This window comes from Crocuta crocuta, unplaced genomic scaffold (assembly GCF_008692635.1).
Source record: "Crocuta crocuta isolate KB4526 unplaced genomic scaffold, BGI_CrCroc_1.0 scaffold646, whole genome shotgun sequence".
Classification (NCBI taxonomy): domain Eukaryota; kingdom Metazoa; phylum Chordata; class Mammalia; order Carnivora; family Hyaenidae; genus Crocuta; species Crocuta crocuta.
In genome coordinates, this window is record NW_027530851.1 from 171,892 (window position 1) to 243,980 (window position 72,089).

Genomic DNA, 72,089 nt, shown 5'->3' on the forward strand with positions numbered 1-72,089 from the left:
TTCATCACCAACAAACTATTAAAGCCTACTATTATTATTGAGCCTACTACTCAAGTAAACATATAAAATCTAGACGATCTACTGAGTAATCTATTTCAAAAAATTGGTCCAATCTAGAGTTATATTTTTATCCTCCTTGGTCTAAAACTAAACAGCATTCCCAATTCTATTCCTCAGGTACCTAAAATATATATTAGAAAAATCNTGTACAGCCTTTGTACCTGCCTCTCTGGAGCATGCTGATAAATGACTGTAGTTATGAATCCAGTGGCAACAAGTACTTGAATACTTGAACCATGTGGTAGTCAAGATAATGTCCCACCAATGGTGCCTATGTCCTAATCCCCAGAACCCCGTGCATAATATTTTTCAGATATGATTATGTTAAGGATTTTGACATGATTATCTTCAATTATTCCAGTCAGTCCAATGTAATCACAAGGTTCTTTAAAAGTGGAAGAGGGGCTCCTGAAGCTCATTTGGCTAAGGGTCTTCTTCAGCTCAAGTCATGATCTCAAGGTTCATGAGTTCAAGCTCCCCGTTGGGCTCTGTGCTGATATCTCAGAGTCCGGAGCCGGCTTTGGATTCTGTGTCTCCCTTGCTCTCTGCCCCTCCCCCAACACATGCTTGCTCTCTCTGTCTTCAAAAATAAACATTTTTTAAAAAAAATCTTATATAAAGAAATAACTAAAAATAAAAGTGGAAGAGAAAGGCAGGAAGGGAAGTCAGTGTGGTGGCATGTGAGAAGGATTTGACCCTCATTGCTCATTTTATTTTTATTTAAAAAAAAATTTTAACGTTTTTATTATTGAAAGACAGAAAGAGACAGAGCATGAGCATGGGAAGGGCAGAGAGAAGGAAAGACACAGAATCTGAAGAAGACTCCAGGCTCTGAGCTGTCAGCACAGAGCCCAACATGGGGCTCGAACTCACAAACCTTGAGACCATGACCTGAGCCGACATCAGACATTTAATCAACTGAGCCACCCAGGTGTCCCAACCATTGCTCATTTTAAAGATGAAACAAGAAATGAAGGCAGCCTTTAGAAGCTGAGCAAGGTAAATTCATTCTTCCCTAGAGTCTCCAGAAAGAAATACAGCCCTGCTAAAACTTTCATTTTAACTTAGTAAGACCTAAATTCAACTTCTAACCTAGAAAAATGTAAGACAATACATTTGTATTGTCTTAATCCATGAAATTTGAAGTAATCTGTCATCATAGAAATAGGAAATCAATACAGGGTGAGAAAATTAGGTATCCCATTTCCAGCCACTGAATTAGATGAGAATATTATAAAGGATTCAAGAAAGGAATCTGGTCTTCTCAGAACCAAAAAAAAAAGGAACTCTCTTTTGGCAAGGGAATATCTGAAAACTCTATTTGAGTCAACCAGGTCTCAGGTCCTATTCCTTCCTTATTAATAGCCAAATCATATCAGGTTACTTGGAAACTCTGTATGTTTAGTTTCCTTATAATGGAGAAAATAAAGGAAAACTCCTTGAGTTCATATAGGTCATAATGGCGAACTGCCCAAACTGCCCAGGCCAAGTACTCCCCACACCCACTTCCTTTCCCTACCTCTGCATAGCCATGACCCCAGGTCACCTTACCCCTATACATCCAATCAGCTTTAAACACCTCTGCTGGTATGGGTGGGCTTCTTTTAACTTTATAAGCAAATGACCATGTTTGTTCGGGGCTCAGACCTCTCAAGAATGATCTCTGAGCCCAACAGTGTAAAATAAACCTCCTCCCTTCCAAGATCTCCGAGTGCTGCTTGGTTCTTCCACCAGTGATCCAGACCAGATTTCCGCGACACTTATAATTCTTCAAACTGCTCGATTCAATTTTGCATCTGATTCTGGCAAAATTGTTCCTGAAATAACTACCCAAAAAAAGGCATTCTTTCAGGACAACTATAGAAAAGCTTTCTAGCATCATTGAGTAGAATAACAGAGAGGTAGCTTAAACAGTATAGGTTAAAGAAAACTTTTCCTTTTTAATGTTAGTAATTTGAACAATTTTAAATGTCAGCACGTACAAATAAGTTTTTTTTAAAAAAGGGAAAAGTTGATAGAAGAATAATCAACCAAATAGAAAACCTGAAAAAGTGCAAAGAAGATAAAGAGATAAAAAGGTGGGGAATCTAGAGCACAGGTCAGAAGATTAATAACTGAGATGACAGAAGAAAGAAAATATGTGTGACAAAATGGATTTGTTGGCATGGTGGCAGGAAATTGAAGGGATAGTTTCTTGAACTTCTATTTTTCTCTCTAAAGAAAGCAATGACAGCAACTACTGAGAATAAGAGAAGAAAGAGAAGGATTAGGATAAAATATGCAATAATTGCCATGGAGAACAGAAGACAGAATTGATTAAGGATCATAATAAAGGACATTTAGGAAATGGCTGGAGTCTAGTTGTGATTAAAGAATATGAACATATGACTATACAATTTACTCTAACAGTGCTCAGCAACCCACATACAGGGGCAATAAGGAAGCCAATTGGATTAACATAGGCTTGGTATGTCAGGCCTTGGCCATGTGGCTTCCAAGCAATTTTACTATTTGGGAGAAATTGCCATCTTTTGTGGTTGACAGGATTTCCTGCCTAACCTCCCACTACAAAAGATAAAGATGAGAGAATTTATTTCCCCCTCTTAAAACCAAGGTATAGACTTTTGTGTCAGGGTCATTCTAACACACTCTCCCACCTGAAGCTTTGAATCTTGAGTGAGTGATGCCAAGACTTAAGCCCAGTTTAGAAATTATTTATGGCAACAACAACGCTCTGGTAATCCACCAGTATCAGCACTGGGGTACCAGAGCAGCACTGTTCAGAGGAAGTCGCGTCAGTGCAGTTGGCAGTTACAGAGTCAGCACTATAGGGAAGGAAAAGTTATCTTCAACTGCCTTAAGGTCCTTGGCTGCATCTGAAAATTACACTAACAAAGATTAATAGGAAAAAAGCCATTCAATTTTACTAAATTTTTACATGTACCTGGGAGCCTTCACAGGAGCATGAAGACCTAAAGAAATGAACAGACCAGGAAGCTTTTATACCTTTTAAATATAGATACAAGAAGTTTGTGAAGAATTGACAGGACAAAAGGGATTGGCTTAAAGACAATAAATGAAGAGGTACCTAGAAAGGTAAGGCTGAGTTTAACAAGGTTTCTTCATACAGATTTCTTGGCACTAAATTCTCTCTGGTGATAAGAATTTCTCCCTCCCTTTTGTTATAGGGATGGTACTTTTCACATGTAACATGTATCTTCTGCTTTCAGGAAAGAAGGGCAATAGAGAGAAGGTTCAGAAAGATCTCCCTGCTTTTCAAACTTCCTTCAGCTTAAGATAGATACTCAATACGCCAAGCTCCATCTTTTGGGGGGTAGTGTGTCCTGAACCCCAGCAGCGTCCCAACCAGATGTACCTGTAGCCTGACCTTGCTTGAGAACTCATCTTAGAGCCTTCACCAGCGCCTGCCCATTTTCTGTGCCTTTGCTTTCCTATCTTCCCACCAATTTGTTAGCTATTCAGTGTCCTCCAATAAATTATTTACTGCTGTAGTGATCCAGAAGGAGTTTCTGTTACTTGTCACCAGGATTCCTGATGCATATGTATCATTACGGTTTGCCCAGCAGATAAGATGGAAGAATTTGAGATTAAAAGTATTGAAAAGGGCTGCCTGGGTGGCTCAGTCAGTTAAGTGTCCAACTTCAGCTCAGGTCATGATCTCACAGCTCTTGAGTTTGGGCCCGTGTTGGGCTCTGTGCTGACAACTAGCTCAGAGCCTGGAGCCTGCTTCGGATTCTGCGTCTCCCTCTGTGACCCTCCCCTGCTCACACTGTCTCTTTCTCTCTCAGAAATAAATAAAACATTGAAAGAAAGAAAGAAAGAAAGAAAGGAAGGAAGGAAGGAAGGAAGGAAGGAAGGAAGGAAGGAAGGAATTGAAAAGACAGTGAATAATACACCAAGATATTGGCACTAAGTAAGAATTCATGTGAGGGTAGGAGAGGCAGAGGAGGAAAATTAGAGGGTCCAAATGTGGAAGATCCCAGTGATGGCAAAGAGGTATGGTGCAAGGGACTCCATGAGAAGAGATTTTGAATAGAAACTAGAATTGGGGATTGAATATCAGAGATGGGAAATCCTGGGTAGTAAGGATTTCTAAGATATTTAACCGCGTAACAAAGAGAAGTAGAGATAAGAACACAGAAACTGAGACTAAGCATGTTGCAAAATCACCCACATGTTTGCTGCAGTTGAAGAGGTGTTTTGGGGTAACAGTGGGGTTCATGGGGTCTGATGCTGACAGCCAAGAACAAGTCTTCAAGACGTCTTTGGTGCAAAATGGTGATTTTATTAAAGCACAGGGACAGGACCCCGGGGCAGGAAGAACTGCCTGGGATCCTCTGGAGAGAACAGTTATATATTTGGGAGTTGGGGGAGGTAGTGTCCAGAGGAAGGTTCCAAAGAGATTTTCTTATGCTAAAGAAGACTCACTGGATACTGGAGGCCTAGCTATTGTCAAGCTCAGGTTGTTTTTCCCTCTAGCAAAGCATTAGCATTAAGACAGTAGGACGTTACTAGAGAAACAGTTTACTCTTCCTGCCTCAAGTATTTGTCAGTGGGCTGCTGATTATAAGGAAATTTAATTTTTATCTGCCATTTCCTTCATGTCTTTGTTTCACACATCAGAGTCATCAAGGATGAACAGGAATATGGCATAAAATGAAAAACTGTCATCCATTCACTGAATGGGAGGGAAAGAATGAAAAGCCTGATGATGAAAGAAAGGAGAAAAGTGTCTGGGAGTCATGGAAAAGATTTCAACAGCAGCAGGGGTGTTCCCTGTGTTGCTGAAGGAATAAGGGTTTGAAACTGAAAGAGGACAGTTCTGCTTGCTGATAACAATGTGAACATAAAAAGTGATGAATTCTCAGTGGAAAATTGTACATTTCAGAAATGAGCTTAAAATAACTTTTTAAATTATTATTTGAGAGAGAGAGAGACGGAAAGCATGTGTGAGTGGGGGAGAGGGGCAGAGGGAGAGATGGAGAATCTTAAGCAGGCTCTTAAGACCCTGGGATCATGACCGAAGCAGAAATCGAGAGTCAGACGCTCAACCGATTAAGCCACCCAGGTGCCTCTAAAGTAATGTAAGGCCACAAGTCTAAACGTCTAAACCAAACTGACTCCATGACAGGCTTTAAGTTTCCCCTCTAAACTAGAAGGTCTGAGTTTCAGCTTCCCCGAAACTATCAAGTAGTTACACGTTGCCCAAGGCAGGAGTAATCACCCTTGCAACACCCAATCAAGAAAGGCCAGCGACCACCCTCCACATTGTTAAGGGAGAGGTCTGGAGATAGGAACTATAGATAGGACCCTGTTACCCAATGTTAAAGTTAACCCGTTAGTCGCCGAACAAGACCCTAGGCTCGCTCTGTGATTGGTTGAATTTAAAGGTACTCTAAACGTTGTAATTGGATCCCGCCAAAAGTAATCAATACTCTAGACAATGTGTATAGCCAAACCCGCTGTCAATGATGTTGTATAATTATGATTGGATCACTGTTCCCATGTCACCACTTCTGTAACTCCCCCATCACAAACCCCATAAAAACCCTACTCTGCCCTTGTTCGAGGCTCTCAGCACGGACCCATACGCTGGTGAAGTCTGTGAGCCCGAGCTTAAGCCCGTAATAAAGCCCTTTGCCTTTGCATGCGTGACTCGGTCTCCCTGGTGGTCTCTGGTCGGTGAGGATACTGCGATCTGGGTATAACAATAACATTTGTAAAGTTGTCTTGAAAACATTCCTACTTTTTGGTAACTGGAAATTTGGGGTTCGCAGCCATTTTCTTCATATAAGTGGTAGATTTGGTAACATCTGATAGCATAACACCGTTCTTGCTGAAAAATTATTGCTATTGGAGCCTAGCATATAGGGTTGAGGGTTTTGGGGGGGTGAGTTGGGGGGGCTGTCCACAGTCAGCAGTCAAAAAATAATTCTTGAGATATCTTTGGTGCAAAAATGGTGACTTGTTTAAAGCACAGGGACAGGACATGTGGGCAGGAAGAGCTGCCTGGGACCCCCTGGAGAGACTAGTTATATATTTTGGAGTTGGGGGAGGCATTGTTTAGAGGAAGGTTTAAAACGATTTTTATATGCTAAAGAAGACTCATTGTATGGATACTAGAGGCCTAGCTGTTGTCAAGCTCAGGTTGTTTTTCCCTCTAGCAAAGAATTAACATTAAGACAGTAGGGAATTCCTGGAGAAACATTTCACTCTGCCTGCCCTCAAGTATTTGTCAATGGGCTGCTGATAATAAGGAAATTTAATTTTACCTGCAGTTGACTTCATGCCTTTGTTCCCTACATCACTATAGAAAGGAGGGAAACTGAGTCTATAGGTTTCTGGAGATTAGGGTATTGGTAAGATTGCCCTTTCCTTGTAATTTACTAAGAATATTTGTACAGTGATGGAAACCCATGTCCTGCAGGACTATGAACTCAATCAGTTAACCATTTGTTTTTCCTCTTTTCTTTGTTCTTGGGCAGCCAGGAGTATCCTAGGAATATCACACATATCCCAAGGGGAAGGGGGAGGGGCAGTGTTTGCAGCCTGTCAGCTCGCCTTCTGCTTCCTCATCATATAATGAGAAGGAAAGCTGGTAAAAAGCAGATAAAAGGGGCCAGCCAGATGTCCGAGGCTGGATACTCCCCTTTCATGCCTTTGACTTCTACAATCTTGCTTGCCTCTTGTATCAGCCTGCAGCCAGGAGCCAGAAGCTGGACTATAATAGCCCCGCCTGGAAGCAGGTATGTATAAGAGACCAGTAAAGCCCTAGCCAGATGCTCAGCCTTTGGAGGGGACTCCACGGGGCCCACACTGGTACAGAATAAACAGCCTTTTCTGATTCCCTGAGTGCGTGTCACTTGTCCCTTCCTGGGGGCTGAGTATTTGCTTTAACAATAGGACATTAACAGAGTACACAAGATATTGTGTTACAACTGGGAATGTTTGCATTTTAGTACACTCTTGTATTTTTTAAATTACTCTTTCCATTGTAAAAACCTCATTTCCCCTAGCAATAAAATGCCCTGGATTTTATGAAATGTAGACATACAAATCAAAAAGCATACATCCAGAGGAAAATATGTCAGTCATTTTACAAATTTGAGGTATGATTTTTATATATAATTCTTATTTATTTGAGAGAGAGAGAGAGAGAGCTGAGGAGGGGGCAGAGAGGGAGAGAGAGAATCTTAAGCAGGCTCCACACTCAGCATGGAGCCCAACGTGGGGCTCAGTCCCACGACTCTGGGATCATGACCTGGGCTGAAATCAAGTCAGACATTCAAATGACTGAGCCACCCAGGCACTCCTATATATTATTTTAATTTTCTGTTAAGTACTTTTTTCTAGTCATGCTTTTTGTCTGATAATGATCTTTGTGTCTGAGAATTATCAGTATACCTAGTATTCTTAGATTTCTCCTTTCTGCTCTGAAGATGCATAAACAAAAGTATTTTCTTGCTATTTAAAAATCTAGATCAATTTAATTTTCAGCATTTAAACACTCAATACTGAATTAACATCCAACTAAGGGGAGGTGGAGCTCCCCAATTTCATTTATATTAGAAAACAGATAATGAAGGAAGGAACTCTGTGGTAAGACTGATTTTCCTTTATTATTATTTTTTTAGGTCACTCCCAGCCCCTAAAGCCACTTAAGTAGTCATTGTTTCTGCCTGTCAAGCAAGATAGTTGTTAGCCTCCACGAATATTTCCTTAATAGCCCCACTAATCATTTTTATCTTGGCTGCCAACCTGAGCTTTCATTAGCAAGTGTGAAAAATGCTCAGGAAGTAACATAAAGAGGTACTGAACCAATTCAGTCTTTTGGAGGCATTTTTACTTATATCCAGCGGGAATTGTTACACTACCAGGGAAGGTTCTGGAAATCACTGCTTAACTAACATTATTTTTCCCTCTCAATAAAATGGCAATGACTATTCCTCCAGATTCAGGCTAAAATCTTAGCCCTTTTTCCTCTTGGATTTCATATCCAAGACATCAGCGGAGCCTGTCGATTCTACCTTTGAAATATATTGAAAATTTGACCCCTTTACAGATTCCATTATCAATCCAAACACCACCAGTTTTTTGCCTGTATTTTTTCAACAGCTTCCCAGTATGTCCCCTTGCTTATGGCAATTTCACCATCGTCTATCCTTTACCCTGCCTGCATTATATTTTTTAAAACATAAACCAGATTATGAGCTGCCTCAACTCAAAACCTTCCAGTATATGCCTGTTGAATAAGAATAAAAACCAAAGTCATTATTAAGGCCCACACATCTCCAAATGACCTGGCTCCTCAGATCATATCTCAGATCTCATCTCTTCTTAGTCTACAGTCACACTGCTCCAGCCACACCCCTCCTGGCTAATTCTGCATTCAGACAGAGCAAGTTCCTCCCATGGCCTGAAATTTTCTTCCTTCAAATAACACCCTGACTCACTCCTTCACTTAATCTATATCTCTACTAAACTGTTACTTCTTCAGGGAGGTGTTCTCTGACCAGCTAAAATAGTACCCCTATGAATTTCTCTGTCCCCTTACTCACTTTATATTTTAGTAGTATGTATCATCAAACATACACACACACACATATACATCTAGATGTATATAGGCATGCATTATATATGTGTATGTAGACATATATATGTGATATGTGTGCATGTGTGTGTGTGCGCATACCTAAAATCTTTACCAACTAGAATATAAAACTGTAAGCTCCAACCAGACTATAAGTTCATGACAAAGATTTTGTCTTACTGACTGCTCTGTGCCCACAACCTAGGATAATGTCTGGCATGTGGCAGGTGCTCAGTCATTTATTTTGATAAATGAATGAACCATTACTAAAAGGATATAATCCTGACAAGCATTGGTATACATATATATTTAAGAGATAAAAATTAAGCTCAGGACATAACAAAAAATAAGAATATCATTCAAAGCTCACATGTTAAATTAAGGGACATGAAAGAATTCACATGGTGAGTAAGTGAATCAAAGGAAGGATCACTTTGATCCAACTCAATTGCTTCTGAACTGAAGCTCCTAGAGATTCACCCAAGAAGCAGGTACCTGGAGCAGGGTCTGACATGCTGCAGCTGCACAACACCACCTCTTGCCAATCTACGTGTGACCCGCACCGGAAAAGGAAGGTAGTTTTCGCTGTCTGCTGTCCCCTAAGATTATCCTTCTAGTTACAGTGCTTTCTGAATTTATAAAGTTAGTGAAACCACAGTATGGAAATGCAAACGAGACTGGTTGGATGAGTGTATAAAAATTAGTCACTGGGGCAAGCGATCTGACGTTTTTCATCCTTGATTAAACATTCTAACAATGTGTTCCAAAACCTAAAAAGATAAAAGACGAAATCTGCTTAAAGACTGATAACACTGTATTGATACCTCCAAGTTTGTCAGGAAGCATCAAACCCAGAATAACTCAGGCAATTTATTTTTGAGTTTCTCTGCCAGAGGCCCTCTTTTTTACAACAGTTAAGGGAAACCAGTTGGGATGGGGGGAAAGGAGGTCAAAGAATCCACAGGCATATGTGAACTGAAGTGATGAATCATTAGTCATTAAATGACACTAAGATAATATAGTTTTAAGAGGGATACAGTAAAACATGATGGATTAGTAAAAGCACTACATTTGAAAACGGGAGACATGGCTTCCAATTCTAATTTGTTTCCTAATTTTCTAGGATGTTAGACAACTCCACTGCCTCATTAAAAAAAAAAAAATTATATTAGGGGCTCCTGGGTGGCTTAGTCGGTTAAGTGTCCGGCTTTTGCTTGGGTCATGATCTCGCGGTTCGAGGGTTCGAGCCCCGCGTCGGGCTCTGTGCTGACTGCCAGCTCGGAGCCTGGAGCCTGTTTCAGAGTCTGTGACTCCCTCTCTCTCTGACCCCCCCCTGCTCGCTCTCTCTCTCTCTCTCTCCTAGAAATAAATAAAACATTAAAAAAAAATTTTTTTAAAATTATGTTAGATACAAGATCCTTAAGGAAAGGAAAGGGTATGAAAATTTTTTAGACAACTTTATCAAACTACCCATGCCTCTTTGTAGTCTCCCAGTTTCTTTACCAAGTTGCTGAACTTGCAGCCTTTTGGGAACCACTGTTTCCATCAACTGTTTGCAGTAGGGAGAAACATGGTTGAAAACCACAGGAAAAAGTCCCTTTCCACTCTAACAATGGATTTGTTGTACCAAGATAAACCACAGATGAGTCTATAGAATGCACATTATCAAGAAGATATCCATCACAGAGGGATGACCATTAGTGTTCTTCTGAAAAGTGTCCACAGCTAACTTTTCTGGTGTGTACACTCCAAATACAAATATTTCCTTATATTCAATGTAACAATTGTTTTTGCTATAATTGAAATTCTGTGTCATCTCATAAAAAATGAAGTGTGTTCTTAAAACATTCATAAAATTCCTCTTATTTTATTTGAAAACATTTCATAATTTCTTTTGTTAATCCCTCTTGTAAGATTTTCTGAAAGGATCAACATAAATCTAAATTTATAAATGAAAGTGTTCTCATTAGGTCCAAATGCAAAAATTCATCTAGTTAAATGGATACATTAGATAGCAGTTTCTTTCTGTGTGATTTCAATAATATCATATCTTACTTCTGATTTTCTGCTTACATTAATAATGGTGAAGTTTTGGTATTCAGTAAGTATGTGTGATCTGGAGAGAAAAAAGCACTGGTAACATGAATAATTTTGTGGGTTTGGTAACTCGTTTCAATTAAATTTTTTAAGTTTATTTATTTTGAGAGAGACAGAGACAGTGAGTTGGGGAGGGTCAGAGAGACAGAGAGAGAGAGATAGAGAGAGTATATCCCAAGCAGGCTCCACACTGCCAGTGCAGAGCCTGACATGGGGCTTGAACTCACAAAACCAGAGATCATGACCTGAGCCAAAACCAAGGATTGGATGCTTAACTGGCTAAGCCACTCAGGCACCCCTCAATTAAATTTTTATTTGAATTTTTCACTGCATTTTTAGAACCTAGACTATAAGGGATAATTTGAAATTTTAAAATGTTCCCAAAAATTCTGTAAATATTTTTAAGTAACAACATTTCCCAAAGAAAGTTTTCAATTATAGTTAGGACCGGGTAACCAAAAATCACAAAGTCTACATGTTAGACTTTGATCCCAACAAAGAAGAAGTGCTCCTCTTAACCTAGGTGTCACTAGCAGCCATTGTTAAAGCTGTATTGAAGACAATGAACTTCTTTGCTTTTTTGAAATATCTATCTCTGGTTTGAAATTTCCATTAATAGAATCACATATTTTGGATTATGTCACCACTATGACTTTGGGCACATGTTTCATGAGAGTTGAACATTCCAAAATTAACTCACTGTTATTCACTTACCACAGAGCTTAATCTTGTCAGTTTGCTAATTGTCATCTTGAAAAGCAAGAAAAGAGATACAAAAGAAATTGTCTTCATGAGAGAAAAGGGGTTCAGAGAGGTCTTAGGTACAGTCCAAGGAAGCTAAACCTAAGAAGTATTCAACAGTGGGCTCTGGGCATCTTGTCGTAATGTGAACAGGACTGCCAAATAGAATAGGGAGACCCAGTTACATTTGAGCAAATATTGCAATTTGAGACTTATATTAAAATTATAATTTTCATTATTCCTGGTTACCTGAAATTCAAATTTTTGTTTATTATTACTACTATTATTTAGTAAATCTGACATCCATGGTATAAAAGCAACATGACTTTGGGTTAAATGGTTTAGTAGAGGATCACTTTCCATTGTCATCTTGCCTTTTGATTTATTCTTTTTTTTTAATTTTTTTAAAATTTATTTCTGAGAGAGAGGGAGACACAGAATCTGAAGTAGGCTCCAGGCTCTGAGCTAGCTGTCAGCACAGAGCCTGACGCAGGGCTTGAACCCACGAATCAGGAGATCATGACCTGAGCCGAAGTCGGACGCTTAACCGACTGAGCCACCCAGGCACCCCTGATTTGTTCTTGTCTGTAGCTACAGCTAAAGGGAAAAAGAGCTTCAGAATTTTGCCTTGCAGGCAGAAATGTTTTTGCTTTTCTTTTGTGGAAATTATCCACATTATTACACGCTCCATACATCGGTTCCTCCACTGAGTGCAAAGTGCGTGCAGTGTATTACACCAAGCATGCACCCTGATATAACGGATGTAAGAAAAATCTCTTCCTTTATTGAACCTTCACTCTTGTACTACAGGTAGGACAAGCATGCAAACTAGCAGTGATATAGAATGATATAGCACAGAACATGGCAAATGTCATAAAAAGGGAACTGAAAAGTACCAGAGGGTTTCAGAGGAAGAAAAATGATTATATGGGTTAAAAGGTTAAAAGCTACTGAAGGCCCAAGAAGTGACTTATGTTTTCCATCCATATGGCACACTCGATATCATCCAACCACAAAGCACTTAGAAATGCTGGATAAAATATAGGAAACAAGCTTTTATAAGCAGACTTTAGCTCACCTTGAGGATAAGGTAATTCCCAGTGGTTGCTAAAAGAAAGCGAGTGAGCCAAGAGAGAAAGGAAAAGAGAAAGCACTGACAACCTGCATGGTATGCTAAAGCCTAATGATAATTCTTCGCAGAATCTTTATTGATTTTAATGAATGAGAGGCTTGGATTGGCAGGCACAGAGGAAAGACACAAGATTCCGAACGTGACTATAAGCTGCCCCCACGCTGGATTGTGGCTTTAGTGAAAAGGTTTAGTAAGAAGAAAACATCAGTCTCCCAGCAAACACAGACAATAGTAATAATTCTGTATCTTTATAAACAGAAACCACAATATTAAGGAAAAGAATTTCTGCTTTTGAGTAAGATGTAGAAGAATGTCAAACAGTATATGTTTTTCAGGTAGCCCCAGAAAACATGAAAGATAACAAACTTATTTATATCTGATATTTTATGAGAGTATCAAAAGTTGGTAGGTTCATGGAAGACTTGAGGAGCAGAATCCCAGCAAGAAATAAACAATATGTAGAGAAGTAGCAAGACAAGACAGCTTTCATGACTGAAGCACATGCCTTGTCTGGGTACAAATGGGCAGTATGTGGGCCTGTCAGAGATGGAAAGATTACAGAAATGAGGAGCAACTAGTTAGCTTTTAAAAACAGTTGATGCTGGCAGAGAGGACTGAAATCTGGAAGCATCCCAGATGTCAAAAATAAATCAACATGCCAGACACTTTCTCCCACAACCCCCTGAGTTTTGCTAAAAAGTGGTTGTGGAAGAAGAGTGTGAAAGAGAATTCATGCAGTCTTATGCCTTCTGGGGTGCAGAGTTTCCAGAGTCTGGTGGGAACATGCACGCTAAAAGCAAAGAAAATTATAGAACAATATCTTTCATGAATGTAGATGCAAAACCCTTCACAAAATATTAGCAAACCTAATCCAGGAATATGTATGAAGATAACATATCCTGACTAAATGGAGTTCAACACAGGAATGCAAAGTTGGTTTAATATTTGAACACTTATCAGTGTAATTCTACATTAACAGATTAAGCCATATATCATTTCAGTATATGCAGAAAAAACATTTGACAAGATTTTAACACCCACTCGCAATAGAAACCCACAGAAACTAGGAATAAAAAATAGCATCTTCTGTCTGAGGAAGGATAAGTACAATTAACTGGAAGGGCTTATGTAAAATATCAAATGCTTTCACTTAATATATGAAAAAAGGCAAAGAAACTCACTTGCAACACTTCTGCATAAAATTTTGCAGGAACTCTTAGTAGGTGCAATGAGGCAAGAAAAATATTTAAATAAAGATATGAAAGCAAGAAGTAAAACTGCTTATTCACAGCAATTTAAATAATCTAGGAAAATGAACTATTACAATGAATAAATGAATTTAACGAGGTCATAGAATACAAAGCCAATGTAAAATAACAGTTCTATTTTTATATTAGCAACAATTGTGAAAGGAAGCTTTTAAAAATAAATGTATGTAGGCATTAAAGAACACAAAATTCTAGGGAAGAAATTCAAGATCAAATATGCCAGTCCTATACTGAAAAATAATCTGAGAGAAATTAAGGAAAACAAACAGAAAGACAGTCTATGTTCATGGAGGAAACTGATCTTGGGTCAGTCTGCAACAAGGCATTTCTCATTTGTCTGTTTCTAGTGATAAATGAGATTCTGCTTCCCTCCCCCTGCTTGCTCCCTCACTTTCTTCAATAAAGCTGTAGGCTATAGAACTATTTAGCTGTAGTCTAGATATAAAAAAAAAAATTAAGACACAATCCTTGACCTAAAGTAATGCCTAATTTTTACAAAAGACCAAACTTCTTTTGATTCTGGCAATGAAATGAACACATTGTTTTCTAGCGTTGGCCCTGAAGACCAAAATATGAGTTACAAAAGAAAACATCGGTAAGAAATTGATATTGGTCTTGACAGTGATTTTTTAACATGATGCCAGGAGCACAAATAAAAGCAAAATCAACAATGCCACCTCATCAAACTCAAAAGCTTTTGCACAGCAAAAGAAACAATTAACAAGCACATACCTTGCCATCTCCATCTTCCTTATAACTGTTCCTGAGTGATATCCTTTTATAATAAGCCGGTGATTGGGGCGCCTGGGTGGCTTAGTCGGTTAAGCGTCTGACTTTCGCTTAGGTCATGATCTCGCGGTTCGTGGGTTCGAGCCCCGCATCGGGCTCTGTGCTGGCTGCCAGCTCAGAGCCTGGAGCCTATTTCGGAGTCTGTGTCTCCCTCTCTCTCTGACCCCCCCTGCTCACGCTGTCTCTCTCTCTCTCTCTCTCCTAGAAATAAATTTAAAAAATAAATAAATAAACTGGTGATCTAGTTTTTAAAAAAAAAATAACAAAATGAAAAACCTACAGAATGAGAAACAAGTTTTGCAAACCGCTTGTCAGATAAGGAATTATCATCCAAACTACATTGAAGGGGTGCCTGGGTGGCTCATTTTGTTAAGCGTCCAACTCTTGATTTTGGCACAGATCAATATCTCACAGTTTGTGGGATCAAGCCCTGAGTCAGGCTCTGCACTGACAGTGTCCAGCCTGCTTGGGATTCTCTATCCCCTCTCTCTTTATCCCTTCCCCTGCTCAGATTCTTTCTTTCTCTGCCTTTTTCTCAAAATAAGCATTTAAAAAAGACAAAATATATTTAAAAATTCATATAACATAATAACTAAAAAAATCTGATTAAAAATGGGCAGAAGAACTAAATAGACACTTTTCCAAAGAATTCATCAAAATGATCAGCAGTCACATGAAAGGGCACATGCTTAACTTCAATAATCATCAAAGAAATGCAAATTGAAACTACAATAAGATATCACTTCACACCTGTTTAATAGCTATCATCAAAAAGACAAGAGACAACACATACTGGTAAGGATGTGGTGAAAAGGGAACTCATACACCACTGGTGGAAGGTTAACTGGTCCAACCGCTATGGAAAACAGTATAGTGTTTCCTCAAAAAGTTAAAAATAAAAATACTATGTGATCTAGAAATATACTTCTGGGCATAAACCCAAAGGAAATGAAAACAGGATTTTAACAAGGTATATGGACTCCCAAATGTATTACATTCACAATAGCTAAAATACAAAAACTCAAACATTCATCAACAGATGAGTAGACAATAAAGACAATATGTATACTGTGTATATACAATAATATACATATAATAATATATTGTATATGTACAATATTATTGTATATATACAACAGTATATATAATAGTATATATACACAATGGATTATTATTTAGCCACGGGGAAGAAAGATATCCTGCTATTTGTGACATGATGGATCTTGAGTACACAATCAAGATAAGTCAGAGAAAAACAAATGCTGTATGACATCACTTATATGTGGAACCTAAAAAAAAAAGTAAACCTGTAAAAAAAACAGAGAGTAAAATGGTAGTTATAGGGGATGGGAATTGAGGAGATAAGATTGATAGGGTTTAAGGGTACAAACTTGTAATGAATAGCAAATAAGCCATAAAAATCAAATGTACAGTATAATGAATATAAACAACAATATTGTGCTATAATTATATAATACCATATCACAGTATATAAATATATCAACATAATAGGCTATACACCTTTATACAATGTTGCGTGTCATATTCATTCAATATAAATAAATAAATAAACACAGATACATAAATACATACTTCATAGGTAGGTCTTCATGCATTTTGTCTATTCAAAAAATTCCATTGTGAACTCCAAATTAAAATTCTGTGTCAAATAAAAGAAAAATAAACAGGTTGATTGCAGTCTTAATGACTATTATAAAGTTTAAACCAATTCATTTGCTACCAAGTATAAAAAAATGCAAATACTATATTCAATAATAAATCAAGGACAAAATGAATCACAATAAAAATTTAATATGTGTTTGATCAGACCTAATTAGCATTTAATGTGATGTTTAAAACTTTTTAACGGTGTCTTTATTATGTCATACTGCAAGGTGCCTTTTGAAAAGGAACTCAACTAGACTGAATGAACTGAGTGCTTTATAGGCACAATTTCTCTGTGCTAATTTAATAAGGATATTGAAAATGGATAACTGGTGAGAGATTTTCATTAAACCTGAATGGGTTGAGCAAATTAATAGGAGGCATAAGCTCAGTATATAACATTGAGCAGCTTCTAAACAGCCATCTCATTTGATTCTGAGCTGCAAATAAATATATCCATGGATGAATGTAATTGTTTTAAATGTTGCTATTTGTAAATCAAAATCTAAAAAGTAGTGCTTCCTTATTATAGGGTTCGTATGAATAATCAAGAGTTGATATTTAATTTAGATTTAATACTGTAAGACACATTTTTATGTGCTATATTGTTGTTGCATCTTGCAAAGTATGTTCACCAATTAATTGGGCTTGACACTGCAGCTTGTATCCAATATATGCGAATGGCCTCTGAGTTTAAATGTATATTGTCAAAATAGTCATCTCTCTCCTCTGGAGGTATGGGCTTAGGTCACAGATGAGAGGACCATAATTATCATTTGTTTCTTCCACTGTTAAAGTATGAGTGATTTTGAGAAATTAGCACTTCACACAATGTCCTTAATTATGCACGGTTTTATTTGTTGTGTACCGTGTTTAGGAGGAATGAGTTTTGAAAGGCTAATCTAAACCTTAAAAGTTTGTATAACCAGCATTCTTTTGCTATTGCAGGCAGAATTCAAGAAGGATTCATACAAACAGGCAGAATTCACGGAGGATCCATTCATAAAACATTCTCACTAACACCTTCTCTTTATTTCTAGTGTCTTTAACTCATTAAATTAAATAAACTGTAGATAGGTTAAAAAGCATAAACATTTCTTTCAGGTAAAATGCATGCATTTTTCAACAAATATCTAACATAGAGCAATTGAATGACTGTTTTCAACATATGCTTTTCATTTTAGTGACAGATAATCCTAGACAAGTTATTTAACTAAAGTTTTCCCATAATGGCACAAAATATATGACATTTCCATCCCCATACCATAGATACCTCATCCAGTCTAATAATGAAGGTGGTATAAAGTCATTGTAATAGGAATTCAGCTTTGTTTATAAATTCACAATCGTTAGTTACCCATTCAAGAGGCTTCTGTGATAGGTTAACTGTTGAACAAAAATTTATGATCTGTGTTTACTAAGAGTCACTATGGAAAGTCTATTGTCTATCCAAAGTCCTCAATTCCAATTCTTTGCCACTTTTAGGCAGTGACACCAATGTAATGTGAGTCAAAGTGATGTCACCTCAGGCGGAGAAACAGCCCTGCTTTATTCATATGCCTTTTTCCTATTTGCCAACTAAATGCAAAGACTTTGAGGTTCTAAATGGTGCTGGAAACATAAGATGAAAAGAGCCTCAGGTCCTGAATCATTTGATACGACACTAATTATCAACCAAAAGGGTTTATATTGGATATTACTTGAGCAAAACAAAAACCAAAAAAAAGCCCAAACTTTCAGTTATATAAATCCATCAAAGTTTTGCTTTGCTTGTGTTGTGTTTAATTTTCTAGCATCTGATGTTATCTTAACATAGATATTAGTAATTTGAAGTGGGATTCTGCCTTTAAGAAGCACCTTGTATAGGGACCAAAGGCAGAATGCTCCAATATTGGTCACTTTGGCATAAACCCAGCAGATTCAGAAAAAGCTCTTCAACTTTCCCTCAACTGCTTGCCTGTACCAGGAAAAGAGCTATTAACAGATTTCTCTTTACCTGAAACTTACCTGAATAATAGGGCAAGCTTTGTTTTCCAAACGTCTCCTCTCATCTTACTGCTATTCATTCTTCTCTCTTTTGCATCCTCAGACCCTTATTTCTCTCCTTAGCTTATATAAGTATCATTTTGCCTCACTATCTCTGGAATTTCCATGTCTATGTGGGTTCTCCATGTGCACACTATTAAATTTGATTTTCTCCTGTTAGTCTGTGTCATGCCCATCTGATTCTCAGTCCAGCTAAAAGGTTCTTTGAAGAGACAGGATTTCTTGCTCCCCAACAGTGGCTTAACGATCGGGCAGCAGACAGAGAGGAAACTGGTATTAGAAATGAAAACAATGAATGACTATATTATCCAATGATAAAATATTTGGTAAAACTGTCAATATTAATTTGCTGAAGTAAGCCAGTTTGTAGTTCTAGAGAAAGAGATTAGAAAAGTCACAATATTAACCATATAAATTATTATCCCTTCTCATATTTTACACTATTGTATATTTTAATTCTTCACATTCTAAGCATCATTCACCATTACTATTATTGTTATTTTGTATGAACAGTATACATTAGGATTTATCTCCTGAATTTCCCTAGTTCTATCTGGAATTCTTTTCTTCTTCCCTAAATATTTCTGTTCATTCAGATCTGCTGGTGGTGACTTTTTACTCTGTCTGAAAATGGTCAGACAGAGGACCTGAACATTGTCTACCTTTTTTGGAAAATTATTTTGCTTGATATAAAATTCATGTAGGCATTTTCCCTCCCTTCTGGCATTTTTAGATACCATCCTATTGATTTCTGGCTTCTATCATTTTCACTGAGCAATTAGCTATAAGTCTTTGAAGATGAAGTGTCTTTTTTACTTTGCTGCTGTTAAGATTCCTTATTTGTCTTTAGTTCTCAAAGTTTTGCTGTGATATGCCTAGGCACGATTTCTTTATATATATTCTGCTAGAGGTTTTTCAGTAGAGTCTTTGAGTCTTTGTCTGAAGTCTTTCATCAGTTTTAGAAAACTCTTGGACATTATCTAGTCAAATATTGCCTCTGCCACATAGTTTCTCTCCTTTTAAAACACCAGGAGAGTTCTCTTTCAATGATTCAAATCAGATATGTTCCATCAAATCTTACCATGTGCGATTTTAAATTTTTTATGGAGTTCTTAATTTTAGTTTTAAAAGTTTTAAAACTTCTGTAAGTTTCTAAATTCTATCGGTAATATTCTCTAATTATTAATCTTTTCACACACATTTTCATCTATTGAACATATTTTTTATAGTTATGTTAGTATTCCTATCTGCTAATGTAAAAACTAGATCAGCTGTGACTCTGCTTCTATTGCCTATTTTTTTCTCTTAATGTCATATGATCCTATCACATAATATGTCTAGTGTCAGTGAAATAGCACAAATTGTGTGTAAAAAACACTGTAGGGGCTCCATGTAACACTGACTTCCTCCAAAGAGTTTTTTTCTATTCTCTCTGCTTAGCAAATAGAGTTGGATGGGGTAGCTATCATCTTAATCTAATCAGAGAGCTTGCTAAGTAGGGTCCAAACTACAGTTTTGTTAAGACTCCTTTGATTTTTATTCACTCTGAAGGTGAGCCAGTCGGGCTTCCCATCTGAGGTCTACGTTTATTTACTAGTATTCTTTCTCCTGGTAAATCTTGAACGCTGTTCCTGTGCCGGAGACATAAGAGTATGTTAGGTCATGTAGGTATGTATGGGACATTGTAAGAACTGTGGCTTTTATTCCCAAGTGGTGAACCAGTAGAGGTTTCCAGCAAAGAAATGACATGAAAATTATGTTTTAAATGGATCTCTTGATTGTTGCAACGGGAATAAATTGTTAAAAAAAAAAAAAAAAGCAATAGAAGTAGGAAGTCCATTTAGAAATCTGTTGATATCTGATCTGTAATAAACTCTCGTTGCAACCCAGTCTCAGACAGAGNGCCGGAGACATAAGAGTATGTTAGGTCATGTAGGTATGTATAGGACATTGTAAGAACTGTCACTTTTATTCCCAAGTGGTGAACCAGTAGAGGTTTCCAGCAAAGAAATGACATGAAAATTATGTTTTAAATGGATCTCTTGATTGTTGCAACGGGAATAAATTGTTAAAAAAAAAAAAAAAAGCAATAGAAGTAGGAAGTCCATTTAGAAATCTGTTGATATCTGATCTGTAATAAACTCTCGTTGCAACCCAGTCTCAGACAGAGGAGTGATTAGATACTTTGAACGTATTGCAAACAGAATTTCCCGATAACTAGATATGAATTAAAGGAGAGGGGAATCAAGGATAAATCCAGATTTAGAGGCAAGAGAAATTGGAAGGATTAAGTGCTATCAACTAAGACATATATGACTTTAGTGGAATTTGGGTAAAGTGGGGAGATTCCCAAGACATATTGGGAGTTCAGTTTGAAATTCATTAATTGTATGCAGATAGATATACAGGTAGATATTCAGGGGAAAGATCTGGGTGGACAGAGAAATTTGACAGTGGTGTTTGACAAAAAAGCTGGTCTAAATGAAGCATTAAGAATGTCTAAGAGAATGGAGCCAAATTGAGAATATTTACTGTAAGATCTTTTTTTTCCCTTGTTTCTTTCATCTTTTCAGGGTTGCATTGTCCGTGAAGAGCTGAGATAACTGCCTAAATCCTGATAAAGAGAATATTGGTTTTGCCAGAAGGAGCAAGCTTATCAGTATTCAGACTGGAGAAATTTTGAAATCCTCAATACATATTTTTTAACTGTCAGCAAGACCCAGGCTGTCAAACCCAAGCTGATGTAAAAGATGTTCAGGACGTCCAGATTTCTATCTAGAAAGATGACTGGATTTCACCACTATGGTGCAACCACTCTCTATTCTTATATTCACTTTAATCATTTCCATCTCTGTTTTTCCATTATCACATCACTTCTTATAACCTTAAAAAATTTTCAATGTCTTTGTGTCAGTAGAAGGCAATAAACTAGCTCTGACATAATTTTCAATTGTTTGGAAAGAAAATAGCCGCTAAAATAGAGATTACGACAAAAAAGAAATAAAAAGAAACCACCAGATACCTTCTCATAATTGTGAGTCAAAGATCTACAGAGCAGCTATATGTGAAGTTGAATGATTTTGACAACAATGTTAAGTTGGTTGGTGATACTTGATTTGTTTTTCATTATCTGACCAAAAGTGGCACTTAGAGAAAAGGGGGAAAATGTAAGATCATCCACAGACACTTCAGAATGTCAGCCTCCTCATTTCAAGTAAGTTGCCAATAAAAGAGAAGAAAAAAGTTATTATTTGTTTGGGAAGGTCCATTTAAAAAAAAAATATATGGGGCACCTGGGTGGCTCAGTGGGTTAAGCGTCCAACTTCGGCTCAAGTCATGATCTCACAGTTCGTGGGTTTGAGCCCCGCATCAGACTCTATGCTGACAGCTCAGTGCCTGGAGCTTGTTTCAGATTTTGTGTCTGCCTCTCCTCTGCTCACATTCTCACTCTCAAAAAGTTTGTCTTACTCTCAAAAATAAAGACTAAAAAAAATTTTATAAAAATACCGTTTTATAAAATAAATAAAATAAAATATATGTGTGATGTACGTATAGGTATATCATTGTTTTTCACTATGGTGTTTATTTTTAAAATAATTTTTAAATTAAAATGTAAAATGAATTACAGTCTTTCTATAATTAGTAGATACTTTTATGGTTAGGGTGCTGAGAACTGATACCATAGAAGAGCCAAGCTCATCTGAAAAACTAATCCATGTACAGTCTGTAAAATATATCTCTAATCATTTATCATTCCCACTTACAAAATGATGTTTCTATGTATGAGCATAAGCCAGATAAACTTTCAAATTTGTTTTATGATAAGAAAGAGTAATAAATTGTGTCTAGCAATATTACTAAGCAATAATAGAAACTTTTCAATATAGGATTTCCATCCTATACAAAGAAACAATACTTTTTTTAATGGAAGTATAATTGACATGGAGTATCTTATTAGTTTCAGGTGTACATCATAGAGATGTTTATTCATTACAAAATGTTCCCCATGGTGAGTCCAGTTACCATCTGTCACCACACAAAGTTATTACAATATTATTGACTATATTCCATATGCTGCCTATTACATCCCCATGATTTATTTATTTTATAACTAGAATTCAGTAACGTTGCAAGATGCAGAATTAACATAAAGAAAACAAAACAGAACACTTAAAAATACAATAATATAAATTTTAAGCACTCTGCCTTCAAAATATATTCAGAATCCTTCCATGCAAAAACCTAAGATCTGGATCAGCATCAGCTCTCATCTGCTTATTTCTCTCAGTCCTCCAACCCTTCTTTCTACTTCATCTTTGGCCATATACACTTTATTCTCAGCACAGCAACCAGAGTGATCCTTTCGAAATGTTAAGATCATAGGACTCTACTGCTCTCACTTCTCTCTTTCTAATACTCCCTTCAGTCATTCAGCTCTGTCTCTCTGTTTCCCTGTCTATCCTCCATCTCAGGTAAGCTTCTACTCAGAAATCTAGCAGTCTCCTCTCCACACCATACCTACAAACTTATCCCCTACCTCTTTCCAATGTTTGCCCAAAGAGCACCTTCCAAACAACTTAGCCTGACTCTATTTAGTTTCCTGAACTTCCAATCCTTTTTACTCTCCTCTGCTTTTTTTCCATAATCTTTATTATCTAACACACTATAGTTCACCTATTTCTTATGTTTATATTTTATCATTTATCTTTCTTGCTAGAAAGTGAGCTTTGAGAGGGCAGGAATCTTAGCTGTTTTATTTACTGCTATATCCTGAATACTTAGAATCAAGCCTGAGTCTAAGGGTTTAGTAAACAGTTAATGAATAAAGAGTTTAGCTTCAACTTGAAAACATTATCAAAGCTATTTTCTGAAAAACAGGAAATTTAAAACTGCCCCAAGTCACTCCCCACCCCATTCCCCACCAAAAAAGTCAAGTGACATCACCCAGCATGTTACATCCATTTCTTTTGGATTCCAAGCTCGCTCCACCACTTAATTCCCATATATACAACGGACTCTGCTTTGCCTAAAATTGCTCTATAAGAAAACACAATAGCAACAAAAGGAAAGCTACAATTAAGCTGAATTTGCTTTGGTAAAAAAATAGGAAGAGGCAAAGTTGAAAAATAATGTTTTATTTACTGACACAGTGGGGTATTCTAATGGATACATTACTACATTATATATGTTAGTGTTTTATTTCAAAAGAGCTTCAGCCCTCTTGTTTTTTTTCTTCACAAAGTAAAATAAACCAAACATATTTTTAAAATTTCTTTATAACTTATTTCTGAAGTACTGACATAATATGCTATAAAAGTACTGAATAGATTTAACAAACAAGTCATTGAAAATAAAAAGTTTTGCAAAAAAAACAAAAACAAACAAACAAACAAAAACAACATTAAAAGCAGCGCCTGGGTGGCTCAGTCGGTTAAGCATCCGACTTCAGCTCAGTTCATGATCTCACAGTTCATGGGGTCTCTCATGCTTCATGGGTTCGGGCTCTGTGCTAACAGCTCAGAGCCTGGAGCCTGCTTCAGATTCTGTAACTCCCTCTCTCTCTGACCCTCCCCTGCTCACGCTGTCTCTCTCTCTCTCAGAAATAAAACAAACCAGAAAACACAAAAATAAATAAATAAAAAGTTTTGGAAAGTTGGTTTGTGGTAGTGACAAAAATGGCTATAAGTAAACATATTCCTTATTCTTAAAATATTGATTTTTGATAAAATGATACTGATATATCAAAACAGGATAAAGGCTGCATTTATATTTCCTGGAAGAAAAAAATTTCAGTGTACCAATCAGAAAAAAGAATCATGATAACGTGCTTCATTGTATTCCTATGTCCAAAAATCATAATGTAATAACATACAAGGAAGATTCAGTCTACTTGACTGATTCAAAAGAGTAAATTACTTTCTCCATTCCTACAATAAAAGTATTGATTGATATCTACTGCATCCTGAATGCTGTCAACTATTTTTTAAGTGCCCTTACACTTCTGCTCAAAGAGCTCATGTTGGAGAGAAGTTTCGGCCAAATACATACCTTGTTCAAAGTTAAAAAAGAAAAACAAAAGGTCATGGTGGATGAAGAAGGTGAATGAGAAGACTGGTCACATCTTTGGCCAGATCATATACGGTTTTCAACTTTGGAGAGTTAGCACTGGAGAAAAATCTTGAATACATTGAATGTGGGAAGGGCCATAGTAATAGCTTTGAACTTCAACATCAGGGTCCTCAGGCAAAGAAAGGACTCTAGGCATATTGTGAATGTGGGAAGGTATTCAGGCAGAGAGCATCCCTGATTTGTCATAAGAGAGGTTATAGTTATTGACTAAACTATATACGTATTTACTTACTAATCTATCTCCCCATGCTGGCAGGGAATGTCATCTGTTTTATTCACTCTTCCATCACCACAGCAAGCACAGAGCTTGGTACCTTGAAGTCCTGAAGGGGTTCAGAGCATGCCACCTCAAAATATGCCACTTTGGCCTGTTAATTATTTTGAGCTAACAGCACTTGAGAAACAGCACATGCAGGAAGGGCCCTCTAATCTCCCTTTTTCTACCTAAATGCAGGTCATAAAATTTCCCATGAGAATGGTGCCCTCCTTGTAACAGTAAGAGAAAAACATTCTTATCACCAGAGATTAGAGGGTTGACACCAAATGCACCTATAGAAGCAAACCTACTAAAAAACCCTTTTCTTCCATTAATTTCCTCCATACATTTCCTAGGTCATACCACCATCACACTAGTCCCTAGCTCAAGCACCACCATCTTGTCATATCCTCCAAGTTTTTGTTCTTATATAAAAAGACAGAACAGCTTTGGGCCTAACAGCTTGTATGAGCCTTCAGTTTTCTTTTGAAAACTCCCACATATATATAAAAGTAGTAAAAGAAAAAAATATGTATGCTTTTCTACTGTTAATCTATGTCGGCTTAATTCTTTGGTCCAGGCTCAGAATCTAAGAGGTTATAAAAGTTTTGCTCCCCTGTAGTTATCAGTAAATGTCTTTAAGTGCACACGCCCTCACCGGTAGAGTTGTGTGCTTACCGAGCGAGATTCAGTTGAATTTCCTAAACTGTTTATGGCAGTTGTACTTGTTACTACAATTATGTAATTAAACTTTATGCACATTGATGAGATGTGATTGATGATGGGTTTGCCATGTAAACGAAGTTAAATACTCTGAAAGATTTCATAATTGTGAGTCACTAATGTATATTCAGTGTTGTATGAAGTATAGACAAGAAAACTGTAAAATGTTGACAGATTGGAAAAAAATCTAGAAGGTACTTATACCCAATTTTTTTGCAAGTGCACAAGCTCTCATTCTAAGTGTAAGGAAACCAAAATTGGAAATTACAAAGTACATCATAGGTGTATTTATATAAGAATGGAAAAGTGACACTTCTCAGTGGACTCGTCAAAAGTAAAGGTCTAGGCTCTCCATCAATAGATTAGCAAATGAATACAAAGTCCTTTGTTTTCATTTAAAGTGAAATGTTAAAATATGTATGTATTTTTTTCGGAAATCCAAATTTAAATAAGTCTTTCAACTAACTTTCACCTACCGGTCCTGAATTGAGTAGGAGGGATATCATTATATAACGTAGAGAACATGTACTTTGGAAAGTTATTTTCTTCTTATGTTCTTAATGAAGGTAACGAAAATCTGCCAATCACAATGAATCTCAGCATAAAAATATTTTAGCTTTCATTCATGCTTTAACTAGGACAAACTATTAATATTTCCCTTCCTTTGGAAACACTAACTTTGATGAAAACATTGTTTATGTAAATAACTCTTCCAGACAACAGAAGTTTCCAAGGCAACATGCTTCCAATTCAACAGAATATGCAAATAAATGCCTCTTTTCTATATAAATTTCCTTTTAGCAAGGAACAAAACCTAAAACAATAAGCCAATTCAAAGGGAGAAAAGGAGACAACAATGACAAAGTAACTACAGTGATTTTTTTCAAAAGCCATGAAAATTATTCTCTTTGTCTTACAGATTGTAGTAGCCAATATCAATATTTGCTTTTTGCCAGCTGGGGAAAGATTAAAAATAAATTGGGTTTAAGTGCCTTTGAATTCACATGGTGGTGTCTTTGCTTTTGAAGGATATCCATTCAGCTAGCAGATTATTGAGATGGCACTGCCTTGCAGAGTAGCTTGTAACAGTATTTAGCCTTCTTTCTTTAGGAGGAATCTATCTGACTTCCCTGCCACTCGCAAAAAAATTAGAAACAATAGAGACCACAAAAGAGAGAGAGAGAGAACTAGAAAGCTCCTGCCAGTTGTGACATTATAAAAGTTAGTTATATATTCTGAATACATTCAGAAAGATTTAACATTTTACCCATTAAGCCCATTTTATCACTCTACCCGAGGCGGAGGAGGAAAAGGAAAATGAGAAATCATAGTGCTGTAAGACACCACTGCCTCTGACCCCTATAAGCCAAGCTTCCAGTCATACTGTCCAGCACTCTACTCTTTTAAATTCTCAAGTCAAGCAAACAGGTCTAGTCTTCTATCCCCTAAACACACCATGAAAGTATACCTTTGCTGGTATAAAATGAACCAACTCATAGAAGCCATTTTGGAAGAGAACGATAAAGGCTTGTCTCTACCTGCTTCCAACTGCAACATTTGTTATAAAGACCACACTCTGAATTTAGCTTTTTTAAGGAGCTTTTTAATGTTTTGAAAGAAAAAATGAGAAAAACCAAAATGAAGAGCCCTTTCAAAGAAAACTTAAGTGGGACATTTGTTAAAGCAGTAGAAACCGGTATTATTCAGGACCATTGCAAGAGAGAGAAAAATATCTCCGTATAGAGTTGGACTCAATTCCAAATACAACAAAGACAACTAAAAATTTATGCCCAAGGGGGAGGGGACGGGAGCTCCTCTGGACGGAAATCTGCTAAGAATCTATTACCTTGTTACAAGAGGGTAAACCAAACTAATACTGACTTTGTGAATAGATCTGATATTTTCAATATCACAATCTGCCATAACTATTAATTGTCATTATCTGACCTGCTTCTGAAATAGAGATTCAGAGAACCAGCTAGAAATAAATGAAAATGACTGGTAAGGTGGTGTGACAAAGTGGGAGAAAGAAAAGGAGAGGGAAATTGAGGGATGAAGGGGAAAAGAAACATAGAGGAGAGAGACACAGTGAAAATTCTAAAACGCATAAAGAAATATTAAAAGACAGCCAAAGACATCAATAATTAGAAAGTAAATTCATTCCAATTAATTTTTCTTTTAAAAAATGGGGCAAGATAGGGTGACTGGGTGGCTCATTTGTTTAAACATCCAACTTCAGTTCAGGTCATGATCTAGCCGTCTTTGGTTCAATCCCGTGCTGGGCTCTATGCTGACAGCTGAGAGCCTGGAGCCTGCTTTAGATTCTGTTTTTCTCTCCCTCTCTGCCTCTCCTCCGCTCATGCCTGCTCACACTTTGTCTCTCTTTGTCTCTCAAAAATAAATAAACATTGAAAAAAAATTTTTAATAGGGCAAGAGCGGCAGCTGGGTGGGTCAGTCCATTAAGCGTTTGACTTTGGCTCAGGTCATGATATCATGGTTTGTGGGTTCAAGCCCCATTTCCAGCTGTGCTGACAGCTCACAGCCTAGAGCCTGCTTTGGATTCTATGTATCCCTGTCTCTCTCTTCCTCCCCCATTCCCTCTGTCTCTCTCTCTCTCTCTTTCTCAAAAATAAATAAACATTTTAAAAAATGGGGCAAGAATTTTAAAATAAATATGTTGAATATTTGCTACAGAAAAGGACATTATTTTCCTTTATACCAAACAAACTGCAAAACTTTGAAATTTTTAAGAAATAAATTATGAATATAAAAGATAATTTAAATCTATTAAAATTAAAAGTGTCAATTAAATATAATGCAATATGAGTAATTAAAAATGGGAATAATTATAGAGTAATTAGGATAATGAACATAAAGGAAATCCAATTCAGAGAAGGAAGAATAAAAATGACAAAGCAGTGAAGAATGCAGAAGAGGGTGAAAAGCTAAAACACTTGTCCAATTGGGGAAACTGACAGACATTTAATATTTGAAGAGATAAGTGCTTCAGAATTCTGAACTGAAAATAAAGTATAAGCCTTCAGATCAAATATACACTCTGATTTGTTGGTAACTTCCATATATAGACACAATATTCTGACATCGGGGATAAAGTGACACTCTAGAAAAGTACCAGAGCAAAGAGGACAGATTACTTATAAATGACAGTCAGAGAAAAGACCTACTTCTCATATGCAACAATGTATTTCAAAAATCTGTGGAATAATTATATCCAAGGACAGAAAGAAGAGAAGAAAGAGAAAACTGTCAACAGGATTTATACTTACCCAAATTATTATTCAAGAGTGAGGGCAAAATAAAGATGTTTTCAGAAATGCAGTATCTAAGTTCATTTACTTATTAGCCATTTTCTACAAGAAAATTCAACTATATATTTTATCAAAAGAGAAGTGAACACAGAAGTCAGGTAGAAAAAAAAGAAACACACGGTGAGTATTGAAATTGATAAATGCTATACTAAATTCAATTAACTACATTTGAAAAATAATAATTCTGTGTTTTAAAGTGGGTAATTAAATCTCTGCTAAAATAACAAGATAAGGAGATTTCAAAGGCTGTTCAATGAGCAAATCATGCTAAGATGTTTATTACTATGTGGTGGGGAAACAGAACTACTAAAAAAAATATAGGTCTCCATAACAAATTATAGTTAATTTAGGATTAAAAAAGTTAATTGTCAAATCCATAGAAGGAATAAAGAAGATTGTCATACAACCGTAAAATAAATAATGTAAGAAAAATGATGTAATGTAAGAAAAAAGAATAAGCATGTATAGCATGTAACTATACCGGCCTAAAATATAAAATGCCTGAATTATAAGTAGAAATCTTCACATCCACAAACATCATGATAATTTTTGAATGACATCCTATCGGATATAGATAGAATAAGCATAAAACACATAAGAACGACTATAAAATTTTTTAAAGAATTACTTGGAATATTTATTAAATATATGGAAGCAGGCATGCTACTAATTATCCTCAAATTAGTTTTCACTTCTCCCTTTAAAATAATCATCACTTTTAATCTAAACACAAGAACTAGTTGGTTTTTCCATAATAACTCATCAATTAGTAAAAAGAAAATGAAGAAACCAGTAACAGTTAAAGAACTTTATTCTGTAAAATACAAACATGTACACACACATTTACTTATTCATTTTCCACCCAAAATGGTGATCTCCACTAAAAAGTCAAGGAACAAATCTGAATCTTACGCAAAATGTTGCTAAGATAGAATAACTTCCAACTAATTTAAGAGTCTAGTGTAGTCCTGATGCTAAGACTGCTGTAAGACAGAGAAAGGAAAATTAACTATCAGTATATTTTATAAGCATATTTGCAAAAATTCATTTTCCCCCAAAGCTCTAATATGAGCAAGTCATAGTTGGCGGTATCTTACACACACACACACACACACATGCACACACACACACGCACACATACATACACACATATCTGGTTCAGTTTACCATAGGGAAAATTGAATATTAATGTACAATACCATTGCCTCAAATCAAATAAACACATATGACAATCTCAACAGAGAAATGCATTAGATCAATTCAACATTAATGGTTGAAAAAATAGAAATAAAAAATATTATATCCTGGAAAAGAAAGTATTATAAAAATTAAATATTAATATAGGATACCATTGACTCAAATTAAAATAATAAACTCATATGCCAGTCTCAATAGAGAAATACATTTGAGCAAAGTCAACATTCATGGTTTCTAAAACAACAAACAAAACAAAACAAAGAATTAAAAGAGAATTACTATATCCAGGAAAAGGAAGTCTTACCAAAAAATCTTAGGAAACATAATAAACAATGACACTGAATTCAGAAGGAGAACAAGGAAGCCTGCTATTACTATTCTATTGCACAAAACACTGGTGGCTTCAACCATTTTTAAGGCTAGAAAATTAGAGTTACAAGAATATGAATGGGAAGATACAACTAGCCATACTGTCAGAAAATATGGTTGTTTAATTATAGAATCTAAAGCAATCCAGAGGAGGAAGGTTAAGACGCCAGAAGAACAAGGCAACCCTAAGATTACCTCCACCCTGGAACAGCTAGACAAATATCATCCTTCTGAACACCTCCAAGAAATCAATTAGAAGTCTTAGAGAACAAAGTTACACATCTACAAACAGGAAAAAGGCCCAGGTAAGTTAGGAACTGGACAGAATTGATATATGGGAGAAAAGATCCACTGGTATTATGGTCGGGAGGGAACCCTGATTGCACAGACATGAGGTAGAAGGAAAGACAGAGAGAGGGAGAGGGAGAGAGAAAGAAAGAAAGAAAGAAAAAGTACTTCCCCCAAACCATTGATGGGGAAAAGGAGAGGGTTTCAATACCACGTTTTTTGCAAACAGTGGAGTGCAAAGTCTGAAATTTTGGAGGTCAATAGCTGGTGGTGTTCTGACAAGGAAGCAGGGTGGAGGCCTGGGGAATGGAATCTTCAGTATAACCTGAAGATCCCCTGTGTTGCACAGGGAGAATTGGTTCCCCTGCTTGGAGTGCATTTGGTAGATGTGGTATGGTCTCTCCACACATGTGAAAGACCATGTGGGTGCCACTGAGCTGCCCCAGTCACCAGTAGAGGAACAAAGGCACTGGCTGAGGGCAGCAACTTTGGCACCAGCTGTGTGTTGTGATTTACCACAAACTCTGAGATGTTGCAGCTGCAGATTGGGCAACTATTTTCTGGGACAAGCGACCACAGTGCAGCAACACCATCCCCCAGAGGTTCAGCATGGATCTGAGAGCCCTAGGGATCTCTGAAGTGTGGAGTTTTGAAACCAGTCTGTGCCTGAGAAAAAACAGAGGCTGAATGCACCACCTACGCAAGCAGACAGCTTGGTTAAGAACAGGGTGAAGGTGGGGATCTGATGGAAGGCCAGGAATTAGGAGAGGTGATTCTTTATGCATCTGTGAGGACATGAATTAACTACTCTGGAGACTAGAGAGCAGGGAGAAGCCATTTTCACCCCTAGCTCAATAGCACTGATCGACTTCAGTGAGCTAAACAGAGCTACCAAGTGGAGAACGAAACTGTTACACCAAGACCCATGAGCCCTGAGCACTTTAAGCACATGTCTACTAGGGCAAATCCACCTGAGAATCAATCAAAGCAGCACAAACCCCTCCAATAACTAACTTTATTGATCATAGAGTGCTGTAAATTGTCAGCACTAGGGGAAACAGGATCTAGCTTCCTTTGGGTTGTTTACTTGTTTGTTTTTTGTTTTTGTTTTTATTTTTGTTTTTTTCTTGGATATACAAAGAGTTATATTTTTTTATTTTAATATTTACTATTTTTCCTTTTTTCTGTCAAGCTCTTAACAAGCAAACAAAAACATACCTGGGAACTAGTTTCTTTTATTTTTAATTTTTTAGCTTTAATTTTCTTATTTTTTTTCCTCCAAAATGACAGGATGGATTCACCCCAAAAGAAAGAACAGGAAGAAATGACAAGAGATTTAATCAATACAGATATAAGTAACTTGCCAGAACCAAAATTTAAAACAACAATAAGATTCTACCTGGGCTTGCAAAAAGCATACAAGACACTAGAGAATCTCTTACTGCAGAGATAAAAGAGGTAAACTCTAGTCAGGTCAAAACTAAAAATGCTATAACCAAGATACAAAACTGACTGGATCCAATGACAAAGAGAATGGGCGAAGGAGAGGAATGAATCGGTGATATAGGACATAATATTATGGAAAATAATGAAGCTGAAAAGAAGAGGGAAAGAAAAAATTTTAATTTTTTCAACATTTATTTATTTTTGAAAGACAGAGAGAGACAGAGTGTGAATGGAGGAGGGGCAGAGAGAGAGGGAGACACAGACTCTGAAGCAGGTTTCAGGCTCTGAGCTGTCAGCACAGAGTCTGGCACAGTGCTAGAACCCATGAACTGTGAGATCATGACCTGAGCCAAATTCAGACAACTAACCAACTGAGCCACCAAGGCGCCCCCAAAAAATATTAGATCACTAATGTAGAATTAGGGAACTCAGCGACATATTAAAATGGAATAACAGTGATATCACAGGAGTCTCAGAAGATTAAGAGAGAGAAAAAAAGGGGCAGAAGGTTCATCTGAACACTTTATAGTTGAAAACTTCCCTATTCTGGGGAAGGACACAGACATCAAAATCTAGCAAGGAGAGGGAACACCCATTAAATTCAACAAAAAGCCAACCACTGCCGAGGCATAGCATAGTCAAATTCAGAAACTACAGAGACAAGGAAAGAATTCTGAAAGCGGCAAGGGAAAAGAGTCTTTGACCTATAAAGGAAGACAGATCAGGTTCATAGCAGATCTATGCACAAGTCAGAAATCTGGTAAGCCAGAAGGGAATGGCAGAATGCATTCAATGTGCTGACTGGGAAAAATATGCAGCCAAGAAATTTGTTCCACCAACACTGTTATTCAGATAGAAAGAGAGATAAAGAATTTCCCACACAAACAAAAACTAAAGGAGTTCATGACCACTAAATGAGACTTCTAAGAAATATTAAGGGGGACTCTGACTGGGGAGTAAAAAGGACCAAAAGTAACAAAGACTAGAAAAGAATGGAGAACATCAACAGAAATACCAACTTTACAGGTAACACAATGGCACTAAACTCATATCTTACAGTAATCACCTTGAGTGTAAATGGACTAAATGTTTCAATCAAAAGACATAGACCCATCTATAGGCTGCCTACAGAAGATTCATTTTAGACCTAAAGATGCCTGCAGATTGAAAGTGAGGAGATAGAGAAACATCTATCATGCTAATGTACATCAAAAGAAAGCCAGAGTAGCCATACTTATATCAGACAAACTAGATTTTAAAACAAAGACAATAACAAGAGCTGAAGGACACTATATTACAATAAAGAGGTTGATCCAACAAGAAAATCTAACGATTGTAAATATTTATGCCCCCAACTTGAACACCCTAATATATAAATCAATTAATAACAAAAATAAAGAAATTCATTGACAACAATATAATAATAGCAGAAGACTTTAACACACCACGTACAGCAATGCACTGATCATCTAGGCAGAAAATTAACACGAAAACAATGGCTTTGAATGACATACTGGACTGGACCAGATGGACTTAACATATTCTGAACATTCCATCCTAAAACAGCAGAATACAGGGGTGCCTGGGTGGCTAGGCATCAGTTAGGTGTCTGACTTCAACTCAGGTCATGATCTCATGGTTTATGAGTTCAGGCGCCGTGTCAGACCTGTCCTAACAGCTCAGAGTCTGAAGCCTGCTTCAGATTCTGTGTCTCCCTCTCTCTCTCTGTGCCCCTTCCCCACTTGTGCTCTGTCTCTCTCTCTCCCTCTATCTCAAAAATTAATAAACTTTTAAAATATAATAAGAAAAAAAATAAAGCAGCAGAATCCACATTTTTTTTCTAGTACATTCACAACATTCTCCAGAATAGATCACATACTGGGTCACAAATCATCTCTCAGTAAATACAAAAAGCATGAGATCATACAATGCACATTTCAGAATACAACATGATGAAACTTGAAATAAACCACAACAAAAATTTGGAGAAACCACAAGTACATGGAGGTTAAAAAACATCTTACTAAAGAATGAGTGGGTTAATCAGAAAATTAAAGAAGAAATTAAAAACTACATGTAAGCAAATGAAAATGAAAACACAACAATCCAAACCCCATTAAAAAAAACTTTTAATGTTTATTTAGTTTTGAGAGAGAAAGACAGGGTGCGAGCAGGGGAGGGATAGAGAGAGAAGGAGACACAGAATCTGAAGCAGGCTCCAGGCTCTGAGCTGTCAACACAGAGTCCAACGCAGGGCTCAAACTCACAAACTTTGAGATCATGATCTGAGGCAAAATCGAATGCTTACTAAGCTACCCAGGCACCCCAAGGACAAAACCCTTTAAGATGTAGCAAAGGCAGTCTTAAGAGGAAAGTATATTGCAATACAGGTCTAATTTAAGAAGCAAGAAAGGTCTCAAATATACAACCTAATCTTACACCTAAAGGAACTAGAAAAGGAACAGGAAATAAAGCCTAAAGCCAGTAGAAGAAGAGAAATATTAAAGACTAAAGCAGAAATAAGTGATATAGAAAGAGAAAATGAAATAGAAAAATTCAGGGAACTAAAAACTGGCTAATGGAAAGAATTAATAAAATTGATAAGCCCCAGCCAGTCTTATCAAAAAGGAAAGAGAAAGGACCCAAATAAATAAAATCACAAATGAAAGGGGAGAGATCACAACCAACACCACAGAAATACAAACAATTATGAAAGAATATTTTGAAAAATTATATGCCAACAAACTGGGCAATCTGGAAGAAAAGGATACATTTCTAGAAACATACAAAGTACCTAGTATTTCTAAAAACATACTTACTGAAACAGGAAGAAATAGAAAATTTGAACAGACCCATAACCAGCAATGAATTTGAATCAATAATCAAAAGTCTCCCAACAAATAAAAGTCCAGGGCCAGATGGCTTCCCAGAAAAATTCTAACACACATTTAAAGAGTTAGTACCTATTCTCAAACTGTTCCAAAAATAGAAATGGAAAGAAAACTTCCAGACTGATTCTACAAGGCCAGAATTACCTTGATTCCAAAACCAGACAAAGACCTCAGTAAACAGCAAAATTACAGGCTAACATCCCTTCTGAAAATAGATGCAAAAATTCTCAACAATATACTAGCAAATTTAATTCCAAAAGCACATTAAAAGAATTATTCACCACAATCAAGTGAGATTTATTCCTGGTCTTCAGGGGTGGTTCAGTATTTGCAAATCAATCAATCAATGTGATACACTATTAAAAAAGAAAGGATAAGAAACATATGATCCTCTCCACAGATATAATAAAAGTACTTTACAAAACACAGAATTCAGATAGGGAGGGGCAAGATGGCGGAGAAGTAAGGAGCTCCGTATTTGCACTCGAGCCCATACATCACACAGAAAAGATCTGAAGCCATTGGAAACCTTACAANACAGAATTCATTCTTGATAAAAATCCTCCACAAAGTAGGGAGAGATGGAACAGACCTCAACATCATAAAGGCCATATATGAAAGACTGACAGCTAATATCATCCTCGATGGGGAAAACCTGAGAGCTTTTTCCCTGTGGTCAGGAACAAGGCAAAGATGTCCACTCTCACCATTACTATTTAACATACTACTGGAAGTCCTAGCCTCAGTAATTAGACAACAAAACGAAATAAAAAGCGCCCAAATCAGCAAGGAAGAAGTCAAATTTTCAGTATTTGCAGATGAAATGACAATCTACATAGAAAACTTAAAAGATTCCACAAAAAAGTGGTAGAACTAATATATGAATTCAGCAACATCGCTGGATATAAAATCAATGCACAGAAATCTGTTGCATTTCAATATACCAATAATGAAGCAACAAAAAAGAAATCAAGGAATTGATCCCATTTGCAATTGCACCAAAACCAATTACATACCTAGGAATAAACATAATCAAAGAGGTAAAAGACCTGTGCAGTGAAACTGTAGAAGACTTATGAAAGAAATTAAAGAGGATGCCAAAAAATGGAAAAACATCCCATAACCCATGATCTGGAAGAACAAACATTATTAAAATGTTTATAGTACTCAAAGCAATCTACAGAAAATGCCATCCCCATCAAAATACCACCAGCCTTTTTCACAAAGGTAGAACAATCCTAAAATTTATACGGAACTACAGAAGACCGAAATAGCCAAAGCAATCTTGAGAAAGTAAAACAAAACTGGAGGTATCATGATTCTGTATTTCAAATTATATTGTAAAGCTGTGGTTATCAAGACAAAATGCTACTGGCACAAAAACAGACACATATATCAATGGAACAGAATAGAAAAACCAGAAATAGATCCACAAGTACATGGTCATCTAATCTTCAACAAAATAGGGAAGAATATTCAGTGGGAAATAAAAGTCTCTTTAATAGATGGTGTTGGAAAAACTAGACAGCAACATTCAGAATAATGAAACTGGACCACTTTTCTTACACCATACACAAAAACAAATTCAAAATGGATGAAAGACAGGAAACCATCAGAACGTGAAGCAGGAAACCATCAAACTCTTAGAGTAGAACACAGGCAGCAACCTCTTTGACCTTGGCCATAGCAGCTTCTTTTTAAAAAATTTTTTTAATGTTTTATTTATTTCTGAGAGGCAGAGAGAGAGACAGCAGGGGAGGGTCAGAGAGAGAGAGAGACACAGAATCTGAAACAGCCTCCAGGCTCTGAGCTGCCAGTCAGCACAGAGCCCGACGCGGGGCTCAAACCCATGAACCATGAGGTCATGACCTGAGCCGAAGTCGGACGCTTAACTGACTGAGCCACCCAGGTGCCCCTGCCATAGCAACTTCTTACTAGAAACATCCTCAGAGACAGGATAATAATAGCAAAAATTAGCTATTGGGACTTAATCAAAACTAAAAGCTCTGCACAGTAAAAGAAAGGGCAAAAATTAAGCTAAAAGAAAACTATGGAATGGGAGAAGATATTTGCAAATAACATATCTGATAAGTCAATAAAAAACTTAGCAAATTCAACACCCATAAAACAAATAATCCAGTGAATAAATGGGGCAGGAGACATGAATAGAATGAATAGACACTTTCCCAAAGAAGACATCCAGACGATCAACAGACAGATGAAACAATGCTCAACATCACTCATCAGGGAAATACAAATCAAACTACGAGATACCACATCATTCCTGTTAACATGACTAAAATTAACAACACAAAAAACACGTGTTGGCAATGTTGTGGAGAAAGGAGAACTCTCTTTCACTGTTGGTGGGAATGCAAAGTGGTGCAGTCACTCAGAACAGTGTGGAGGTTCCTGAAAAAAGTTAAATATAGAACTACCCTAACATCTAGCAATTGCACTACTAGGTATTTACCCAAAGGGCACAAAAATACATATTCAAAGAGGTACATGCACCCCAATCTTTATAGCAGCATTATCAACAGCAGCCAAACTATGGAAAGAGCCCAAATGTCCATCAACTCATGAATGGATAATGAAGATGTGGTGTACACACACACACACACACACACACACACACACACACACACACACACACTGGAATATTACTCAGCCATCAAAAAGAATGACATATTTTTGAGTCTGGGTGGCTCAGTCAGTAAAGCATCTGACTCTTGATTTTGGCGCAGGACATGATCTCATGGTTTGTCAGTTTGAGCTTCACATCCGTGCTTGGCATTCTATCTCTCTCCCTCTCTCCCTGCCCCTCCCCTATCCATGTGCTCGCTCGCTCTCTCTCTCTGTCTCTCCCCTTTCTATTTTTCTCTCTCTTTCAAAATAAACAAACTTAAAAAAAAAAGAATGAAATCTTGTCATTTGCAACATGGATGAAGCTAGAGTGTATTATGTTAAGCCACGTAAGTCAGTCAGAGAAAGACACATACCATAGGATTTCGCTCATATGCAGAGTTTGGCTTAACAAAACAGATGAACATATGGTAAGGGGGCAGGGAAGAGAAGAGAGGGAAACAAACCACAAGAGACTCTTGCAGTAGAGAATAACCTGAGAGTTGATGAAGGGAGGTGGGTGGGGAATGTGCTATATGGGTGATGGGTATTAAGGAGAGTACTTGCTGTGATGACCACTGGGTATGTGGGTTGTATGTAAGTGATGAGTCACTAAATTCTACCTGTGAAATCAATATTGCACTCTAGTTTAACAAACTAGAATTTAAATAAAAATATGAAAAGAAAAAAATAGCAATCTAGAGTCACACTGTTAGAAATATTAAAAGGCATTGCAAAAGTGTAGAATCGGTAATCTTCTGCTACAAAATATAGTAGAAAATGAGATTTGATCTTCAATAGCAATAAAAAGTAATTTATAGTTTCAATGCAATTCCAGACAATACCCTGACAGAATTTCATGGAATTTATATTTCTATTCCTAAAGTTCATATGGAAAGTTAATGACGCTACAAATAAAAAAAATAAAGTTTTGAAGAAGAGAAGCAATGTAGAGATACTGCCCTACCATTGTTTTTATTTAAAAGAAAAACCATAATGGGACACCTAGGTGGCTCTGTCAGCTAAGCATTGATTTCAACTCAAGCCATAATCTCAGGGTTTGTGGATTCGAACTCCACATCAGGCTACACACTGATAGCACAGAGCCTGCCTGGGACTCTTTCTCTCTCTCGCTCTCGCTCTCTCTCTCACTCAAAAAAAACCAACTAAACTAAATAAACTTATAAAATAATAATCATGTCAGTATTATCTCAATGCAGGCGTAAACAAATAGAGAAAACAAAACCTAGAGAGAGACAGATGCACACATATGGAAAAGATATGTAACAGATGAAAGAAATGCACATCAGTGGAAAATGGTAAAATATCCAATACTGAGATTGTCCAAGTGATTGTCTGCTGGGAGCCGCACTAGCCTCGCTGGATGACAGTCACAGCGAGGAAATGGTAGCGTTTGCACAGCTCCTGCCATGAGAAACGAAAACTAGTATCAACTTCTGCTACTACTGGCTCATGTTGGAAATGAGGCTGCTGGTATTGACCAGGTCTCACAATATTCCAGATCAGACTGATATTCCCCACAGATTGCTCATAAGGAAAAGCATATTCTTGCCTTTTCAAAAGAGATTTCAGATGAAAGCATTGTGGATGATTGTCAAAAGACTCTTCCTATGGGCCTTGCAGATCCAAGACTTACATGATTAAGGGGGCTAAGAACACGACTTACAATTGAGTTTGGCACTGAGACAAAGAGCCTAATTTAGAGTTAAGGACAGATATACACCCCCACCCAATTGTTTCTGCTTGGAGCACCGACCCCCCAAGACATTTGTGATCAGTTCTGGCCTTGAATATGCTGATTGCTCCCTGTGAAGGAACCTATTAAGGAACTTCTTCCTTTGTGATTATGGAAGCAAAGCTGTTTCCTGAAAGACCTGTTTTCTTAATACTCCTTAAACAAGCTATTGACCCCTGCTCACAAAGAAGTAACTTCACCCTTTTTATGCTAAAAGCAGTGTCTTGTATGCTAAAGATACCTTCCTTCCCCATAGGATAAGCATCTAAATCATCTACCTCAATCACTATTGATAAAGGTTATGCAGGAATCTTCTACAAATCTTTGTTCCGGGAAATTCTTACATATTAAAGAAGTTTGTCATCAGAAATCATTGTCTAAGGCAAATGCCACTTCTGTGCCATCCCCCAAACACTTAATGATAAAATAAAGTTGAGACCCAGTCAGAGTGGAGATGCCTGATGATCAGAAAGATTCTTGGGCTTTCTCATCCCTCCCTCGCCGACACTGTCCAGCCTTCAGGGACCCCTGGACTCGACCAGAGCCAGCCTCTGACAATTGTCTTTAAGGATACCACAGGAGCTTCACCCTGTTAGATCAAACATATTAATATGAGGTATCTTTACCACTTATTTTGTCTCCTTGAACTATCAGTTTCTAGAGAAACGGGTTTTTTTCTATATTTTTATTTACTTCTAGGAGAGAGAGAGAGACAGAGACAGCGTGAGCAGGGGAGGGTCAAAGAGAGGGAGATACAGACTCTGAAATAGGCTCCAGGCTCTGAGCTGGCAGTCAGCACAGAGCCGACGCGGGGCCCGAACCTACGAACCGTGAGATCATGACCTAAGCGAAAGTCGGATGCTTAACCGACTAAGCCACCCAGGCGCCCCTAGAGAAATGTTTTTTAAAATCTTCTACTAAGACAGTAGGTTTGCTCATTTACTATTTTAATGTTTTCATCTTAAAGTGTGGAGGAAGATGACCGTCCCCTGCCCTATGGTCTTTCTAACTGGACTTCGAATCCAACTGACATGAGACAGATTAACAGGAGAAAATCAAATTTAATAGGCATAAACACAGGGAATCCACAAGGACATGACATTTTGAAGAAAATGAGGCAACAGGAAGCTTATATGAGCTAAGGAAAGGGGGAAGAGCCTGAGGATATGAAGGGAGCAAAGCTCATTAGTAGGAAGGTGAAAGATGTTTGGAAAAACCAGTTGCCCTATTATACAGATAAGTTCTGTAGGTAAAGAGGAGCCTCTGTTAATGGTTCTCTTCTTTGGAAAGGGTCTCCTTTCCATTGTAAATGTAGGCAGTTATGGCAGAGGTGGAGAGCTTTTCCTGCTTCTGCTGTGTTTTTATTACTTTTAAGTCAAAATAATCTTTATGCCAAAGTGGCATCATTTGGGGCATCTCATTCAGCACCCCTTCAATAGCAAATTTAAGCCCTTTTGCATATATAATATGCTTTTTGCCTTAAAAGCCTATGTTGTATGAAAATAACATAGCTTTCTTTGGTTTAGTTTTTTTTTTCTTTTGAAGGAGGGACTTGCCCTTTTCTCATTTTTCTAAAACATGTCTTTATAGTATTATGTTGTCTCATAAGCAGCAGGTACTTTAATTTTTACTCTCATTTTTATTTTTTCATTTTTTAGGTTATTTATTTAGTGAGACGGGGGGAGGGGCACAGAGAGAAGGAGAGAGAGAATCTCATACACAGGTCTTGAACTCACAAACCTGAGATCATGACCTGAGCCAGGATCAAGAGTAAACACAACTAACTGAGCCCCCAGATGTGCCTCTCTCATTTTTTATTTTTTTGTGTTAACTAGAAGTTTAGTTCAGTCATTTATATTTATTGTATCACCTTCTTATGTACTTTTAATTGTCTTATTTATTTTTCGTTTCTTTTTTCATGAATTACTAGCCTTCTTTTGAATTAGAACCTTAGAATCTTATTATATTCCCCTATTAGTTTGGAAGTTATATGCTCACAGTTTAACAAATTTATATTTATTGTGATTGCTGCTGTGTTTTGATACATTTATACCAACTTTTTATGTGTTGCTATTGACCTGACTTTTCTTCTTCTGCTTCCTTCTTTTGCTAATTTTTCGCTAATTTCTTCTATTCCTTGAGATTGGAGTTTGGTTTTCTTTATCACATTTTTCCCTCTCCTTTGTCAATATACACTTTTTCAGTTAACCTTACAAGTTTAAGCAGAAGGTGGTTCCTTCCTGAGTGTTTCAATCAGTTGAGTCCAAGTCTTGATTTCAGTTCAGGTCATGATCTCATGGTTCGTGAGATGGAGCCCCGTGTTGGGCTCTGTGCTGGCAGCACTGAGCCTGCTTAGGATTCTCTCTCTCCGCCTCTCTGCCCATCCCCTGCTTGCACACATGTACTGCCTCTCTCTCTTTAAATATATTTTTAAAAGATGCATATCTAACAAAGTCTAAAGTGTTGAAAATGATGAAGACTATCATTTCATCTGGCTCTCACATATGGTTTCCTATTTGTGTGTGTGTGTGTGTGTGTGAGAGAGAGAGAGAGAGACAGACAGACAGATAGACGGACAGACAGACAATTTGAGGTTTTTCAAATTTGCACTCATATTTGTGTACACTTGATAAGGGAAGATTCTTTGAGGACCTCTTTGAAGTTGTATTTCTCTAGAGAAAAACTGTGTTTGTGTTTGGAAATTGCCTGGAGGAACTACTAACCCTGGACAATTTAAAACTATATTCTCCATTTAAATGTTTTAGTTCAACACAATATAAATTTGTACCTTAAATCTGCTTGAGGGTTGGTTTTTGGATATAAATTCTCCTATTATTATTATTTTTTTTTTCTCTTCTTACCAAAGCAAAATTGAGACAGGAAGCAGGAAATGCCCATGTTGTCCACCATAGTTCTTTTCTCTTCACCCTCTACCCTTACACTAGAGTCTCAGCCATGTGCAAATGTTTCCGATAAGATGGTACCTCCTGCATGGGTTCTGGGCTTTATATCTTATTCCCTACAATCAATGTGCCCTTCCAAGGGAAAGTTTTAGGACTTCCACTGTAAAAGCAAGTTTGGCACTTCCTTACCTCCAGGATGTTTCTGCTTTCATTTTATATTTGTCCTTTTTAAAATTTCTTTTCTTTGGGCCAGCTAAGCAATACATTTCAATATATTTAAATATTTAAAAAAGCATTGTACTTATTTTGCTTGGGAGGGTCACCACCTACCATATTTTTAGAAATAGTGGCAAACTTGTATAATATGATTTTTAAAAATTTTCTTAAGTTCCTAGTAAAAGCTTGCTTTACATTTTATAAATCTAAATCAGAAATAAATTAGGGCAATGGAAATTTCTGTTTTTTTCAGTTTATTTATTCTGAGCAGGAGATGGGGAGCATGTAAGTATAGGCAAGGCAGGGGCAGAGAGACAGAGAGTGAGAAAGACAAAATCCCGAGCAGGCTCCAAGAATCCCAAGCAGGCATGGAGCCCAATGTGGGGCTCCAACTCATGACTGGAAAATCATGACCTGAGTGAAAATCAAGAGTTGGATGCTTAACTGACCAAGTCATCTAAGCACCCCAAGTGAAATTTCTATAGATAATTATATGAGTTCCAATTGAGAGAATAAATGTGCATAAACATCAGCAAGCTAGTGTTTATTTTTTTAATATTTTTCTTAATATTTTTTATTTATTTCTGAGAGAGAGAGACTTCGTGAACAGGGGAGAGTCAGAGAGAGAGGGAGGCACAGAATCTGAAACAGTCTCACAGAGCTGACAGCTAGCTAATCCATGAACTGTGAGACATGACCGGAGCCGAAGTCAGACACTTAACCGACTGAGCCACCAGGTGCCCCAGCAAGCAAGTGTTTATACATGGTTCCAGAATATGGACTAACCCTGCTGAAATAGTCCAGGAACACTGAAGTTCACAAATCAGCACCCTATTTCCCTGTCCTTTGTGATTTTTAAAGATATATATATATATATGGCCATTTGATGATTATTTCTTGTTGATAAATAATTCATAGTCTGAAGAGTTAGTTGTTCATTCTAATTCTCATGACAAACTATTCAGAATTAGGAATTTATTCCATTGAAATTAGGTGTTTTTATCTGTGCTTTAATAGACTCAAAATTATATAGACATATGTGTTTTACATTTGAATAAATGCATTTAACTTTATACATTTGTACTATTGTAACAAGTCTGGCTTACCCAATCAATGGTTTTCACTGACAGGGAAGAACTGCAAAAATTAAGTGCAAAGATCACCCTTCATACTAGGATTGTAAATCTCAATTCACTCATCCAAAAACAACAAAACAAAACAAAACAAATACAAATGAATATCTTTAAAGATCCTTTTTACTTTCCAATAATTTCTTACTTACTTACTTACTAATTTAGTAAGATGTCATTAAGAAATAGATAGGAACTTTACCATGATGTTTATTTATAAATACTGCAATGTTGAAATAATGTAAAATTATCAGCAGTTAAAACCCAGCCTTCCTCTGAATTTGCTAGGCATATGTGTGCATATGAGAAACTTTTACAGTGAGAAGAAGTTATCTGTGCTTTATGTATATTTTCCCATCTCTTCCTTAATTTATCTGCTCATCAATGATATTTACTCTGTGAATCTGAGTAGAATATAGAGCCACTCAGAATTGCTTTCTACTTTGTTTACTCTGATGAATTTGAGCAGTCTGATACGTCAAGAAGCAAGCTCATTAAAGAACAAAAATCAACAGATCTTAGAAGATTTTGCCAAGAAGATGGTACTTCCTTCAACTACTGATTAAAATGAAATCAAATGTAGAGCCAAACAGAAATTAATATAGAATGTATCCATCTGGATTTTTGTAACAGATTTGATTTATCTGATGGGGAAAGAAAGATGGGGAATAATAATCGTTAAATGCTGGACACGTTGTTTACCAGTATCCACTCACACACTTGGAGGTATACTTAGAATGTAACTCTGCAACTCTCTCTACCTGTGACCAGAGCTTAATGCTGAAACCAGTAGAAGAGACAATCATATAATAGACATGGTATTAGAATATCATGTAGAGTATAAGACATCATGTCTACTGTATTATTGTTTCTTGCTGCTGCTGTTGATAGGTAATGATTACAAAGTGTTAACTATGAGCCAGGCCTTTTCCATGAATCAATTTCATTTACTTCTCAAAGAAGCAACAGGACAGTGGCATTAGGTCCATTTCATAGAGAACACTCCCAATCTACATGTGCCACTCTTCTTAGTTAAAAAATAAAAGTCTAAAATACATGTTTTAAATCATATAACATTATTTCATTCTTTCTGATTAAATAATGAGATCATCTTAAAGACACATATTAGGCAATCTAAAATCACTGACTGTTGGGCACCTGAGGAGAAGGATCAGACTTCAGCTCAGGTCATGATCTCATGGTTCATGGGTTTGAGCCCCGTGTTGGTCTCTGTGCTGACAGCTCAGAGCATGGAGCCTGCTTCAGATTCTGTCTCTCTCTGCTCCTCTCCACCTCGTGCTCTGTCTCTCTCTTTCTCAAAAATAAATGAACTTTAAAAAAATAAAATTGCTGACTCTTAAAATTACTCCAGTAAAAAACCATACTGAGGACAGTTGCATAAAAAGAAGAACTAGAATTGTACCTACACTGATACTTCCCTAACTAACTGTAAGGTAATATATGTTTCTTTTTAAAATTTGGAAATGTATCAAAGTATAAAGAAGAATTATCAACCATTTAAAAATTCACCTGTCCAGGATAACCATTCTTAACATTTAGGTACATATATAGTATCCTATCAATCGTGAATATATACATGCTTTTTATATTTCTTACAAAATTGGTTATGTATTGTTTTGCAACCTGATTTGTTTACTTAGTAAAAATATTTTAATATTTTACCTTGACAGTAAGTATTCTTCAAGGAGATTATTGAGACTACCTAGTATCCAATTGCATGATAAAGACATAAATATATTTCAGCAATCTCTTAGTATTGGACTTTAGGTAGTTGCTGTTATTTGTAATAACCATTATTGTGCATAAATCTATGGGATGCCAATTATTCTTCCTTGGGATGAATTCCTGGAAGTGGAGGTTTTAGGTAAACAGATATGCTTCTTGGCCTTTGATATGTGGATCATTTTTACTGGTCTCCCTGCTGGTAAACACAAATGTGTCCAATATAGTGTGATAGCACAAATGAAGAGTGAGTTTTACTCTCCTAACTATTCCTCCTGTAATTGCTGGGCTAGAGGAGTAGAAGGAGCTATGGCCAGTTCTGTGGTACCCTAGTCATTGTCCTCCAGTCTTACAGCCCTTTCTTTCTTCCCACAGCCCCTCAGCTGCCCACATGCTGCCCAATTTCTGGATCTCTGAACAGTAGTGCTTTTTGCACTTAGCCAAAAAGAAAGCTCTCCCCTTCTGGAGACCTTGCTCTTACACATTGGGCACCTGATGACATAGTTCTCTCCTTTCAGATCACTGGTCTCAGATAACAATGGCAGGACTAGGGGTGGACAAATTGGTGGCTTAGTGGATGGTCAAGCCCCATGCCTGGACTCTACACCTAGACTCCTAGGTAAGCGTCAGTTTCCCGGTGTCTTTCAACTCCGGAGGTTTGTATGACCAGAGAATAGCGACCGCTAGGGGGCAGTATTGCCTAACGCCACAAGCTAGCCTAGCATCATAACGGACCATGCCTAAGTACTGCCCCCTAGAAAAAAGTTGTGTCAAAAGAATATTCATGTATTAGAGTGTCTATTTCCCCACACCTTGACAACACCGTTATTCTTTTCCTTTTTAAAACCAATTTGAAAGACAACAATGGCATTTCATATTGTTTAGATTGGATTTTTTAAATTACTAATAATAAAGTTGCACAGTTTTCAAACTAATTATACAAACAATATGTACCCTTTAGAAAACATATTCATACCATTTAGAAGTATGTGAAAGGACAGGTTGCCATAATTCCATTTCCAGAGGAAATCGTTTTTATGTATATGCTGCCAGAATTTCTCCTATGAAAAAAAAGTATATATACATTGATAGATATCTTTTATGGGTAAACATACAGACCCAAACCCACGTTGTTATTTTTTTTTAGCTACAGAAAGCTTTTGCACAATGAATACCATGACTAATACAGCCAGTCCTAATTTGATGAACTTTCAGCTTGTTTCTAATTTTTCACATAACTAACAGTGCTACAATGAATATCATTTTATACAAATCTCAGTGCACTTATGTAAACTTTCCTACAGGATGAATTTCTAGAAGTATAATGACTGAGTCAAAGGATTTGCACAAGAAATTTGATAGAATGGAATTCTGGGTTTCAGACATTTTTATCTATCACTTTCATTGTTTTAACCCCTGAGTACCTGGCACTCAACAAATATTTTTGAATGAATGTGGATTTTGAGCAGAACTTAAAAGTGAAATATTTAGGGGCACCTGGATGGCTTAGTCAGTTGAGTGTCCAACTCTTGATTTCAGCTCATGTCATGATCTCATGGTTAATGAGATCAAGCCCTGTGTCAACCTCTGTGCTGACAGTGTACAGGACCTGCTTGGAATTCTCTCTCTCCCTCTCTCTGTCCCTTTTCTGCTCACATGTGTGCACACACGTGCACATGCGTGCTCTCTCTCTCAAAAAAAATAAAGAAACAGGGAAAAAAAGTGAAATATTTATACAATAAAACCCATTAGATATAAAGGAGATGTTGAGTGTAAGAGAAAGATTGGAGAAAGAAGAACAGGGTACTTGAAAAAACTGGTGAACCTCTCATGAAGCCTAGAGTACCATAAACACAGAACAAAAATCTCCAGAATCACAAAAAATGCACACAGCCTGGAAGTATAAAGACCTTGATTTATGGTATATTCACTGCACAACAATGTGATTGTACTTAATGCACTGAATTTTACACTTAAAAATGAGTTAGAAGGATAATTTTATATTATGCATATTTTACCCACAACAAAAGTAAGAAGGTTGTTCCATTTACTAATAATGACACTGGGCAAACATTTCATCCAGGTGGAGATTTAGTTCATTTTCAGCATATTAGCATGAGCCATAATTTGATTAATAGTATGTTAAAATTAACCTGCTTTCATATCAACTTTCTGCCAGCACCCTGAGATCATCTACCAAACTCAGGCACAAGACCACCTCCCGAAAGTGAGATTTCTCAGAAAATGCTGGAGAGGAATTGGTTTTAGGGGTCTTCAGTTCCTCACCCATACTGAGTGTATAAAATGTTCAGAGAACTTAGTGGAGAATTTTTGGAGAGTTGGTTGCTGTATTTCTCCCCAACCCAAGGAAAAAGGAATTATGGATTCCTCTGTCTTCATGTCAAACCTAGAAATCATCTTTGAAGAAATCGTTTAGAGAGAGATGCCTCTAAATATAAAGGTGAGCAAGGAACTCACTCTCACAAGGACTCTACAGGTGTGAGATTCTCAGCAATGTGAAGTGGAAGAAGGGGAGTCTGTGAGGAACCCCCCAAAAAGTGCTTTATAAGAAAAAGGTAGTTTGAAATCACATCAAATCCCAAGGAGCACAATGCCAGCTCATGGAAACATCAGTCAAATAAAGTCTTTACTGTTCATTTCTTCTCTTTGCTCCACCTGCTCATACTAAGGACACATGAAGCAGAGAGAAGGATTTACTCAGAAGAAAGAGGAGACAGAAGATAAGGATTCAGAGGAGAGAATATAGCCAGTATAGAGGTGGTCATGTGACTGTTCCTGATGGCCTCATCAGCCCTAAAGAGAGTTTCTAAACTAAAAAATACTAAGTGTGAGGGAAATTTTGTGGCAGACATAGGAAACTGGCACATTTCATGGGTAGATTGGTGCAGAAAAACAGAGGCAGCACGTGCGGATGCGGTGACAGAGAAGTCTCAACAGGCGTCAGATTGTAAAACAAGGTTTCCTCAGCCCCAAAGCAAGTTTCAGTCAACCCTGAAAATGAACTGAGGAATATTTCATCACTTATTCCAAACTCAATTTGGCAAAAGATTATTTCAACCTTTCAAGTACAATATATAGATCACTGCCTTACTGATCCCACTCCTAAGTCCAAATGCTACTGCTGGAATTATTCCTTTGAAATGGCATCACTACCTTTGGAGGGTTACAATCTTGAATTTGCCACCCAATGTGTAAATATGTGCTCTTTGGGTATTACTACATGTGTAACTGATACACAGTGGACTCAGCATCGTCTAGAGCTTAAAAAGCATGTACTCTGCAGTCAGGCAGCCTCAGTTTAGAGCCCACTTCCGGTGCTCTTATACCACTGAGCCTCCACCCCTCTTCCTATAAAATAAAGATGTGAAGAATTAATGCTTAGTGCATAATAAGTTTTAATAATGGAGAGTATTGTCTTTATTATCTAAATGCCAGACATGAAAGATGAAGGAGAGGGGCGCCTGGGTGGCTCAGTCGGTTAAGCGTCCGACTTTCGCTTAGGTCATGATCTCATGGTTCGTGGGTTCGAGCCCCGCGTCGGGCTCTGTGCTGACTGCCAGCTCAGAGCCTGGAGCCTATTTCAGAGTCTGTGTCTCCCTATCTCTTTGACCCTCCCCTGCTCGCTCTGTCTCTCTCTCTCTCTCCTAGAAATAAATAAAAATATTTAAAAAGAAAAAGAAAAAGAAAAAGAAAGATGAAGGAGAGTCAGTCACATCCAGGAAGAAGCAAGTATAAGGGAGAAGCAGACAGAGGTAAGAACTTATAAAGGAAAGAAAAGGGAATTTGAGACTGTTAAAGAAAATTCTTGTAAGAAGAAGCACTCTTTCTGAGTGATGTTTTTAATATTCCAACTGAGAAGAGATACTAAGAGATACAAGCTTCCTCATAAACTCTAAGACCTGTCTTCAATACTGAACTGTGGAGCAAATCTATGAACTACTGATAGCAACTCTCCACCATCTTTGCATTACTATAGATGGACATATTCTTTCAGTCACACACACACACACACACACACACACACACACACACCAAAGTGTGAACCAACAACATGATATGGTTCAGTATATGCTTTTGCCTACAATTTCATTCTTAGATAATTTTTAGAAACCCATAATTAGGACATCCATAATCATTAATTACCTAATTTCTCCCATTTTCTGTTTGTTTTATAAAGATATTTGTATTATTTTATTAAGCAAAATTATTATCATACCTATAAGTAAATTATTACATTTAGAACTCATCTTTAAATTTAATGGTTTCAGATAAAACCGTATATATTATGCCTAAAATGCTTGCCTATAGAGTCATACTTCAAATTAACTGAGTTAATTTTTATTCTCAAACTTCTATTTTTGCCAAAAATAAACCAAGAGCAATCTCTCATTCATAAAACTCTGTTACAAATCTGGGCTCCATGACAGAGCAAGGACAAAAAGCAAAATTACTAACAATCTTAGAGCCAAAAAACTTTTGCTTTCCTTTACAAAATTGCTTACTTTCTTCTGAGATTAATGGACTGTCAGCGGGTTCTAGGCAATGACTAAATCCTTAAAATAAGGAAGGGTGACCCCTAGCGTTGGCCTTTAGAAACCAAATTCATGTAAAACCAGAACACTCCAAAAATGTGTGGAAGAATTCAGTAGCATACATTATAAAACAAGTCAAATACCTAATTCACTTATCTTAATTGCCTGTACACACATAAAGTCAGTATCATTTAAGATATTAAAATTCTTTCACAGAACAACACGTACCCTCCTATATCCACTCCCTCCTCATACATATACTCCCTTCCACTCATGGCAAGTGTACAAATCAGAAAAGAATAAAGTGAGAGAACAAAGCACAAGATTTGCTTGAATGAGCAATGAGGAAACCAGCCAAGAAAAAAATAAAACATTTGCCTAAACATTGACTCCACATTGCACTGAAGATGACAAATTATACGTAAACCACGGCATTAGACCCGTGTGAAGAATTTAGTAAGAAAATATTGAGAGACTCATTCACTTCTGCACAGAAAATTCACCTTCAACAAACTCAAAGTGACCAGTCTTGCCAAAAAAAGGGAAACATTTTGGCTTAAACATCTGTCACTTGTGACAAAATGAAGTGAAATGAGAGGTTAAAAGTGACTTACTGCATCATGTGAACTCATTGTCACTCAATAAGAGGAGACTTTGGCAAAAGGGGGACATGCCGGGACAGGGAAATATTATACATGAGGAGGAATTCTTCCTGAAGAAAAAATACAGCATGTAAGAAAGCCACGAAGTTCTTTCCAGTTAAGTTTTATTGCCATTATTTACTATGGCTTTTGACTAGAGCTGGCTAGGTACCAGCACAGAGCTCAGCAAAATTAGACATTTAATGCTCTCCTTTTGAGTTTCAGGTGCCAGAGTGACATAAGAGTTGCCTGGGCAAAATTTGTGCTGAGAGTAGCTCCGCCACTTCCTTTTACTCGCATGGACTTAGCAAGAAAAACATACAAGAATGATGGGGAACACAAGAAATGAGGACATTGAATATGGTGATGAAATTGCCAGTTGAATACAGGAGGTAGGACTTAAAAGGACCTCTGAACTTCAGCTATTAACAATGACTGCTGACACATCAGCCATCAACCCATACAACACATGTAGTTTTTAGGATGTGGATTTATTCTCTTGCTTTGCTCTAATGATCGCATGAAAAGAGAGCCTTTGCTCACTGAGACTTTCAGAGCCGGCATCTTAAGCTTTCTAAGTGCCAGTTCTAGCAGCAAAATGTTTCTGTTAGTCCTTTAAAACACCCAAGACTTATCAAAGTCCCTAAATTGTGTTCAAAGTGGAGTTTCCTTTTTATTTTCTCCTACATCCTCTGACTTTTCCCTGGAGGTGCCCCTTCACCTTTATCAAGAAAGATATTGCTTTTTTGTTTCACACAAATAAATGGTTTCCTAGTAAACATCTGTTATCTAACTCATAACTGTAAATTATTTAGATAATGTGCTAAATTATTTAAAATAATGCTTTGAAAGAATTGTATTTATATTAACAAAAACAAGATTGTACTCTCTATGATGATTTAGTACTAAAAGATTGTTCTTATCCCTTTTATCTCTGTGATTTTAGACATTTGGAAAAAAGTAAAATACCACTTTTTAATCTGTGTTTGTAATATTTTTATAGAAAGAATTCATTCAAACAGTTTGCTTCAAGTTTCTGTTGTCACTATACCCCCACAATCAAGGACTTTCAATTACAAGCAATATGTCCATCATAAAAATTTTTATTTATTTAGCAAGAAGGTAATCTTTAATAGGTGCATACATAATTTCATTTTGTCTGACTGATTTACCTGCCTACTGATGTTCATTCTAGCAAAGCATTAGCACTCTCTGGGAACTTCCATTTCTTTTAAAACCTGCATCAATTCCTTCCAGTGACTAATTTTCTAAGACACCGAAATGGCCGCTTTGAAATTTAGCTTTCACAAGTGCCCAGAATCCTAGAAAGGAGCTTATACACACATTTGGCTTTCTTTATATATAACTCCTACACGTAAGCATCACAGGCTCCTAAGAAACATTGGGAAGGCAATCTTTCCTTGCCAAATAATAATACAAAATAATACCTTACTCACACACATGCACTCCCAAACACAAATGCATGTGGAAGTTAAGTAGTAAATACTGTGCTTTGGGGAGGTGGTGTCCAAGAAGCAAGTGAAGCAATGGTATTAACAGAATACATCTTGGAGGTGGAGAGTCAATTTTATTACAGATTTTGTGGAATAAATGATTCATTTTATTTCATATTTGAAGCCCTAATTTCACATTAAAATAAACATATAATGAAGTAGAACTCAGCAGTGCTTAAATGATAGAGCTAAACCATGGGGCCTCAAAGAAATTCAGTATTTGCTGGGGTGCTCTAAGCTATTTTCCCAAGTCCTTTGGTTTATGGAGATTTTATTTTTTATTTGGAATATTTCTATGGAAAGATTTGTACTTAAATTCTCTGCTAAAATTTAGACTCTCCTGGGAGAGATAACATATGAAGCTGTTAAAGGAAAAGTGTTTATCATATCCATGTGAAGACCAAGGGCAACTGTCTGTGTAGAAAAAACAGATGATAGAGAGACAGATCAATGATAGATGAAAGAGAGAGCAACCTGACAGAGGGTGAGATCCATATCTAAGGGCTGTGTAGGGGTACAGGAATAGCTATGGGGAAAAATTCGGGAAGAGGAAGAGGTCGATGCTTCTGGATGGGAACAGGACATTTTATTTTAGCCTATGACTAGAAGGCACAGCAACAAAAAGAAAGACCAGGATGTGGGAATATCTCAAGGATAAATGGCTGGCATCACAGTTCTGTGAAAGTATGCCTTTCTTTTAACATATATTTTTGAAACACAGAGACTTTTTTCTTAATATGCGAGTATAGTTGACACACAATGTTACATTAGTTTCAAGTGTATAACATAGTGATTTGACAAGCTTATACATTATGCTGTGCTCACCCCAAGTGTAGCTACCATCTGTCACCACACAACGCTATTATTGACTGTCTTCCTTTTGTTGTGCCTTTTATTTCCATGACTTATTCATTCCATAACTGGAAGACTATGTCTCCCACCCTGTTCACCCATTTTATCTGTCCCGCCACCACCCTCCCTTCTGGCAACCATCAGTTTGTTCTCTGGATTGTATAAAGCTTGTAAACAAGCTTTTTGCTTATTTCTTTATTCAAATTTGGATTTCATTTTTTAGATTACATATATGAGTGAAATCATAAGCTATTTGTCTTTCTCAGTCTGACTTATTTCACTTAGCATAATACCCTCTAGGTCCAACCAGGTTGTCACAAATGACACAGTCTCATCCTTTGTGACTACATAATATGTGTGTGTGTCTCACATCTTCCTTATCTATTTGCCTATCTATGGGGTTAATATCCAAAATATATAAAGAATTTACACAACTCAACACCAAAAAAATCTGATTTAAAAATGAACAGTGGAGGGATGCCTGGGTGGCTCAATCAGTTAAATGTCTGACTTCAGCTCAGGTCATAATCTTGTAGTTTGTGAGTTCAAGCCCCATATGAGGCTCTGTGCTGACAGCTTGGAGTCTGGAATCTGCTTCAGATTCTGTGTCTCCCTCCTCCACTCATGCTCTGTCTCTCTCTGTCTCTCAAAAAAGTAAATAAACATTTTTAAAAAATTTTTAAATGAACAGAGGACTTGAATAGATAGTTTTCCAAAGAAGGCATGCAGATGACTGACTGACTTATGACAAGATGCTCAACATCACTAATCATCAAGGAAATGCAAATAAAAAACCACAATGAGATGTCACTTTACACCTGTTAGAATGGCTAAAGTAAAAAAGACCAGAGATAATAAGTATTAGGGAGGATATGGGAAAAAAGGAAACATTCACACACTGTTGGTGGGAATGTTAATTAGTACAGCCATTGCGGGAAACTGTATGGAGGTTCCTCAAAAAATTGAATATACAATTACCATATGATCAAGTAATTCCACTACTAGGTACTTACCCAAAGAAACAAGGAGACTTTTGACACTAACACTTGGACTATATTCTGTCTTTAGTTCTATACAATTAAAATATTTCAGCAATAATTTAGATAAATGTGTAATTTGGCATAAAACTAGAAAGAAAAATATGTTGTTTTGATCTACCAGAAGTTCCCAAACTATCTGGATAAAGGTGAGGAGAATGGGCTAAATTCACAAGATAACATGAAATGAGACCAACATAACGTCTTGCACTTAGGTCTAAACATTTGACTGCAGAAGCGATAGTGTGGTTGACGTGACGTGACAGTGAATCTGGTTTCTAACACAGATCTGTCTCTAGTTTCCACATGGAAAGTGGCTGTAAGAAAATAATTTTTCTGAGCCTGACTTCTGTCCCTCGGTCTATATCTCTCTGAGTATAATTCCAAGCTAAGTAACATGTTTATCCAATATCCACTGTCAACCTGATTTTTCTCAAGACCTGACTTTTATTCTAATTATTAAAAATTGTGTTCCTGTTGTTAAAAAACCCAGAACTAATGTTACAGAACTGTATGCCATAAGCAGTAAAGAATTCCCAATGCCTCATGAATTAATGAGGATGTGTATCTTTTGAGATATTTTCTTCTGTGTATCCAAATGCATCTAAGTATGTAAATATGGATTTTTAGCAAAATGAATGACATTAAACATAGTTTTCAACTTGCTTTCTTCCCTTCCTAATATCCCCACCAATCAATCAATATGCACCTCACCACTAGATCAAAGACTATGCACCTTATTCATCTGGATATATAATGCCATCTTACCCCCCTCAAAGTAATATAGCAAATGCCTCTTCTACCAAGAGTGTCTAGGTATGCTCATTTCTTTGTACACTTTAACTTAATTCAGATAACATTTAAAATCATAATTCCATGGAAATTTTATTAGAATCACACTCAATTTTAGGATTAACTTAAAGAAAATTGATATCTGTGCATCTTGAACTTTCCCATTCAGGAGCATCCTCTATATTGCTATTCCTCAGGTCAGCAATTCTCAATGGATTTGGTGTTTTATTTTTCTTAGTCCCATAATTGCAATAGTTTCTCTAATATGTGGGTATGGTTCTATTCCTAGAGTAAACTTTGATTTTTTAAATCACATTTTATAAGTGGGATTTGTGATGTTTGTGTGCATGTCATATGAGTTTTTTGTGTGACAGCTTCTGCTATCAGTATCATGCTAGTATTAGTATAGCAATTTCCATTTTGTCCCATTTTTGAAATTTTTAGGTAATTTTCACACCCAAAGTGAGACTTGAACTCACAACCCCAAGATCAAGAGTGATGTGCTCTGCCGACTGAACTACCCAATTGCCCACACCATATCCTGGTTTAAGAAGCAGTTTCTAAAAACCTAAACATCTCATACAGGTCAGAAGAACTTGTTCATCAAATTATCAAATCCTGATATTTTTTAGGTTGCAGTTTCTTCTGTGATTGATGATCTGTTCAGGCTTCTTACTTTCTATAAGTAGAAGTTAGCAATTTGCATTTCTTAAATACAAATCCAATTCAGTTTTTCACAATTTGTCAATCACTTGTTTAAAATATTCTAATATTCCCTCTTGTATCTTTAATTAGAGCCTATTTCTTTATTATACTAACAACTAATATTTCGGATTCTTACTATACGTCAGGTGCTGTGTTAATTCTCACAACTTTGGGGACAAGCATCATATTGTTTCCCACTTTTCAGTGAAGAAATTGAGGAATAAATAAGTATGTTACTTGTCCAAAATCATACAGGAAGCAAGTAGCCTATTGAGGATTCAAATTCAATGCCTATGTTCTTAACCTGCACGTTATAAAAATCTGGCAATTGTTAAGGCTCTTCCCATTGCAGATGTAACTTACTCTGTGAAAGGAAGAAGCTTTCCCCAGACCTCCCCAACACGTGTTCCAGTGATGGGTCTCCTCTTTAAAACAGAGGTCATCAACCATCTCACGTACATATCGCTGTAAAACTTTCATATGAGATACAGTTGATAGATAACATTAGTTTCAGGTATACAACATCATTTGGTACTTATAAAGAATTTTTAAGTTGAGAGTAAAGATTCTGCATTGCAGAGCTGCCTGGGTGGCTCAGTTGGTTGAGTGTCCAACTTTGGCTGGGGTCATGATCTCATGGTCTGTGGGTTCAAGCCCTGGGTCAACCTCTGCTAAGAGCCTGGAGCCTGCTTCAGCTTCTGTATCTCCCTCTCACTCTGCCCCTCCTGCACTCACACTCTGTCTCTTTCTGTCTCTAAGAAATGAATAAATGTTTAAAAAATTGAAGATTCTGCATTGCAAACTTACATAGTTGCAAAAAATTAATTATAGGTATATATTGTAAATATATAACTTTAGAAATGAAACTATTCTAAGGTCACCTGGGAGGCTCAGTTGGTTAAGTGACCAACTCTTCATTTAGGCTCAGGTCATAATCTTGCAGTCATGGGACTGAGCTTCACATCAGGCTCCACGCAGAGAATGATGGCTGCTTGCAGTTGTCTCTCTCCCTGCCCCTCCTGTACATATGTGCATGCTCACTCTCTCTTTCTCAAAATAAATAAGTAAACAAACAAACAAACAAACAAAAAAGAAATGAAACTCTTCTATCACTTTAAATGTATCCAGTGGAATCTAAATACCATACTGATTTGACATCTGGCACAATCCATTTTGTTAAATGCTTTTATAAGTAAAAAAAATTCACATTATTCCCTTTTCTTCTTCTTGATGTTTCACTTAACCCCATAGAACTTTATACCAAGGTGATATATATTTTTTAAACTTCAGCACCTTTTATTTATTATCCTTTAATATTTTTTACAAGAAAACTATGCTTTTAAGTTTAATGTTCAATTTCTTTTGACTGTAAGTATCTGTTATTTTTTCTATGGGACTGAATTATTATATAATTACTAGCTGTTCTCAATTGATTTAAATAACAAATTTACACATTCTGACAATTATCAATCATAAAATGTAAACTGAATTGAAAATGCATTTTTAGTGAAATGGCGGAGATTGAAGATTTTGGCTTTTTTCATTTTCTTAATTAATTCATAAATTCAGTGATGAATGTTATTGCTCAAATGAGATAGGGCTCAACATTCATATTCTCCTTATTTTCATTTTCCTAAATATAAGTGTTGAGAAAGCTTTTTCATATACATTAATAGCTGATCCTAGAAGGAGTTATGTTTTGTTTTTCACTTGTTTTTATTTCAGAGAGAGGCATAGAGACAGTGTACAAGCAGAGGAGACACAAGTGGGAGAGAGAAGAGAGAGAATCTTAAGCTTTGAGTGTGGAACCCACCTTGGGGCTTGATCACACAACTCTGGGATCATGACTAGAACTAAAATTAAGAGACAGACTTCCAACCTACTGAGCCAGCCAGGCACCCCTAGAAGGAGTTTTGATATAACAAAGTTATTTAGTTCATTGAACTCATTATTGGCTATATGACAAGAATTGCTTAGTGGTATTTCTTTAAAAATTATTTTTAACGATTTATCAATGGAAATTCTATTAAGTTCTCCTTAAATTTTGTTTAATTCGATGAAAAAGAAATACCCTGATTTAAAAGAGGATTTGTTACCCAATTATTAGGCATTCACTTCCTCAACACCAACATTAATATTTCCAGCTGTTCTTTGTTTGGTACTCTAGTGGTTTTTATACACTGGTGCAATTCACGATTGCAATATTCAGGAAGCCTGAGTTGAATGTATGCCTTTTTTTTTTTTTTTATATATAAAGGAGGAAAAGGCTATTGTGAAAATAAAGATGAGAAAAGCATAATTCTCAGTCTCTGTCTCATAATTTTATTTCTTACTTTTTGAAAGACTTTATTTTTAGGGGCGCCTGGGTGGCTTAGTCCGTTAAGCGTCCGACTTTCGCTTAGGTCATGATCTCGCGGTGTGTGGGTTCGAGCCCCGCGTCGGGCTCTGTGCTGACTGCCAGCTCAGAGCCTGGAGCCTGTTTCAGTCTGTGATTCCCTCTCTCTCTGACCCTCCCCTGCTCACGCTCGCTCTCTCTCTCTCTCTCTCGCCCCTAAAAATAAATAAAACATTTATTAAAAAAATAAAAATAAATAAAAAATAAAAGACTTTATTTTTTAATTTTTTTAAAAGTAAACTCTATACCCAACATGCTTTCAAACTCATGACCCTGAGATCAAGAGTCACACGTTTCTTATACTGAGCTAGTCAGGGGCCCCATGTCTCTCATAATTTTAAGTGCCAAATATCCAAGGGAAAAAAATCACAATTGGTCCAGCTTGGGTGAGTTCTCTAGTCCTTGCTTGATGAAAGGCAGCTACTGGAATAGGCCCACAAACCACGGGTGAGGCCACCAAGAATCGATCACTGTATGTTGGAGGCCAATCTCAGAAAAGGTGGGATTGTGAGTTTACACCCTCACAAAAGTTACCTGTAACAGGAATTAATGTGTCTTCTCTTATTTCTTCTTCAAGGTTGCGAATTTTCTCCTTGCTTGTCTCTTGAAAGAACTGTTTTTTAGTCTTATTTTGTTTATATTGAATTCTTGCTTACTGCTTTCTTTGTCCTTTCCACCTAAATTATTTTCCTTTGCTTTCTTAATGGTAACGCTTAATGTTTAGCTCAATATTCACCTCACTTTTAACATGTTAAACATATGCTTTTATTATTATGAATTTCTTCCCAAGTTCCCCTTTGCCTATATCTTTCAGGTTTCAACACATATTAATGTCACCAATTTCTAAGTCTTCTGTAATTTCAGTTGATGTCCAAAATCAAGACCTACTTAAACTAACCACAATTTGGCTTACTTAAGATAGTTTCCTTGATGCTGAAACCTCTAAATAGCCTTCCTGCTTGTTCAGTACTTGCCTGTCATCAGATCAAATCTCAACAAACCATCCATAATAGTCATTTTAAAATGTGACTAGTTCATAGCATGCTCTGCTCAAAAATCCTACAATAGATTTTCAGTAAGTTGAGGATAAAGTCCAAACTCCTTACCATGGCTTAGATTGCTCTCCTTGATTTAGCCATATACTTCCTCTTCCTCGTCCTCTCTGATCTCATCTGCACCCTATTTATCAGACCACACTGGTCAACTTGCTTCTCCTGAAGCACAACAAGCTTGCTGTTGTGTGAAGGACTTCACGATCGCAGCTTGCCTTACTTAGGATAGTCCTTCCCCAGATCTTCACCTAATGTGTGCAGTTACTTCATTTGCATTTCTGGTGGAATGTGACCTCTGTAGGGACAGCTTCAACACTCTCTTTGATATTTGTACTAAAAAGAGGGGTGGAAGAGAGATGAGGGAAGGCCATATATAATATTTGTTTATATAGAGAATATCTCTGGGAGCAGGGGTGTGGGTAGTTACTGAGGGACTGAGACTTTATATGTCCTATGGTACCTTCTGAATCATATACCATTTGATTAAATCATCTAGTTCAGACTATTTTTTTTAATTTATTTTGAAAGAGAGTGTGATCAGGGGAAGGGCAGAGAGAGAGGGAGAGGAAGAATCCCAAGCAGGCTTTGCACGGTTAGTGTGGAGCACAATGCAGGGCTTGATCATTACCTGACCCCAAATCAAGAGTCAGCTATTCAACCAACTGAGCCACCCAGGTGCCCCTGGTTCAGACTATTTTAAAAGTCTCTGTAACAATATTGAGAAAGGGGAAAGATTAATACAGGAGTAAAAACATTTGTTGGCTCATAAAGTTTGGGTAGATTTATGTAAGTTGATGAGAGAGAAGAAGCCACTGCACGAGACTTAACCAGCATACATAGAAGCATAGAAGGTGGCAGAAAAATAAGGAACATGCTACTGAATATTTTATGCAAATTTTTATCTTCAGGGCCTAGTTTACTAGAGACAAAAAATATACCTGTCTCGGTAGGGCAGTGGAAGCTTGTTAAGGAATAATGGAAAATAATATTGCCTAGGAAGAGCAGAAACAGATGGAGCATTTTAAAATTCAGGGGAGAAGTTTAGTTTTGTTCTCCTAGAAAAAAAACAAGCCATTGAAGATTCTTGAACGAGGGAATGGTATGGCCAAATGAGTGTTTAAGGAGGATCATTCTACATCCTTGTAATGAATGGATTAATGGAGCTAAAAGCCTAGAGGCAAGGCAGCCAAGTAGGTGGTGCTTAGTTATTCTCAAAGGAGATGAGGTGGGGTGGGGGCTGATTAGGACTTTGGGTTACAAGAGAAAGTAACAAAGAAGTTTTTTCTTAATCAACAGAATCTGGAAAGTGTCTGTATTTGAGAAATGGAGAATTGGTATCAAAGTTAATTCTATCAACAGAAAACCAAAAGTTTTTCATACATAAGTCCCTCTCTATTCATGTTCGTTTATGTAATTGATGTTTGTTTATCTTCTAATGAACAAATTGCAAAGATGTCAAAACCTGACTTTTCTACTCAAGTGCTCATTTTAGTCATTATTTATATGTTACCAAGAGTCTTAGTTTATGAATATCTTTATAGAAAAGTTTCTCACCTTATGCCACAAATATTTATTTGCATTATAATCATCCCAAGTAATAAAAGCAGCCCAGGTAATAAAAGTACTATGAGTTCCAGATTGGTGAATGTATATACATGCCAGGAGAGTGGTGTACCCCAAACTCCATGGGGACCCTGCCCTGCATGTCTCTTTATCTGGCTTTTCATTTGTGTCCTTTAAAATAATCCTTTATATCCCAGCAATGTAAAGTATTAACAAGAATATCACCTCTTCCTCCTTCATAGCACCTAACTCCTTTGGTGGTAGAGTCTATGAGTGACAGTGGAGAAGGGGGAAAGGTAAATAACTTTTTACTCATACCCAGCAGCTGGTGACCTCTACTGCTTTTCCTGCCAGTTGTGTGTGTGTGTGTGTGTGTGTGTGTGTGTACACATATACATTTACAAATATCTTGCATAATAAGCTGTCAATAGTAAATCAAGTATTTCCCTGAATTCTGTGAGCCATTATAGCAACCTGAGGAGGGACTTGGAACCTCTGATCTGTAGCCAACGTGGACAAAAGTGTGGGTAACTTGGGGATCCACTGCATATGAATGTCATCTGCAGTGGAGAGGGCAGGGTTTTTTTTAATACTTTATTGTCAAGTTGGTTTCCATATAACACCCAGTGCTCATCCCCGCAAGTGGAGAGGGCAGTTTTGTGGGACTGAGCCCTTAATCTATGGGGTCGATTTCAATTGTAGGACACCCAGACATGTCCACAGAGATTGGGAGAGCTGCTTGGTGCAGAAAACCCACACATTTGATATCAGGAGTCCTGTGGGTAGACACAAATCATAGTTATCACCAAGAGGTGATGACGCAAGCTAATTCCATTGGAAGTGCCTACTGTTTGAAATAGAACTTAAGTCAAGATTTTGAACTAAATGACTTGGCTAGCAGTTGTATTATTAACCCCAATAGGAATGTTCGGGAGGGAGGACATCAGGTAGGAGAAAGATTATAAATTTAACCCTGAATATCTTACTGCTTTATATTGAATGACTAAGTACAATAAATAGCTGGTTAACTTTTGGACAGTGGCCAGATATTTGGAAGCTGAAAAATATAAATTTTGTAGTCTGTAAAATGAGTATAAGAGCTACCTACATGTTTATGCTGGAGGTTAACTATAGTTTTACAAGTAAAAACCCTTAGAAAACAGGAAACAATTATTTTAAGTGTTTTTTTTTTACACAGAAGGCAGAGTTGCAGTCCTGAGGGAGATGAGACCCCTGAGGTGCAATATTTAATAGTGAGGAGAGAGGAGTGAACAAGAATATTTGAAAAAAAACCTGAACATTTAGGAGACAGGAAAGGGAAGATGAATTTGAATATTGCAGAGTAATGTAATATACTTTCCCAGAAGTAGAGAAAGAGTAATTTTAAGAGGTGAAATGCATTAAAGAATTAAGAAGATTGAAAGTGAATAAACCACAGTTAGAGTTGACAATGAGTACGTCTCCCAGTGGAATGAGGGAGAAGAGAAAACAATTAAATGAATCCAAGGTCACATAGATAGAGACGAAAGAGACACAGGATTTGTTTTGCACTAAAGGGAAAGAAGGAAAGAGAACAAAAGGTAGAGAGGGATGTGGGAATAAATGTGTATATTGAGCAAGGTGTGAGATTCTAGACTGGAAAAGATTATCTGTAAGAGTAATATGCCTTATGAAACAGAAAGAGCTAGGTCAAGGACAAACAGATGGGTTGGTTTTATAATAGAATCATCTCTTTCTCTAAAATTGAAGCAAATCACAATCTGACAGGCTGAGGAGGGAAAAAATGTGCCCTGAATCTCTGAGTGTTTTCAAATAAGTAGGAAGAATAATCATTTGATGAGTAATAGGATGAAACCTGAGGAAAAGGGAAATGTGGAATTCAAAAGATAAGGGGAAGGGGGAACCTTGGTGGCTTAGTTGATTAAGCATCTGGCTCTTGATTTCAGCTCAGGTCATAATCTCACAGTTCATGAGATCAACCTCTGAACTGGGCTCTGAGCTGACATTGCAGACCCTGCTTGGGACCTTCTCTCTCTCTGTGCTTTCTCCACTTGAGCACAAGCATGCACTCTCTCAAAATAAACAAACATTAAAAAAAATAATAATAAGGTGAAAGACAAAACACCATGCCAGCTACTCTTTAGGACATTTTGTCAGAGAATCAGTAGGAGATAAATTAAAAAAGAAGAGTAGTGGTATGGGCTCGGTGAAAATTAGCATGAAATTGCAGTGAACCAGATATGAGCAATTCCTCGTTTTCTCTGTGTGGAGTTGTGCATCCAGGGATAAAAATCAGATTACATAAGGCAGAGTAGAACCCTGGTAAAGCAGAAAATCAAGTGTTGGATCCCTCTTTTTTTTTCTTTCAAACAATACATTGAAGTTAGAGTCCAGATTTCTACACTTCATCTACATTATGAGCTAGATAAACCAGTTTGGAGACCATTCTTGGATCAAGTTCCATTCTTTTAATATTATTGCAGTGGGAAAATTATTTCTAAGATTTCTAAACAATGATCTTATAAGTGAAATTTTTAAAAATCTCATTCATAGGTCAATAACTCCCTGTGCTAAAGAAGTTGATGTTTGAGGACTATGTTTAATAACTACTTGAAGAAATTAATTATGATATTATTCATATCTGCAGTCCCATAGCTGGAACCTTGAGAGACTTATTATTGGGAAGTCTACCTGCGACTATATTTCAAGTTAAAATAAGTCAATATGGGGATTTCTAGTATGAAATTTTAAGGAAAGAATAAGACCCCAGTGATTCTGAACAATCCCCTNGAAGAAAAGCTTCAACACACACACACACACACACACTTCTTGAGCCTGCAAAGCTAAATGGAAGAATCATGGACATTCTAAAATTCTTCCCAGAGTGGAAACATGTCTTGTTTGAAGCAAAAAATAATTTTGGTGGAATAAATAAATGAAAGAAAGAAATAAGAAGGGAGAGAATTTAAAAAGGAAAATGGAGGAAAAACCAAATATCAAAAAATACAATCTAAAACCTTATAGCATTTGCCAAATATATATTAAGTCCAGTGTTGGTCATGACATTTCTCTCATCTTGAACTTTATTTTTTTTTTCTAAATGTTTGTTCAGGAGTGATGTGTGAATATTCTCACATTTTCCTGCACTATACCCATCATCGCATCAGAGCCAGAGAAGAAAATACTAGAGTATAACAAATTATCCTTCACAGATAGGCTTTGGGAATTTAGTACTTGCTAGTAAAAACCAGGGAATTTATATAGCACAAATATTAACCATGAAATTCTTTACATCAGGCATAGTTCTAAAGATTGAAGCCCTATAAAACATCAGCTGAGAATATTATTTTACTTCAATTGTCATACTTATTTTATTTTACATATAAATAGAAAAACATTTTCTAAAGGAAAACAAAAAAACGAACAGAAACCAACCCTCCCATTAAAAAAAAAATGCAAACAAACAGAAGAAACAAACCATGACATTGTATTTTTAAAAAGTAGCAGAATGTAACAGAAGCTTTCTGTACAAAATATTATGAGTCCAATATTTCTTTTTAATCTCAGCAAAATCAAATATTCTAATTTAATAGGTTCCAGATAACTAGCTTATTAGCAAATGATATAAAAGTAAAAAGCTCCAGGCATGCCCACAAGCCTTCTCAAATGATACTTTACTTTTAGACGGCTATTAACTCTGACCCAGATATAGTTTTCCATCCAAATAAATGAATCACCTCCTACCATTTTCAGCTTTTAAGAAAATAAGAATAAATTAAATCTGCACCCAGAATTGACAATGAAGCTTGTTTTTATTGTAACAAGCTTACTCCTTGATTATGAGGTCTGATAGCCTTTAAGCTGTTGATATATGTTTTTAATCACATCAGCATTAAATTTTAAGTAGGAAATTTCTTTGTTTTATTTTTACATCTTTTCATGTATATAAGTTTTAGAGGATTGGCTGTTGGTAATTTAATAACTTTCAACTCATGGTTAAATAGCTGTGATTTAGTAAGACCACAAAACACAGGCACATACTTGCAAAAGCCAGAGCCAAAGGAAAGCACATTTGTAAATACAAAATTCTTGCCCTTAAGGTTTTCTTTTCCTACTCTTTCCTTCTCTCTCACTTCTTTTTTTTTTCCTTCTGTGTGGACAATTTGCATCTCTCCTGACCTCACACATGCCCTTCTCCACATTCAATAGATTATGACTTACCTGTCATAGTGCTCAGTTCTTAAATGGCAAAATTCCACTTGCATGTCTATAAGCTAAAATAAAGAAAGGTTGGCATAAGAAAGAGAAGTTCAGGAGATGTTGCTGTTGGTACCTCGTGTAGGGAGCTATCAACTCACACGAGATGCCAGTGTTATCGCTATGTATAGCGATAATGATGTATAGTCAGCATAGTCTGGTTTGTAGTATTTGTCAATATTTAGAATTTCATCTGCTTGTGAGCAGGAATTAGATGTACTTTTTAAAAGTTGTATTTATGAATTTTTATGCATTTTTTAATTTATTTTGTCTTCAAGTTATACCATACATTCATACTCTGCTTTATTTCTAAGAGCACTTCAAATAGGGATTAAATTTTAAATGCTGGTTCCCTGTGTATATCCAAATTTTCAAATTTATATCTGAGTCCAGTATGTTCAGTTTTTTCATCGATTTCATTTTTGTCTCCATGGTAAAAACTTATCTGATTGAACTATATTAGGAATACTAGAAGAAATTCATACTGTCCAGTAAGTTTGTAAATTGAGATAATTTTCAGTTATATCTCCCATAATCTTTCTTTTATAAAATGGAGATCATGGGGGCAGCTGGGTGGCTCAGTCAGTTAAACATCGATTTCAGCTCAGGTCATGATCTCATGGTTCATGAGTTCGAGCCTGCATTGGGCTCTGCACTGACAGTGCTGAGCCTGCTTGGGATTCTCTCTCTCCCTTTCCCTGTGCCCCCCTTCAAAATGAATAAATAAGCTTTAAAAAATTAAACAAAATAAATAAAAGGGAGATCAGGAATGTGTTGAGCTACACATTCCTTTTGTCCAGCTATTTAAGACGACTTTCATACTGCATCCTTCACCCAAGGAAAGACATCCCAAAGGAAAGGACCATTAGCACCTGTCACCTTTCTTTCAAATGCCAGGGAACCTGGGCCTATTCATGAGCATTTTGCTCTCTTCTCCATTTCTTTCAGTTACACATACAGAAATGGTTCATACTTTGATGTTGCGGTAGCAGCCAGTTTCCTCTCCAAGCTTCATTCATTCTTAAGTGCTCTCCCAAGGAAGCCTGGCTCCTGCTATCTGGGCCCCACTCTGAGGGGCAGGTGGGCCAGAGCAGCAACGTCAGTGTGACAACCATGGATTTTACGCTTTCCCTCACTTGTTCAGCTGAAGATAAGGAAGTGGGGGAGTGAAGGTGATTGTTTTGTTGAGATGTAAAATATTTATGTTATTTTCATTGATAGTCTAAAAGTGCTAATATATACAGGGAAAGAATTATGAAAAAAAATTGAAAGTAGAAAAAAATGACTTAATTGCTAAAATTTTTAATTCTTTTTAAAAAGGAAATTCATTAGAAAAATATATAAATCCATGAAAAATTACTTTTTTCCTTCATATTCTATCTTTCTAATAGGAAGACTGTTTCTGAAGATCTACAACATGTAATTTACTTCCCTAAACTTAATTTCCAGTCAGTACATTCTATTCTTTTCTAAGCTGTGCTCTGAGTAACATATCAAAATTCACAAAGTGTGAGGGGCACCTGGGTGGCTCAGTCGGTTAAGCGACCGACTTCGGCTCAGGTCATGATCTCACGGTTGGTGGGTTGGAACTCCACGTAGGGCTCTGTGCTGACAGCTAGCTAGAAGTCTGGAGCCTGTTTCAGATTCTGTGTCTCCCTCTCTCTCTGACCCTCCCCTGCTCATGCTGTCTCTGTCTCAGAAATAAATAAAAAACATTTAAAAAAATGGTACAAAGTTTGACAGACTCCAGACGTTTTTCCAGAAAGAAAACTTAACTCAAATTAGTATTTCTTTGTCAAGTTGACCAAAAATTATGTGATTGACTAATAATAGAATTTATTATAGACATACACATACCCTTAAATTTTCTATTTTAATAAACTACTGAAAGCAAAATTGATAATATATAAATAATTCTTAAAATAATAAAATACCAATAATAATTTCTTAAACACGCAAAGGATCCAAATAGTTAATTTTCCTAGAAAACATACAAATGCCAATAAACACCTGAAAATTTGCTCAACGTCATCAGGAAAGTGCACATCAAAGCTACAGTGAGGTACCCTTTGCCCCTGTCAGGATGGCTACAACCCAAAAGAGATATCATAACAACTTTTCACAAGGTGGCATAGAAACCCCCATACACCACTGGTAGGAATGTAAAATGGCACAAGTTCTTTGGAAGACAGTATGCAATTCCTCAAATGATTATTCACAGAGTTACCATATAATCCAGCAATTCCACTCCTAAGAAGTAAAAATATAGCCCACTTAAAAACTGTATAGGCATGCCCATAGCAGCATTATTCAGAATAGCCAAAGAATGGAAATAACCCAAATGCAACATACCTACATATATTATAACATATATGTTATATTATGTCACATTAAATATAGTATATAATATTATTATATATTATATTATATGCTAATATTATATAAAAGATAATGTATTAAATATTATATTATGCTATATTATACTANATATATATTATATTTTATACTATATCATATCACATATCATATGTATTATATTATATATCATCATATATATTATATGATTCCTGCCCAAGAAACAAAAGCAGAATTGTCTCATTCCCCCATGAATTTGGATGAAACCTAGTAGTAAAATCCGGTACAACTCCAAAAGCAGGTATTGGACTAGAACCAAGCTATAAGGGATCGCACATGAGATGGCACACATATTTATGCTGCATGAATGTCAAGTGCTTGTAACCTATCCATCTGTAAACATCACTACTACCTGAACAATAGACATGCTTTATTGAGGAAATGATTTTTCTCTGTTACTATGCTTCTGCGCCAGTAGGTTGGTTCAGTAAAAAATATGTGAAATCTTTTGTTTGAAAAGAAAATTTTTTAAATACTTTAAAAAATAAAAAGCAATAAGGTACTGATACACCCTACAACACAGATGACCTTAAACACATTATGCTAAGAGAAAGAAACCCATCACAAAAGACCACATATTGTCTGATTGTGACCCAGACATGTCTAGCATAGGCAAATCTTAAAGACAGAAGGTAAGTTAGTGGTTGCCTACAGTTGGGACAGTGGGAAAGTAGTTGGGAGAAAATGGGTAGTGATTGTAAATGGGCATGGAATTTCTTTTGGGGGTGATGAAAATATTCTAAAACTGATTGTGGTAATGGTTGTGTCACTCTGAATCTGTAAAAAACATTAAATTGTACACTTTAAGCAGGTGAATTGTATGGTATGTGAATTATATCTCGATAAAGCTATCACCAAAAAATACATTAGAATAAACTTTGCTGAAGATAATACATCACTTTTCATATTCTCCAAAAGGAACCTGGTATGTTAAGTCACATTAACTAAATACCTATTATCACCAATGTAGTGAACAATCCCTCTCTCCTTCCAAAAGAGATCCAAAAGCTGATTTGACTTTTATAACAGCAAAAACAGCCATCCTAAGTGAATATGAATTTTGGAAAAAGCTTTAACTGGGTTTCACTTTTTCCAATAAAATTCAATAGGCAATTTAGGCTTTAACCCAGAGACTATTTGCAGTAGCAGAAACCTGAAAATGATGGTAACATTTCTGTCCTCCGTTTATAAGTGTGCCTGCAAACCAGTGCTATTCAGCTCAGATGAAACATTTTGGGGGTATAGAATAAGACCAGAAACAGGCACTTATTTAATAAATACATATTCAATAATGTAAAATTTTTAAATTAATTGCTATAAAATTTCTCTAGCCTATTTCCTGAGATTCATGTCTGCATGAGAAAACATGCTGATTAGTTTATTGCTGTTAAAATTAGTTTTTTATTTTAAATATTTAATATATGGTTCACTTTTCTTATTGCATAGAGTAATGCTGTTTGAGTTTCCTTCATCTAGCAAAAATCAGTTTTATAATTTATGATGAAGTGAAGCAAACTTAAGCAAAACCAGAAGGAATTTGTTCTCTATTCATAAGAAATAGTAAAATATTATCATTTATTTTACTTATTTTACATTGTATGTAATTTATTATGATAGGAATCAATTCATAAAGGATCCTATTAAATGCATATTATTTTGCATTAAAGCTGTGAGTTAATTTAAATGATTAAAATAACTTGAAAGGAAAAGTTTAAATGCTCACTATGAGTAGTGTCAACCCTTACTGAGTTATATTGAATTCACCTATTGACATAAACTTGAACATAATATCTGTCCTTTAATAACATACAATTTATCTACCAATAATATTTTTCTCAAGCCAGACTTGGAAATAGCTTAAGAGTATTTGATAGGGGCACCTGGGTTACTCAGTCAGTTAAGTGTCTAACTTCACCTAAGGTCATGATCTCACACTTTGTGAGTTTGAGCCCTGTGTAGGGTTCTGTGCTGACAGCTCAGAGCCTGGATGCAGCTTTGGATTCTGTGTCTCCCTCTTTCTCTCTTCCACCCCCTCCCCAGCTTGCTCTCTCTCTCTCTCTTAAAATTGAATAAACATTTAAAAGTTAAAAAAAAGAAGTATTTGACAAAAGTATCCAACTCCTTATCATTTTGATATAACAAACTAAAACTCATTTTAAGCCATATTCTTGAGATGTAAAGTAGCAGAGATCTAAAGTATAATGTGAGAATCAAAAGAATATTAAAATTAAATTCTTGTACAAAGTTACAAATATCTATAGAAATTTTGGTACATGTTAACAAGGCACTGTAGTTTTCAGATGTCTGTAAATTTATTTAAATAACAATCTTTCTCCTTAAGAAATAATATAGCCTTTTTATTTTTATGCATTATGTACAATAAAAGAAAGAAGCACTGTGCAGTGATGTGGTTGAAAGGTTATTATTACTCCAATGATAGAAACAAAAGTATATTATCACTCGGATGATGTCAATGAAAGGGTATCATTACTTTTTCTGAGCAGAACATTCTGGTAAGTAAACACACAAGTGTAGTATTTATTACATTTCATTCCACATGTGTCTCCGAGGAAATCAGAAAGAAATGCAATTAGTTTGTGATATTGGGGGAAAAAAATCTTTGGTTTTATTTGCTCAACAAAAAAAACCTCTTAATCAATTATAGTTTCATCAAATTTCCCTTCACATCACAACATTCTGTTTTGCCATCCACTCTTTCCCACACATATCTCAAGGTTAGCATGCCGCAGAGAATGAAAATAAAAGTCCAAATTCTACAAGGAAGCACTTAAAACTTCCAATGGTAACTCTATCCATAGTTATATATTAAACAATCTCATGTATACTGCATCCTTCTAACCCTCTGAAAATAAGCATTTTCCTAAAAATGTCATTATGATATGTAAATAAATAAATCTTCCCCAAATGTTAGATTCTTATAAACTAAAATTAAGCAAATTTGTTATTTAATTTACTTAGTAGCTTCTTAGAAGCCAGTGCTCATTGTTCTTTGCATTTGTCCAAGTGAACTATCAAGCTTAGAGACATTTAAATACCACCAATGATGCTATAGACACAATATCATATACCAATATAAGGAATATAATTCAAAATTGAAGAATTATTTTTTTCATATAAAAGGTAGCAACTGAATCTAAATATGTTCACACTCATGGTTTTCTTAACAAACCTTTTCTCTTCAAATCTACAAAGTACCAACCAAAAAGGTTAGATAGGAAACTATACCCCCCCACCCCCCCCAAGAAAATGCATGACTTACCTCTGTTGTTAGTCTGGTATCTAGAATCAAATGTTGTCTCTCTGAGACAAGGCTTTCATTATGAACATCAAGGACGATCTGGCTGGGCAATCTGGCTTATTGACATTTTCCAGGTGCCTATTTTTGTTCTCATTAAGTAGAGAAATGTCTATGTAAATAATAGTCAGAAAAAAAATACATACTTCAGTTTGTTCTCTTATAATTTGATTAATGTATTCATGGGTGGATCAATTCAGAATAATCACCTTTATATTTCTTTAGTTCCTTTTTTGGAGATTTCTGCTTTTGAGCTTTTTTTCTCCCCTAAATAACTGTTAATTTGCCTCTTCTCTTTCTTTCCTTCTTCACAGAAACTGTCCTTGATATTTTTATTTCTTTATCTTTTATAGAGTGTAGTTCCACTTGTTTTCAATTCTCCAGGACAAAGAGCATGACTATTGCCCTCCTTATTTTATTTTATTTTTAATTTTTAAAACGTTTTTATTTATTTTTAAGAGAGAGAGAAAGAGAGAGACAGAGTATGAGCGGCAGAGGAGAAGAGAGAGGGAGACATAGAATCTGAAGCAGGCTCAGGTTCTGAGCTGTCACCACAGATCCCAACCCTGGGCTCGAACTCACGAATGGTGAGATCATGACCTGAGCCAAAGTCAGATGTTCAACTGACTGAGCCATCCAGGCGCCCTGCTTGTCCTTATTTTGGAAAAAGTCTATCCTTAGCTTTCTTCACAACCTTTGAAATTGAACCATCATTCACTGTAATTATGGCAAGAATGAATTCCCAGTTTTCTCAACTAATTCTTTACCTACTTATCAAATAAAAGTGCATAATAGGTGTTAAATTTTGGGTTATATGGCAGTTTTCACAGCAAGCACTGCACATGCCTCAGCTTCCTTAATCTTTCCAACTACTCTGTGAGGTGCAGACTATACCTGTTCTTATTTGACATATAAGGAAACTGAGATATAGAGATATTGAGTAATTTTAAACTGTTCACACAGTTACTCTAAGGCAGAGCTGGGATTTAAAACCACACTCTTGGGCTCCTACTTCTATACCCACCGTATCGCTACATTGATCAGTCTTCTGTTTAATCCCTCATGAAGCTAAAACTTCATGTCTATAGAATAAATATGAACTTTAAAGTAAATTATGATAACTTTTATTATTTAGAGTTGTAAAGCATGAAGGGAAGAAAATAATGTCTATTGAAAGTGATTTAAATTAGCACTGGACCAAAGGGCCTAAAATAAACAATTCTGTTGTCGAATTAAAATGCAAATAAATGGTACTATTCTTCCCTTTGGCTACTATCATACATGCTTAAAATACATAATGTCTGTGCATTACTAACTAGTGGAGACTGCCACGTGGGCACTAAATTTTCTCTCTCATTTCAAGTGCTAAACAATTCAGAAATAGAAACAGGTATCAAGAGATAGATATCAAAATACTAGCACTGTTGTTAACAATGCTCAGTTGGAGGATTATTTAAATTTGGGGCGCCTAGGTGGCTCAGTTGGTTCAGCATCCTACTTCGGCTCAGGTCATGATCTCGTGGTTCATGAGTTCGAGCCCCACATGGGGCTCTGTGCTGACAACTCGGAGCCTGGACCCTGCTTCA